Genomic DNA, 72,089 nt, shown 5'->3' on the forward strand with positions numbered 1-72,089 from the left:
TAGAAAATCACAATTAAATAAATGTATTAACAGCAGTTGTAGAAAATCCTAAAATAAGTTCTGAGATCGTTGTAGACCAGTTTAATATTCATAATTCTACGGTCTTAAAAATTTTGAAAATGAATACTTTCCGTTCATATAAATTTCAATGTCTTCAAGTACCAAGAGAAAGAGATGTTGAGTGACGGGCAGAATTTTATTATGAAATTTTAGAGAGTGGTAATGCAGACAGACAATTTAAAAAAATAACATTTTGTTTAGCGATGAATGTACATTTACATAAAATATGAACCAAATGTTCAAAATTATAGGATTTGGTCGACAGGAAAGCCTGAGAATATTATTGAAAGCCATACCCAATATCGTCGAAAAATAAATGTCTGGTTAGGTATATTTGAACACAATATTATTGGACCATTTTTCTATGAGAAAAATTTAAATGCAAAAAAGTTTTTAGCCTTTCTACAAGAAGAGATTTTACCCAGACTTGCAGAAATAGCTCCAAATGAAGAAGAAATTTGGTTTCAAATGGATGGATGCCCTGCGCAAAATAACTGGGTGGTTAAGGAATTCCTTAAAAACAGCTTTAATAATTGTTTGATTGGACCTGGCTGTAACATTAAGTGGCACCCGAGATCGGAAGCTACAGCTCCAAACGATTATTTTATCTGGGGACATCTAAAATCAAAAATTAATTCTGACAAAAAATTTATATATATAGAAGCATTAAAATTAAAAATGCAAATTATTGAAGGGTGTGCAAAAATAACGCCACGTTTTCTGGCTAATGTAGATGAGAATTTTCGTTGGGATACTGCTTAGTACAAAATGGCTTATTGTTTGAACATTTGTTATAGTTCTATGTTTAGAAATTATAAATTATTTTTAGGGCGGATCACAGTAAAACTATAGTGGAATTCTTTGAATTATTGTATAACCTGAAATTGAATTGGAGTGTATTATAATATCTTACATATAACATTATCGCGATTTTTCGTGAACTGAGTACATTTCATCAACTTTATTGCTTTGTAAACAATACAATTTATTGCTTACAAAATACTATTTATTGTTAAATAGTAGTAGTACTATTTGCGAAAATTTGTTGTTTATGATTTAATCATAAAATAAAAATATTGACAATTTAAAATTCAAATATTGTCAAATATCAGAAACATCAATATGATCAAACGCAACATGTTATACACAAACTTGTACCGCCTGTGGCCTGACTTTAGGGGTGGCCTGAAAAATATATTATATTTTGCAAAACTTTTGATGTAAAATAAATAGGAAAGCAGGAATTCAACAATTTAGAATTTTCCATTGAGTTTCCTATGGCCTGTTTGGCGATTCACTGTGGTCGCATAAATTTGGACTAGATTAATATCTACTAGTTTAATTGCACCATGATGACACTGTCCGAAATGTAACTTACAGATTTAATACGACTAGAGACAAGACTAGAGACTTTCTTTATGTACAATGATGTCATGAAATTCCAGTGGTAATTGCCTTCTTCTCCGGCGCAGAATACGTCGTGGTCGTCTATGCTACATTTTCCAGTCTCCGGTCAGCGCATCTCGCCTATCCCAAGAACTGGTGTATTGAGCCTTATCATTTCGCGTATGGTGTTTTGTGTCATACCGGACTCATAGAGACTTCTCACGTCATTATAAACAAACCAAGTATACAACCAGGAAATGTCTTATGCAGTAATGGAATTGTTTCACGGGCTGTATGGCATGTCGTCGGCTTGTTGATTGAAACCACATATCGTCCACAAAAATATCATTCAATTTAGGCAAAAAGGACTCTGTTATCATATTCTAAATTTAATGCCCGTTCTTTCAGAGCGGCAAGAAATTCTCATCTTCCTGCAAACATTTTTACTTACGATATTATTCTCTAATACGAGTAGTAGGCAATAATCTCACAATATGTGCACGTCTCACCGTAAAGAACGCAAATGAAAACAAAATACCAATAAGTCACTCAATGTTATTCAGCTGCGAATCGCAAACACGTGAATCATCGTGTTTAATGCAGGTTTAGGCAAGCTCCGAAAAATTGGCGCATGGTATTACAAAAATAGACTTAACTCCATTGGCACTGACCGACATTATAGTGTCAACAGAGCCTATTTGACATAAATTCCTTGAACACATTTCAAAATGAGTTATCTTCGGTACCACTTATAAGTTTTGCTCGTAAACGTAAACAACATAGATAAATCCTTTTGCACAATAAAATTTCGATCTAAAAAGTGTTCATTTATGAAGTTATCTTCATTTGTATAGTTTCAAACTTAACTCCGTTTGCACGCTCAAGAGCGAATTGAACTTTTTACATGGCCATGCAGACCTTCAGTGAGTATACGCTCTACAGAGCTTCTTGAAATTTGCAATTCTTGTTCGCGGCTTATATTTGGACGACTTGTGTTTAGCATCGCCATTTGATCCAGTTTCCTTAAATTTTTTAATTACTCTTTTCATAGTTGATGAAATTAAATCAATATTCCGACCATGTTTACGATTTAAAATATTGTTCAATAATGAAATCTCGTTCTCTCGTGAAACGCTAGATTTTTAATAACTCTAAACTGTCAAACAGTTTTTTTGTTAAACTTAGGTGAATTTTGGGACACCTATTAAATATATAATTTTTATTGTTTTTCCAAATACACACAACCAAACTTATATGGAATCACCCAGTATTTCTGATTTTGTAAAGTGTTACTAAATTTTTTTAATGGAAAATGAACTACATTTTATACTAAACCAGTTTAATTACTATCAAAAAAAACAATCAAAAAATGTTTCAAATGCTTGAAATTAACAAACACGCAAAAAATACGAACAAATGAAAACATTGCAATGGTTGACTAAAGAAAGATACAGTCTCGTTGTTCATTTTAATAGTCAGTGTTGCCACCTCTAGCTCTAATACAAGCTTCAATCTGACGGAGAATGCTTTTAATTAAATCTTCAACTGGTTCTTGAGGTAAGTTTGCCCATTCTTCTAGAGCGGCTTGAATGAGCTGATCTGCATTACCTGGATTATCCCTTCGAGCTTTAATCCTTCTTTTAATGAGGATCCACACATGCTCAATGGGATTAATATCAGGTGAGTAAGCAGGCCAGCTCAAAACAGTGACATCTTCAGTTTCCAGAAAGTCTGTGGAACTCTGCTGGTATGTGGAGGGGCATTATCGTGTATGAAAATGAAAATATATTTCACTGCACCTCGCCACAGCCTACCTATGGGTTCTAGTACCAAATCGACATAACGGCGATCCGTTAAACTTTGCCGTAAGGGACGCAAATGTGTTTTTTTCTCCCATCATAATACCTCCCCAAAATATTACAGTTCCTCCTTTATATTCTGGAATGGGTCTGGCAGTTTGCAGTCTAGCTTGTCTGCCTCGACCTCTTAAAACCCGAATTCGACGGTCATCTGATCTCAGGCCAATTCTGGTTTCATCTGAAAAAAGGACATTTTGCCAATCTTCATTTGTCCAGTTCTGGTGTTCCAGACACCAATTCAGCCGGAAAATTTTGTTCTGTCTGGATAACTCGGGAACCGTCAACTGCCTCCTGCTAAATAAATTTTGGGAACGAAGTCTCTTTCGTACTGTTTTAACTGAAATGTTAATTCCTGTAGTCTGCAAAAGTTGCCTTTGGAGCTCCGGATGAGAAGAGGTTGGATTTCTTCTAGCTATTTGACCTAAAAACCGGTCTTGTCGATTACTAGTTACTCTACGACGACTTAATCTCAGCCTGTTCTTGAGTCTACCCAATTCTAAAAATCTTGCATATGTTTTTGAAACAACGCTCTGCGAGACGTGTAGCGTAGCTGAAATTTGCCTTTGTGACATTCCCTGCTCAAAAAGAGCAACAATTCTTCCCCTCTGAACATCTCACAAACCTACGTAGGGCATTTTACCTTTTTTAAACACAAACTTAACTTCACTCTGACGTCTCGGTTTTACAACTTGACACAAATATTAAAATTTTTCAGTGTGTACTTGATCAAATTTTATCAATTATAAATCGTATTTTCAACAAAAACCTTTATTTCTTATCAGCAAAAAATTTGTCATATATTTCTTATTATTGGTAAGAAATACTGGGTGATTCCATATAAGTTTGGTTGTGTGTATTAGGAATTTATGTTTAAATAAAAATTCTATTTGGTAATTTTAGTGTGGAAAAAACTATTACTTTCATGTGAAATACCATTGGTTAATTATGACAAGGAATTTGCTTTTTACCAATTTTTTCGAAAATGTCGAGTTCTACGTTAATTCTGACATTATTATATTATATAAATTATTTGAAAATGGTCTAAATATTTATAAACTAGAAGATATGTATAATCCAGCATCTATGAAGGGAGGACAACTAAAGCGAAGAAATATAGGATTTTATAATAGCACAGTGGGCGGATTCAAAAAAGATCAAGAGTATAAATATTGGTTAAGACGAAATTTAACTGGGATTACACTAAAATCTATGTTAGTGGTAAGTTTTTGTTTAGCTCTATTTATTTTTTTTATGTTTGTTTTGCTTTCATTAATAGCAAGCAATAAAGCAAATTATATAATCAAAGAAGGAATTTATTTTAATTTGAGATTTTTGTGATATTATGATGTTTGCTATGTTTGAGTAAACATTACTGATTACCAAATAGTATACAGTATACGGTATAAATTGTTACAGGCGCCATTTAATTTTGAAGGACCGTTGGAAGAATATTTTCAAAACAAAAGTGTAAATGTCTTGGATCTTAAAATAAAAAATTTCAACAAGTTTCAGTATCAAATTTTAGGATATTGTGCTGATTATTACAATTATACGTAAGTATACTATTAGTGTAAGTAAAATACTTTCAAAAAGGTATGTCATACATTAAAACGCGCATTCCAGCGACAAGAATAAATTGATTAAATCCAACTAACTTTTGTATAAAACTGTACTCAAAAAAGGTTACCCTTTGAAGTAACAAAATAAAAATTGTTGTTTTGCATTATCTCCTCAACTACTTGACATTTTGTAATAAAAATGGACAGGTTACTTTCTTGTTCTGAAAGCATTTTTCATACAAAAGAAACAACAAAATCTAAGTGCACAGAAAAATTTTAAGGGGCGTGTGCAGCCCTACATCCCCACAAACTTTTGAGTACGTTCAAATCAAATGAATTTTGTAGCATCATTAGTTTAACACATTATTTTTAAATACAACAAACGAGCATATATGTGTCTGATAGATTTGAAGAAAGCGTTTGATAGAGTGAGAATTCGGGACTCGATACATTTATTATATGAAAAGGGAATATTAATGGATTTAGTAAAAACCATTGAGAATATATATAAAAATAAAATAGCTATGGTAAGATGTAAAGGAAAACTATCGCATCCTATCAAATATGAAACTGGTATTAGACAAGAAGATTCGCTGAGCCCATTAATATTTAATATGATAATGGACGAAATCATAAAGAAAGTTAAAAAAAGAAGAGGATATAGAATGGGAGAAAAGGAAATAAGGATAATATGCTACGCCGACGACGCCATAATAACAGCCGAAAATGAAGATGACCTACAAAGATTAATTAAAGAATTAATTAAAGATACGGCGCTCATATACAATATGGAGATCTCAACAGAGAAAACTAAAACGATAGTGATATCAGCGGAACCGAGACGATGTAAACTAGTCGTAAATAACAAAATAATAGAACAAGTGATGGAAGCTGAATACTTGGGAATAAAACTGTCAAGCTACGGAAAAGTGGAAGAAAAAGTACAAAAACAAATCTGTGGCTGGAAGGCAAAAGGGGATAAGTCGATTTTTTGCAAAATAGTGTTATGTATACCATTCGACAGCATTTTTGATTCTTCACAATCTTAGTAAAGAGAGTTAAGTGAAAGTTTACTAATTAAAATATTATTATTGATCAAAAAGGAGTAACTTGGCTACAATTTAATCGTTACGACTGTTTTAAGGATATAACTCAAGATATGTTCTGGAGAGCAAAATAGTAATTACTAGTAAAATGGTGTATGTGCACATATTTTCTAACATTATGAGATTAACTGAGAAGCAAAACGATTTAAGTCATGTTAACTTGAGAATTATTCGAAATGTGTGCTAGTAAAAGGCATTAAATCAAGATATCCCCTTTTGCCGGAATGTGATAGAAGAAATATATATGAAAGTATTGGTAGGATATACAAAGTTATCCCTTTTTGCAAGAATGCGGTGTTCACGCAAATCATATTCGTATCAGTTTCTTGTCAGTACTTGTCTAGATTGTGAAGAGAGCACACGCAAATTTTATCAAGGAACGTTCACTACGATGGCAACTCGAAATAACAATTATTATTCGTCCACGTGTGGTATAATTGTTGATTATTGATCCCTAGATTCCATATTTTTTTAGTAAAAGAAAATGTACAGCAAGATTTTGACTCAGACGACAGCGTAAAAGACCCGGCCTATGATCACATTCAAGAAGACCACCATAGTGATTCTGACACCGAACAGTAGAAAAATGGCTCAGATGAACCAAATTTTAAAAACAATGAAGAACATGGCCAACCAATGCACAAAATATTGAAAGAAAAAGTAGGAAAAAGAAAAAATAGACAGGTTTTACGAAATACTGGTAAAGGATATAAAACAAACAAAGGAAATGCAATAAAGCTAGGCAGTCACGGTCTCTGCGAGATTGTAGAAGAAAGTGTAAAAAAAATATTTGATGAACATAGATTATCTTTGTTTTAAAATTACTGGGGAATGGGCAACTACGATAGAGGGGCAAGTTGTATTGCCTCAATAATTCAAACTTCTGACAAGAAGATTACTACTAACAGAAGTGATACTGATAAACCTTCAAAAAATAGGGAAAAGTATTTTACATATTTTATAGAAATCCAATGCTGCAAAGTATGTTTTTGTGCTATTTTTGACGAAAGCAATAAATTTATAGAAACTGTTACAAAAAAGAAAATGTCATCCAACTGTGGTATTCCTATGGCTGATGGCAAAGGCAGGCATCAACCAAAAAAACTAACTTTCTGAATCTAGAATGGAACTCGTCTATAGCCACATATCAAAATTCCCTGTCTATGAGTCTCACTACTCACGAAAACATACTAGTAAAAAGTATCTATAGAGCGTTCCAAGTTAAGAAAATAACATTGCGGAGATAGGGCCATGTATTTATTATGGACGATAGAAGCGCAGCGATGCCACGATGAACACAAGCACGGTTCAGGGTTGTATAATTATTTGTATTTTCGTTTTCACAGACATGAATTAAATCAATGTTTTTTAACGTAATTGACCAAAAGTGCCCATTCGAAACAAGAGATGAAAAGTACGGAAAATGATTTTAATTAAATAAATAGTATTTACAAAAGATTATTTTATTTTATCTTATTTTAATTATAGTAACGACAGTTTATTTGTTTTTCGGTAAGAATATCATATACCATGAATCATAGAAATCAGTAGAAAATATTGCTTAGTTAAATCATACACAGATTTAAAAGCAAATAAACGGACCGCTTGGAATGCATATATCTAATTACTAATTTTTTTTTTTTTCCGTGGAATTTATGGCTTTGGCGAGAACCAATTAGCCAGACTATGTTAGATTGAATCATTAATTTGTGTAAAATGTTTCATAGTATCAGACCTGAGCATGATGTATTCATTTGTTTTGTTAGTAATAAATAAAATGTGTAAGGTGTTTATATATATATATATATATATATATATATATATATATATATATATATATATATATATATATATTTTTTTTTTTTTTTCCGCGCTAGGGCATCAACCCGGTTCATCCCCTCGGAGGTTTCAGCCCTCTTTGTGTGCTTTACGTTTAGTTTCTTTCGCAGAATTGTATACAAAATTGGTTAGTAATTTTACAGTTTTAGTTTACAGTTTATGATGTGTTGATGAAGTACATAAAGGATATCATTATTTCCTGAAAAAATAATACAATTTAGGTCTATTGGAAGGTTTATCTTGTAGTGAATTAAGTTTTTGTATAGTTAATTACTAATTGCAACTTAAAATAATACGGTGTACGTATGTCAGCGATTTTATGTCGTTCTCTGAGACTACATAATGATAATAAGGCTTTGTGGTTCTTCAGTTGTTATTCTGACTTTACAGTTAAATGTTAATTGAAAATGGAAATTCGAAAAATATATCGACAATCTAGTAAACCGCATTCCTGAGAGTTTTGGCAACACTGATCTCCATAAGCCTAATGTTATTTTCTTAACGTGGAACGCTGTATAGTAGCAGAATTAATAAAAACTAAAATGTATCAATTGTATACTCAGGACATAACATCTGAACCGGTTTCTTATAAAGTTTACTCTCAAACAATCGATAAATTAGGCTTAAAGTTTAAAAAACCAAGCAACGATACCTGTATAAATTGTGATATTTTTCACAATCATATTAATATCAGTAAGACAGCTGATGCAAGGAAAAAGTATAAGAGTTTATTAGCAGATCATCATATAGAAGCTGAAACTGCTTACGAGTCAAAGAGATTAGACAAATTAAAATGTATAAACAGCAAAAGTGAAAAAATATTTGTATTTGACTTACAACAGGTTTTTCCTACTCCTTACTTACAAACTAATACCGTGTTTTACAAACGACAATTAAATACGTATAACTTAACAATTAATGATTGTTTTGCAAAGGTCTCCACTCATTATGTGTCATGAAGGAATCACGGGATGAGGTGCCAACGAAATTGCTTCTTGTTTATTTAAGAGTTTTGCTAATTTACCTTCTGAAATAGAGCACGTCATTTTATACAGTGATACTTGTGACGGATAAAATAAAAACTCAATTGTGGCAGCAATGTTTACGCTTTTATTAAGTCAAAATAATAAAAGGTAATTGATCAAAAATTTTTAGTGCCTGGCCATACTCACATGGAGTGTGACGTAGATCACGGAACAATAGAATGATTTAATAAAAAATGCCCATTTCCTATCCATGTACCTAGAGATTGATATAACTTAGTAAGATCTGCAGGAACAAAATGTACAACTACCGCTAAACAAAAACAAAAAACAGAGGAAACAAACCAAACAGAAAAAAATAAGTTTACGGTAGTTGAACGTACCCCAATTCTTTTTTTTTATTTTAAAAATTTATTCAAAGGAATGTTAATAAAGAGAAAGAAGAGAGACAATAAGACTGAAATTTGCTGGAGAAATATGAAATGGCTAAGATACACTAAGGAATTTGGCATTATTAATTTTAAAACATCGCTTCAGAAATATGAGCCATTTCAAGAAATAAATTTTAGAAGACAAAAAAAAAAGATACACTTATCGATAACAAGAACATTACTTTAGATAATTTGTATGATAAGCTAAGAAAAATAAGTGAAAAAAAAGTAAGCGATCTTTCAGACCTTATTGAGTTAGTTGATGAAAGTGCAAGAGAATTTTATCGTGGACTTGCCCAAATCCCACGAAATTTACAAGATCTGGATAATACTGCTGATACAGATCCAGACATAGATAATTATTTTAATGATGACGATTTTTAATAAAATATTCTAAAATAAATATTTGTGGAATTTATTATTTTAAAGAAACAGCTTCCGAAAAATATTTGTGTTCATCTAATTTTTTTTCTTTCTGCGAAAGCTATTCTTTTCGTATTATATAAAATATGTGTTTTTATTTTGTGTTTACTTTTTGAAAAAATTTACGTTTTATTTCTTATTCTGTCAATGCTATATCCAGAACAAAATATTTTCTTTGCTTTATTGTCGTTGCCCGTTGTAAGTAGAAATAACTGCAGTTAACACTACAGTGCACATATAATGTTAGCCAAGTTACTACCAAGCATAAGGGTATAAATCTACATATCCCCCTTTACCAAGATGATTTTATGTGCATTTCAACTATAACTTGACTTATCTCCTTATGCTTTCTTGAAATAATTAAAAATAATAAATATCCTAAAATATTTTTTTTAATTTATCAAAATATTTGACACATAGATATTAATTTAAGAAAAAACACTTAAATATATCTAACAGAATGTAAGTCGGTTCTAAAAATATACAAACGTTACTAATATTACGTCTATAAGGTAACAAAAAGACCATATGAACTAAAAATGTCTGTAGTGAAAAACTTCCAAATGAGAGTTATCCCATTTTGCCTTCTAGCCACAGAAATGAACATGGCAAACAGAGCAGCAGGATGTCTCAACAACACAATATGGAGAAAAAAATACCTCACAACGGAAACGAAAACCAGGATAAAATCAACAATAAGACCGATAATGACGTACATAGCCGAAACAAGAGCAGATACGGCGAAAACACAAAGACTACTGGAAACAACAGAAATAAAAGTCTTACGAAAAATAACAAACCAAACTCATGAGACAGAGTAAGAAGTGAGGAAATACGAGCGAGATGTGGTATAGAGGAAATAAACGCGTAGACCAAAAGAAGAAAAGTGGAATGGAATCAACATATCGAAAGAATGACAGAAAATAGAATAGTACGAATAGCAAGAGACAAATCGCCAAATGGAAGAAGATCATTGGGACGACCGAGGAAAATATGGTCAGACAACGTCAATTGAGGCTAAAAACCGAAGTAAAACAGGCATTAAGCCTATTTATAAAGTAGGAAGAAGAAGAAGAAGATTATTTTTAAAAATTTTTTGCTTCTTATTACTTTTTTCAAAAAACAGCTTTTATTGAGTTACGGCTCTTTTCATTAACCTTTAAAAAATTACGTGCAACTAAATAAATGGCTTAAATGAATTAACAAGTACAAAAAATGTCTATAACCTCTATAGATATGACATTACAATAAATGTTCAAAATGACCCCCATTTTCTTCAATCCACGTTCGGTATCGTTTTAATAAGGAAAACCGAATGCGCTGAAAAATCATATTTTTCTAACGAAATTGATTTGCAGCTTCAATTATTCTAACCATCAATTGTTGTTCGTCCTCTATTGTTACAGAATACACTCTCTCTTTCATAAACCCCCAAAAGCAAAAGTCCATGTGGTTAAGACCTAGACTTCTGGGTGGCCAAGAAATAGGTGCGTCACGGTCACGACCCTTTTCAATCCACCGACCAGGATACTACCTGCAAAGGTATTCCCGGGCTTCATTACTGTAATGCGGTGGAACACCATCTTGTAGAAACCACATATTTTGCCTTATTGCAATATTCAATTCTTTAAAATACTCTTGTAAATCGTTTGACAAGAACTGCAAATAATTATCACCATTTAAATTGTTGGGAAGAAATACTGGGCCTATTAGATTGTTATCCAGAGTTTCTGTCCAAACATTAACTTTGAAAGTCCTGTGGTGATGGGTCGTTTATTTGGCGTGAGGATTTTCGTCGGCCCATATGTGCTCGTTATGATGGTTTGCTATTCCATTTCTACTGAAGGTAGCCTCGTCGGCAAACAAATTATTTCTAATAAAATTCACATTTCGAGTGTTTTCCATTAACAACCAATTGCAAAATCCAATCCTTTTAGGATAATCTTCAACCAATAACTCTTGAGCCGTTCTTAAGTGATAGGGTTTAAGCAGCTGATCCTTCACACGCCTTCAAATCCTTACGTGAGGAACATTTAGTTGAGCAGCTATTACCCTTGTACTTGTTCTAGGGACTTCTGCAATGATTTCTTAAATGTCTTCATCAGTTGCATCCATTATTGGACGATCACTATTGCCAGCAACTTGCGGTTGGAATGTACCCGTTTCCCGTAAATGACGATCAATGGTTAAAAATAATCGTCTATAGGGTGTATTTCGATTGGGGTATTTTACTGCATAACGCATTGCAGCTGCTGCCCTATTTCCTTGACATTCACCTACGATATTTCGGATAGTTTATTGAAATCATAATTTAATCTGTTCCAACTTACCCAAAGTTAAATGCATATTTGCCATTTTCTGAAATGTGTAAGCGATTGTAATATTAAAATTTGTAATATTAATCTTATTCACACAATAAATGATAGCTTAAAATTATTGACTATTTATTGATGGAACTATTTGTAATTATTGTATCCGTAGAAACTAATTGTAATTTTATGGCCAACTAGTAAAATACTAGTTTTTCGAAAAAGTAATAGAAGGCAAAAAAGTTTTAAAAATAATGTGTTAAACTAATGATGCCACAAAATTCATTTGATTTGAACGTACTTAAAAGTTTAGGGTGGGATTTAGGGCTGCACACCCCCCTTAAAATTTTTCTGTGCGTTTTAATTTTGTTGTTTTTCTTTGGTATTAAAAATGCTTTCAGAACAAGAAAGTAACGTGTCCATTTTTATTACAAAATGTCAGGTAGTTTGGGAGATAATGCAAAAAAACAATTTTTATTTTGTAACTTAACTTTTTTGTGTACACTTTTGTACTAAGGTAAGTTGGACTCAATCAATTTATTTTTGTCCCCGGAATGCGTCATTTAATCTATGACATACCTTTTTGAAACACCCTGTATATATCGTTACACTTCTTGAAAATAAAGTTATTTAAACACAAACTTGTCTACAATACTTTATGTACTCATAATACTCATTACTTGTGACAACTATAAACTTAAAAACTCAATTACAAGTGTTATTACTACTGTCAACCACATATATATATATATATATATATATATATATATATATATATAATATATATATATATATATATATATATATAACAAGGATGCGTCTTCTTGTCTACGACGCTTTTCAACGTGTACTCACAGGTCATATTCAGAAAAGCCTTATGGGAAAGGAAAACAGGGGTTAAGAATTGGTGGAGAAATTGTAAACATCATGAGATTTACAGATGACACGGTAATTATGGCTGAGAGTATAGAAGAACTACAAACTTTACTAGATGCAATAAATAGGGAATGCATTCAAATGACATCAACACAGATAAGACCAAATTTATGATAGTATCAAGGAGTCCAATAAATAATAAACAACTAACCCTTGGTTATGGTGGAGAATAACCGATTGTTTCATGTTCAGAACTTCTATAGGCTAACAGGAATTGAGGATTTAAACTATCCCAATCTTTTTGATTATCAGCCATAAACGTTGAAAGATATTGACAAAAAGTTCAATTATGTCTTTCGGCCATTCTGTTTGGTTAATGATAGGGAGGCGTAGTGCGAGTTCTCTTAATACAAATTTCGTTCTTTACCAGAATGTAACTCTAAAGGAACTCGATATAATAATACGACGTGTGTTATGAATGCTGCTGCTACTGGAGTTGCTTGTTGATTAGAAAGGAGTGCAATTTTAGGCCATTTTGAAAAATAATCCATTCCGACTATTAAGTACTTGTTTCCTCCTTCTGTCATCGGAAGTGAACCGAGAATATTCACTGCAAGTCGTTCAAAAAGCGCTTCGAAAAGATATTGTGGAATTTTACCATTACTTCTTGTTCTAGGGCATTTTCTACCGTTACATAAATTACATTTCTTACACCAATCTTCTACATGTCGCGACAATTAATCTAGTAAAATCTGTACCAAACTCACCAATACATATTAGCTAAAGTATTCTTTCAACACTATTTTAACGCCTGATTTTGGTAGCACTACTTGTTAAACTGTACCTACGACTCCATCGGGACTTTCCCATTTTCGATATAATAGACCATTAGAAAGATACAGGGATTCCTACAGGTCTACAGGTCCTACAGGAATACAGGTCTTACTTTATTTTTGAGTCATCCTTATATAACTTTAAAATTATTACCTTTTTTTGACTCTTTTTAAGATTTTTCAGGGAAGTCTGATCATTATCTTTCTCCTGTATACGTTTGGTCTTCGGGAGATTTACATTTTCGGTTACATTCTCGTTTTCTTTAAGCTGACACTGACTTGGAACCTGCTTTCTTAATATTTTTTATTTCATTTTTGCTAATTGCTAGTTGCTCCCTCAGATGTGCAACTTTATATCCCAGAGTATCTTTTTCACTTCTGTGGTCTTCTTCTTCTTCTTCTTCCTACTTTATACATAGGCTTAATGCCTGTTTTACTTCGATTTTTAGCCTCAATTGACGTTGTCTGACCATCTTTTCCTCGGTCGTCCCAATGATCTTCTTCCATGTGGCGATTTGTCTCTTGCTATTCGTACTCTTCTATTTTCTGTCATTCTTTCGATGTGTTGATTCCATTTCACTTTTCTTCTTTTTGTCCACGCGTTTATTTCCTCTATTCCACATCTCGCTCGTATTTCCTTACTTCTTACTCTGTCTCTTAGATTTTGGTTTGTTATTTTTTGTAAGACTTTTATTTCTGTTGTTTCCAGTAGTCTTTGTGTTTTCGCCGTATCTGCTCTTGTTTTCGCTGTGTACGTCATTATCGGTCTTATTGTTGATTCATATATCCTGGTTTTCGTTTCCGTTGTAAGGTATTTGTTTCTCCAGATTGTGGTCAATTGTGGGAAATAGATTTTTTGAATACATATATCTGCTAGTATTTCTAAAACGACTATATGACGGGTTACTAAATGTCGATTTGAATGACCTTCTCACCTCATTATTTGGTTCTTCTCTTCTTGTCTGGAATAAGCTTCTAAAATTATTTTAGGTACACGAAATGCAATAATATTTTTATATCGGCCTCATATTCCTGCAGCCTTTCGTTATGCTTTTAATATTGAACTTTCAGCTGACTTTGGAAAACCTGCTTTAGATGGCTATATTTTGTCCTTAAAGCTTGAACATGATTACTGTCTGTCCTCAGTCGCAGTACGCCGCAGTACCCGGGCAGTTGCTATTTCTTTTTTAATTGCAGCTTCGAATTGAAAACGATTTTCCCATACTGTGTGACCATCAAATGTGGGTGATTTTAAAATTTTGCTAGTTCTAATTGTGCCTGATTTAAGTATGGAAGATGATGAACTTGTTTGTTGTGATTCGATATTATTTACTGAATTAATATTAGATAATAAAGCTTGTGTAATAATTTTTCTTTCTATTAAATATTAATTTACTAAATAGTTTTGTTGTTGTTTTTGTATTCAGATCTTTTATGATATTTGCATATCCTTTGATTGTAGTAGTGTGTTATAATTTTCTTCTTGACAGGTTTTTTTGAAATTATGTCGTTAAAATCTATCTATCTACGATAACTCTTGTTGCTAGAACTACTTCTAGAACACTGAAGATTGGTACGTGAATTTCTGTTAAATTAAATAAAATTAAATAAAAATAAATAAAATTAAATAAAAGTAAATATAATTAAATTAAATTAAATTCAATACATGTCCCTAATTATTTACGCTTTTTGTGCCAACTATACAGAATTTCTAATGTCGCCAATTAAAACTTGATACATTTTTGTCCTATAAAACTTTCTCTTTCACTGGTTTATCCTAATATTTGTTTGTTATCCATTTTTAAGGAAAAAAGATATTTTGGTAAAAACTTGGGGATACCTAAGACCAGATGGTACTTTTGATGGAATGGTAGGTGCGTTATCAAGTAGAGAAATCGATTATGGAAATTCTCCACTAATACTACGTGCTGATCGTGCTAAATTTGTACAGTATGGAGGACTAACTTGGATGTTAAGGTACCATCATGTCAGCTATACCTACTATTTTTACATATTATAATCTTTTTTAATAATATTGTGCATCTGTAGTTTTTAGTCATCATAACAGATCTGGCTTAGTTTTTATGTTCTTTCACAAATGGTTGGGGAAGATACATAATCTTAGTTGAAATAAATTAAAGTTTTGCAGTAACTGCTGATGTCAATAATAGTAGTTAAGGATTAGTAAAAGAAAAAGTGGTAGTCAATGTCCAGAAATGTATGAAACAAGACATGGCAAATAGAATGAAGATCGTTTACGGAAACGAATGGAAGATTTTAACAAAATATGAATAAATATGTAAAATTAAAAAATCATAAATATGTTTTAACATTAAATTTATACGCTTTTTCTATTACTGGTTGCATTTAGAATTTGCTCACTTGTGACTTTTATGCAATTTACGCCCTGGTTCCATTTCCATTTAATATTACTCCAAAATATTTATGTGAAGTTTTGGACCGCACATTTTCGTTTAAAAAATCTTTAAAAATTGAGCAGTAAAGTTGAACATTCGGAATAATCTTCTGCAAAATATAATCATATCAACCCGGTGAGCAGAACTAATGCTCCGAACCTTTGCCGTGTGTATTCTCTTCATTGTGGATCAACAGTCTTCATGTCTATAAAGTAGATACGGTCTTTAGTCAGATAATATGCATAATCAATGGATGCGTAAAATGTTACCACTTTTATTTTTTATCAGTTTTAAGTCACACAGAACCCCAAATATCAACAATAATAATCAAACTTATGCGGAAAATATGGTATATAAATCCTCCAAATTTCTCTCAGACATAAAGTAGCGATTCTGAAACGTGTTTAACTGCTTGGCGGAATTTGGCGAAATCCAAATAGTAGGCTCTTATGGAAATCCAACACCTACCCTGACTTAGATTTATTTTGCAAAACATGGATCCTTTTAAAATAAAGTTCCAATCAGTCGCGGAAGGAGCGAAACCAGTCCTCACTTATGAGGAATGTGGCAGAGTCCTAATTGCGAGTGTGGAGCATAACAACAGACTATACATCAGTAAAAACGAGTGCCCGATTCGAGCTTTCCAAGGTAGATAGACAATGTTTTTACCTTGATTAGGCTTTTGCCTCTTCAAGGGAGCGTGCTCCATTTTTTTTTTCGTGAAGCCAGGGGTGTGTGGTAAACGTCAGGGTGATGTGCATATGGTGTTTTTGGTGTTGAAGTGCTAGAAAGTTGGGGTTCAGAAGGTAGCGTATTGTATTAAGGAGCTCAAGAGGAATTGTTGGTAAGCCAGACAAGCTGTTACCAGCCATACTAGAAACGCCTCTTAATTAGCGTTTTTGGCTTGCAGTTGTTAGCTGCGGTATTTCATGGGGATTTATTCTTAACTATCAAAATATTCCTCAGGAAGTTCATTTTCAGTATTATGAAGAAGTTTTTCTGGAGATAATGGGACTGGGACTGAGGATAACCTTTTTTTTAGGAACCCTGGTAATTATTTGAATTACATATTTCAGAAACCCCATAATTCCATTTTTATAAAAGGTTGAGAAATTAGAAAAAACCTTATTTCATGAAATATTAAAAAAAAACCTGTTGTGCTTTTGTAATAAAATCATGAGATTAATGTGTTTTAATCAGTTTGCATAAAAAGTGGTGAATTTTAGCATTACATATGTTTTTTTTTCTTTTTTACTTTTGTGGATTTTTGGGGGTTTTGAAAAATACACATTTTTCAAGGATGTAAAAATAAGAAAACATGTTTTATATAAACATTTATATAATAATATGGGCATACAGAATAATATATCAGTAGTAATCACTCATCTGGTTGTATTATTTCATTTGAAGCCCCTCGCATGTTGGCAAATTAAAAATTTCTCCACTTATTCCAAATACCTTCTACTTGACTACTTCCTATCTTCTACTAGAAGGACGTCCTTGTTTATCGAATTTTTGCTTTTTCCTTTAATATTTTATATATTTTATATATTTCCCCCTTTTTTTTAACACGGATAGACTTAATTCGTTACTTAATCTTTTGTAGTTTTTTTTTTTTATTTTCTGTTGTGTTTTCACCTAAATTTTTCTGTTTAGCCTTATGCCTTTGTAAGATACAATATTCATTTTTCTTATTAAACCAGTCTTTTCATTTTTAGTTTTGCTTTGTTTTTAATATCGTTTGCTGATTTTATTACATAAATTCTAAATTTGAGCCATCTCCTCTAAGAAGTTGGGCAATGATCATGGCAATTCCCACTTTCGATACCCTCTTCTTAGTTTGTTATGTCTTAAATACTATTATTTCCGGTCTGATTTAGCAGTATTTGCGATGTTGACTGCCAGCTATTTATTCTCGTCTTCGTTGGCGTCTCCATCTGACGATATTATGTACTTTACACATGTCACTTATTTGTATATAAAAAAAAATAGTAAATAGATCCTTAATATACGTCTAGTGTCTATCGCATGATCGACAAGTTCTCTAGTTTTTTCTGCACATAAATTCAAGACAACTAAATTCCGTAAATCAGCTGTCATAGGCAAGTTATCGGCATACAAAATACGTAGTTGTAAGTGTTGAAATAGACTTGTTAAAAATGTTATTTGCGAAACTTTCATTTGTCCCAGGTTTCTGGGCGACCCTTTATAAAAGTATAGAAAAGTGAACCCATTTCCCTAAGGATAAAACTTGTTTCCCAAGGGAAAAACCAGCCACCTATGACAAGTGCGCGAAACAAATGCATCAGGACGAGGTGTAAGGACAAACACACCTTCATCTTCGCACATGGTATTTAGTTTGATGCACCACCTTCTTTAATTGAATTTTTAATCTTCCTACGAGTGGGTTGTAACCTAATCTTAAATCAAATCCACGGTACATTTTACCTGATTTTATAAAATTTGGGGATCTTTTTCAGATGAGTATGTGTGAGTGAATAGTGAATTCTATTTTTATAGCATATATTTAATCTTATTTTATTGCTCATTTCAAGCCTAACCATATATGATTGATAAATAAATACTTTCATATTTTATAAAAACATAGAAAAAATCTAGCCTTTTAACAGTTAATATTATATTTATAAGATAATATATTATGTTATTTTGTATTCTTTAAAATATTATTAGTGATATTTGATTTCATTATTTCAGATCTGCATTTATCTTTAGGGATCCAAAAAGATTAAATTCTATAGATATGTTCACTAAACCGTTTACAACAACTGTATGGATTTGTTTGGTTTCACTTTCAGCTTTTGCTATATTAATTTTAATGGTTGCTTTATACCACGAAGAAAGTAGTATTTATAATCGGAATGCCATAAACTGGAGCGACGCTATAATAAATACTATATCCGTTTTCGCTCAACAAGGTAAATAGGTATTTGAAAATAATTTGGATTCTAAAGATTTATTTTATTTTAATAATGAGAAAATAAAAAAAGTAATACTCTTCATACCCTAAAATTTTGCTTGTACTACTCGTGCCTGTAACTAGTTACAGGCATTCAGCATGCCTGTAACTGCAACAGACATCACAGCATTTACCTCTAGCATGGTGTTTTCTGTAGTATAAAAGTAGGAAAAGAGTTTCAACTGCTACGCACATCCGTAGCTCGATGTGCGTAGCAGTTGAATATGTGCAAAACATTTGGCAACAAATTCAAAACGTATGTTTTAACTGCTACTATAAACTCGTTTAAAATCAATAGAAAATAAATATATCCACAAATAAAAACTAAGTGGTTCAAAATTCCCCTAGTAATCCTCTCCCAAATGAACAAACGTCTCCAACTGAACCTATATCTGCTACCCCAACAGCAAACAATACCGCACCACCAAACTAAATAGAAAATACGGTTACACTCTCAACGCACAACAATTTAGTCAACATGTTCAATCACAAAAATATACCCCTCACTAGAAGATAAAACAATCAAGAATAGATTTACAAGAGTTTTACCTAATTACAACTTAATAGAGACTAAGAAAACATTTGGTAGAGGAAAAACCGTAAAGACCGTATTAAGTTGCAATAATGCTTGTCTAATGAATAGTGGAGCTAGTACATATTTTAACATTGCATCACGAACTTACTCTTCTCTCCATCCAAGCATACCTGATCTTAAGTTTGCCGATTACCTTTCATGGCATATTTTATATAGCTTGTATGATAGTAACCACCTCCCGATAGTCAAAACAAATATCAATAAAATATTTCCACTATTATTACAAGGAATATTGCTACAGCGGACTGGATTAACTTTTAAACTAGCTCTGAAAATCATCTTTTATTACTCCAACAATTTAAATATATAGGCGATAACTTCCCTTAATAACTGCATTATTATGGCTGCAGAAAATCATTTAAAATATTACCATATGCCCCTCTAAAAAAAGTAATTTCATAGTGGAAATCAAAATGTAAACTAACTGAACTTCAACGCAAAATTGCCCCCAATAAAGAGCAGAAGTCAAGAAAATCTGATCTGGTTTAAAAAGCGTAGAGCCAAAGCGAAATATCTCCTTAAAAAACAAAAAAGATTCCTGGCAAAATTTTGTTTCTACACTTACTAGTGATAATCCACCATCTCAAGTTTGGGCAAAAATGAGACAAATGAAAGGTTATATTACTCCATCAAAAATTCTAGCAATATTAGTAACTGGAAAAGTTATAACAGATAACCAAACAATTACTCAAATCATGACTAAAAATTTTGCATGAAAATTTAGGTCTGAACTCGAACAGATTAAAAGTCCAAATGATTAACATGTACAAATTCCTCTTGCTCCTCAAATTAGTAGACACGACATTGACGCTAGCAAACTACGTTTTACACAAGAAGAATTAACACCTGTACTAGCTTCTTGTACAAACTTCGCCGCTAAACTAGACAATATCGCAATTATATTCATCAAACATTTATCTCACTCCAGTCTCTCAACACTGCTTAATCTTTATAACATGATTGGCATACTCAGCAATTATCCAGACTGTATCCAGACAATGAAGGGACTCAATATCATCAAGGCACTGTCACAGTACACATGGTGTGTGGATGAAAGCATCTTACTATAGAGTTTTAATTCGCTAAAAACTGTAATATGGCAGCTTCATATACATGTCTGCATCAAAATCTGACTTAATGGTACTGAACTTTGTGCATAACACGTTAATTCGTCTTTGCTTAGGCGCTTTCAAATCTAGTCCCACGACAGCCTTTATTGCGAGGCTAATAAACCGCCTCTCTGGATCCGACGAGATGTGTCTTCCAAATCCATCCAATCCAGTCTATTGCTTAATTACCTTAACGTCGCCTCCGGAAATCCCGCAAAGGATCCAATGAATAATAGACATCTAGAAATTAACCAAGAAAAACCATCGACCTTACTAAAACACATCTTTTTTCAATCCCGGATACTCCCTGAAATAGACCAATCCCACAGTCAATCACTTCCCTTTTAGCATAAAGTAAACACGAAACCTCAAGCATTTTTATAAGGCAACGCTTTGAAGAAATCATACACAGGAACCAATTCCAAAAAAATTTATATACAGCTACCTCCAAAAGGTAAGCAGTTGGATGTGCCGTTACCACATGTGATGAGATAACAGAATCATTTTTTTGACTGAATTTATGCGGCGTATACACTGGAGAACTCTATGCGAAGCTTTTAAAAATCCAAAATCAGATGATAAGAACCAAGCAATATGTACATACTCCCTCTCGTCACTACATTTGATAAAAGGTCTATACACTCAGCATGCCTTAGTTTAAGAAATTTAGAGGACTTACGGTATACTCCCTTCTTCAGTTGTAAATGTTACTATCATCTGGCTACCATCCCATATCGGCATCCCTGGTAATGAAAAAGCAAACCAAGTGGCCAAACAAGCTTCTTGCGTAAACAGAAAATACTCAAAAGCTCAACATATTCAAATCCGTAATGACATAAAGCAAATGTTCATGCAACAACAGTATCAAGAGTACATTACATGAGATTCGACAGTTGTCATTTGGCTTAAATGATAGTTCCATGCTACTCTTCTATTTTTAACTTAGTTCTTGATATTCTTCACCTTGCATCTATGTCGTATATCGGTACTTTTAGCTCTGTCCCATATTATCTTCCCATAAATTTTTCCCAAGTCTTTTCATCTCTGCTGTTTCTAACATCCTTTTTGTCCTGTCTGTGCCAGGTCGTGTTTTTGTGGCGTATGTTATTATTGGTCTGATGACTGTTTTTTTAATCCTTCCTTTCATTCTTTTCCCGATATTTACATTTCTCCATATTGTTTAATTCAGTCAACCTGCGGCTCTGTTTGGTCTATTCACTTGATCTTCTACTTCAGTTTCGAGCTTTCCGTAGCTAGATAAGGTGATGCCCAGATATTTAAACTCCATCACTTGTTCTATTATCTGACCTTTCACCTTCTATTTATATCTTAGTAAATTTTCTGTTATAACCACGCATTTTGTCTTTGTTGGAGAAATTAACATGTTGTATTTTTTAGCGGTTATATTAAGTTGGTGCAGCATATGTTGCAAATCATCTTCACTTTGAGAGAGTAGTATTGCGTCGTCTACATAGCAGATTATTTCAAGTTTATTTTTCGGGAAGAGACCTGATTAAGTTTGTAACATAATTACTTTCTTAAAGGACATTCAGTTGTTTCACAGAATATAACCCCTTGTTTTTCATTTACTTTACTTTTAATTTATAACTTAGTGACAAAACCTGTAGTTAGTCATAGGTTCTTATTTAAAGCTTATGCAGTAACTGTAGCAATTAATAATATGTCCTTATTGTAATTATTCTACACAATATTGTTTGTGTCAATGGCCATTGCAGCCGAGACACATTCATTGGAACAAAAAATAATAATTTATTCCTTTATTTTGTATACTTTTCCTTAAAGGGATCAATTATTATTTTTTAGAAAGAAAGGAATTTCCTTTCTTTAAATTTTCGTAGAAATATTAAATTTATATTATATTTTTTTAGGTATATTAAATATGCCGTTTCTTAATTCAAGCAGAATAACTTTTCTCTTTATTTTGATATGTTCTTTAATGACATATCAATTTTATTCTGCAAGTATCGTCTCCAGCTTACTCATGAAACCAAGAACATTGATAAAGTCCATGGAAGATCTACTAAATTCTAGAATGGAGGTTGGATGTGAAAGTACTTTGTTTGACATGGATTATTTAAAAGTAAACACATTAACTATTTTTCAGTAGATATACTTGCATAATGTATTTATTTATTATTTATTATATTTTACTTATCTTAAACTTGTTGGTTAGTCTTGTCAAAATTTTTTCGACATTATTGTCGAAGTCGTTGCAAGTCAAAAAATGCACGAAAAATCTTAAGTTTTTTACTTTTCTTGTATATCATGAATTATTAGCTATTCGATGTGTGGACTTCTCTTTCTTTGTGAGCCGTGCTTGTTTTCAAGCGTTGACTATCGTCGTATTAACAAGCTGATGAAATGTTTCTTAATCGGCAACTAGATGAAACAATTCCTCGACCGTTCGACCTATCCATTGTCTAGTGTTACGCAGCCAGGACAGTCTAATAATATAGGAAAATTTATGGATTGAAGCTGTAATTAAATCTTATATACCCCTCTAATGAATTGTCTCCACTCTGATAAATGCTGTCACCATTGTAGAAGACGTCTGTTTCAATCTCCTTATCAATGCCTCTACAATTCTTAGGGGATACTTATCCCTGCGAGCGGGGCAAGGCTTACTGGCTCCACTAGTCTGAACTGACGGGTTTCGCCCTCGCGGATTTACAAGAGGGTAGAGAAATTTTTGGAAAGGAAGGAATTAAGGACTTCTTGGTCTCAGGTCCTGCAAAGAGTGAGAGGCTATGGGCTTACGTTAGAAGCCGGGACACTGCATAGCGAAATGTGTATCTCTTCTAGTCTCGACCTGTAACGGTTAGAAATAACAAAACAAATTTCGAATTTACAATGTATTAACTAGACTGTACATTACAAATATCAGTTATGACCAAAATGTTCGATCAGGGGCGAAGGGAGACGAGAAGAGACAAGCAAGGAATTAAAGGTCAGACAATTTCCGTGCTATTAGATATACGTGGGGTTAGTATATAGAGATCTTAGTTACCTCTGCGTATCTAGGCTCTAGCTAGGGAATACGCCTCCAGTCTACCGGGATTTGAGATTTCGTACCTTCGAATCTCCAGTTGCCGACACTTTATACGTCACACTACCCCGTCGAGTTAAATAACGCGTCCACTGTCTGCGTACCTTCCGATCTCCACACTATGGTGTGGAGCTGCTGCGTGACCACTTCCCACTGACGCCGCTCTCGCGTGGGGCTTTCAGGCGCCGCGCTACTACTGCCTCTCTGACCCACTTCATTCCGTTTTTATGTATCGCCAACTTCTACCTTAGATTCTTTATGTCACGTATTCCATGTGTTAAACTGGATCACGCTATGTAAAAGTTCTTAGTCAGCTCAATTCTTCTCACTTGTTTAACAATTCTTACCTTGTATTAATTTCCAACAAGGTCTAAGTGTCGTAATTTTTTAAACATTCAGGCTTCTGTTAAACTGGGTCAATTGTTTTGTTTTTAATTTGAAATGTATACGTTAAACTGTGTCGAATTTATTCTTTATTAATTTGGAATATATAATAATTACTTAAATAATTATTACTCTTTACTCGGCTAATTGTCCCTTAATTTTTCCTTCTTTATTTCCTTGCTGTTTACATTACAACAGCTGTTTTCTTTCGACCTAGCGTTTTCCTTCTATTTTGCCTGAATAATCAACCGGAATAAGCAATATTTGGGTCATTTCATTATATGGTCGAAATATTGTACCTTTCTTGTTTTGATTATGTTGATCAATTCTCGCTCTCTGTGCATGGTCTCTAGCATGCGTTCGTGAGATGTGTGTGTTTAATTTTTGTTGTCCAGGTTTCACATCCATAGAACGAAGCAGATCAGACGTAGCACTTCAATATTCTTCAAAGTGTGGTCAATGACAGACTTCTACTGCACAATACAGAAAGCCAGTTAATAAAGTTTTTTCGTGCAATTTCTACTCTGGTTAAAACTTCCTTATCACTTTCAATCCTGCAGTGGACTTAAAGCTAAAAATTCTATAGTTTCCTACTGGTTCTCTATCACTAATTGTTGAAAGCTTGGGAAATATGACGATACATTACAAGTCATTTTGAATATATTTAAGTTGTTGCGGAACCCATTTACAATTCACTCCATGTCTGATACCATCTTTATTTTTTTCTTGAGGACCTATGTTTATAGTGTTAAGGTTGCTTGTAACATCTGTTAAAAAAACCAGCTTACATAATTGCACAGAAGCAAAGTCCGCATTCGGTCTCTATTTCCAAAAAAAAAAATCACTGTAAAGGCCTACGCAGAAGTTATCGATTTCTACCTCTTAGCATGTTATTAATTTTAACCACAATTTTAAAGGCTTCGGTTTTCTTTAAAGATTCTCCACTTCACGCTTCCTATACAGGGCGAGTCATAACTATTGGGACATAGACTAAGGACAGGTTATTTGGACCAAAATATGGCTATTGGGCCAAATATGCCTTAATAAAATTTTGCTGAGAAAAAAGATACAGGGTGTTAAAGTTAATTTTTGTTTTTCGTTTTTTGCTAATAGTTTCCTTGTATATTTATAAATTGCTATCAAAATTGGCACAGAGGCATAATCTTAGACAAGAAATAGTATTTTATTTACAATTCCACTATCAAATACCAAACTAATAAACAAAGTTGCAACTATCGTAAGGTTTCCGTTTTGACGATAAATAAAAACTAAACACACTTTAACTTAAAAGAACTCACAAAAACTCAAACCAAATGTTCTACATGGTCTCCTCCGATTTCTATGCCTTTTCTAATTCTTTTTATAAAGGATTTTCGGACGTTAAAAAAAATGTTATTCTGTCCCCTTTTAAGATCAGCTGCATTTTGAATGTATCTCCAAAGTTTGTCTCGTGTATTAATTTCATTGGCATAAACTAAGGACTTCATATGTCCTCAAAAATAAAAATCTAGCGGGTTGTACTCAGGACTTCTTGGTGGCCATTGAAAATCACTGCCTCTGCCAATCCATCGTTGAGGAAATACGTCATTAAGATGATTTCTAACAGCTAATGAAAAATGAGGTGGCGCTCCATCCTGCATAAACCATATTTTTCTTCTTACATTCAGTGACAGATCATCTAAAATATCACTAAGAGTATTTTCCCAAAAGAATAAATAAGAATCTCCATTTAAATTCGGAAGAAGAACATAAGGCCCTAGTAGTTGGTCGCCTGTAATGCTACACCAAATATTCAATTTAAACACATGCTTAAAATGGCTAGCTTTAATAGCATGCGGGTTTTCTTCTTCCCAATAATGACTTTTTCTCCAATTAAAAACCCCTCGTCTGGTAAAAGTTGCTTTGTCGGTGAACATAATATTCTTAATAAAGTGTCTGTCATTGCGATGTTTATTCAGAATACGTTGGCAAAACTGTAATCGTCGTGGAAGATCTGTTGGAAGTAAATTTTGAACAGGAGTGAAGTGATAGGATGGAGGTTCTCTTTTTTTAGAATTCTAACAATAGACGACTGACTTACTCCTGTTGCTGCTGATAGATGTCGTGAACTTATTTCAGGATATTCATCTACTCGAACCAAAAGTTCATCTTCTTGATTAGGTGTGATTTGTTTCGGTCGACCACCCCGATTTTTAGTGTGAAATGACCCAGTTTTACCTAAACTACGATATAATCTTGCAAAAGTTTTGTGATTTGGTTGCCTTCTGTTTGCGTATAACATTCCATACCTTCTGGCTGCGTATACGCAAATCATATCTCGCATTTCTTCATTAGTAAAATTATTGTGATGAGGCATTTCAATCAAAAAAAGTAATGATTACTTTAAAAAAATGCAACATTACACTACACTGTCACATCAAAAATAATTTACTCTGAACAAATGACATTTACCAACAACAATTATCTGACAGTCCAAAGCATACTTTTCATAAATGAAATAATATTTGAAATCCTTTTTTAAGACTCGAGCAGTTCGACTGCGTTTTTATCGAAAACGGTTGAAATTATCATGTTTAAACAAGAGTACCAATTTTACGTAAAAATGATGTTTACGTCATATTTTCTAATAAAAATTACTAAAAAGTTTCATCAGAAAAAGTTTAGACTCAATTAGATCATTAGTAATGATCCACGTGGCGCCCTCTATGACAAAACGTAAATTTGTAAATAAAATACTATTTATTGTCTAAGATTATGCCTCTGTGCCAATTATGATAGCAATTTATAAATATACAGGGAAACTATTAGCAAAAAATGAAAAACAAAAATTAACTTTAACACCCCGTATCTTTTTTCTCAGCAACATTTTATTAAGGCATATTTGGTCCAATAGCCATATTTTGCTCCAAATAACCTGTCCTTAGTCTATGCCCCAATAGTTATGACTCACCCGGTATAAACATTTTTTTTTCGTAATCACTTTAAAATTTTTATCACAATAACTGAATATTTACCGAAGTTCCACAAGGAAAATTAATTTACTGCAGTCGGTTGTATACCATAAATCACAAAAATTTTATTTAAAGGATTCTTTATAAAAAATATAATAATATAAAAGAACCCTTTCGAACTATTGCTTCGAAACATCTGGCTGACTAACATCATCAGTGCTTTTACTAGGTATACATGAGTGAAGCCACTAAATAAGCAGGTAAATTAACCCTTTAGATATAGTTAAATTAATTTGACATTACATTGTTGCTGACAATATTCTAGGATGTTTGTTTTAGATGAAATTTAATTCATGGTATAGTCGGTTCGCTATATTTACGCGGGTTTCGGATTAACAAAATTATGCTAATGACTCATTGATAACCAGTTGCAGTAAACGACTTCCCAGAAAATTAGGTAAAAACTGCATTATTGGTCATATTTTAAAATACATTAAAATACCATTAGGGTAGGTATAAATTTGTTACAATATTGCAGTTGAATTGATTCCTTGCCAGTGTTGACATTGTATGTTTGGTGAAAATATTTAAAAATGCCTAGACGTGTGTTAAAATCGGTAATGTCTGTTCAACAACGGGTATGTGATGCTCTAGGAATTAGTGAAACCAAACTAAGAGGAGTATTACAAAATCACAATAATAAACGGCCGAAAGAAGATCACCGAAAAACTCGCCTATCGTTGAAAACGAAAGATATTCCAGATGGAGAAAAATTTGAAATTCGTGATACCATTTATCGAATGCGAGCCAACAAGGAACATGTGACCTTAAATAGAATTCTCTCGGAATTAAAAGATAGAAAATGACGAAATTGGCAGAACAAGTCTATGGCAAGTGATACATAATTTGGGTTTCAAATTTCAAAAGGAGGATAACAGAAAAGCCCTTTGTGAAAGAAGTTCTGTTGTTCTTCTTCTCTTCTTCTCGTGCCACTCCTAGCGGAGATTGTAAATCATCATGGCCACTGCGACTTTGTTAGCAGCGCACCTAAAAAGTTCAATCGAACTACACCCGAACCATTCACGTAGATTACGAAGCCACGATATTTTTCTTCTTCCCACACTTCTTTTGCCCTTAATTTTGCCCTGCATGATATTTCTTAAAAGTTCGTACTTTTCACCTCTTACAGTTCTGTTGTGCATAAAAGAATTAACTTTCTAAGAAAATATTCTAAATTAAAAGAAGAAAGGGCAAATTTTATATATTTAGACGAAACATGGATACTTTCCAGGGGTGCAACCAAGAGAATATGGCAAGATGATAACGTAAAGTCTATCAAACATACTGATGGAGAAGGGAAGCGACACATAATTTTACATGCAATAGGGAAATCGGGTTTTATAGAAGGTGCTGATTTAATATTTTTATCTGAATCAAAATCAAGTGACTATCACGATAATATGAACACAGAAATGTTTGTAAAATGGTTACATGAAAAACTTCTCCCAGGTTTAAGTGAGCCCAGCGTAATTATTTTAGACAATGCACCTTACCATTCTGAAGTATTAAACAAAAGTCCAACGAATTCTTGGACTGTTAATAAAATTAAAGAATGGTTGACAAAGGAATATATACCATTTACACAACATATTTTAAAATCAGAATTATTACGCTTGGCAAATATCCACGCAAAACCAAAAACCTTTGTTGTGGATCAGATTATTGAAAGTTACGGTCATCAAGTTTTACGTCTGTCACCGTATCATTGCCAGTTTAATCCCATCGAATATATATGGGGAATAGCAAAACAATATTATGACAACCATATTGGGCCTAACGGTTATAGCAACGACGCAGTTCGGAAACTTGGCGAAAGGCACTTTCAATTGTAACTACAGAAGTGTGGTGCAACTGTATATTCAAGTGCGAGAAACTAATAGAAGATTGGTGGACTCGTGAAAATAAAATAAACGAAATAAGTCCAATCATAATAACAATTAATGGTGATGACAGTGATGATCATGACGATTATGATATTTTTGATGATAATGACTGATTTTCATTTTTGTTGGCAAGTTAAATTTTTTTATTTTTCATTAGAAATTCTCTCCATGGAAAAAATATACATAGACCATATTTTCTGTCTGAAGTGTAATATAAAATTATTATTAGGTTTATATTAGCCACATTAGACTCCATTAATGAAGTAATTCTCCTTATTATACTGTCAATTATATAAAAGATTTTCCATTATTATTTAATTAAAAAAAGTTATGGATTAATTTTCATTTCATTTGACCAGTTGATATTTCCCCAAAAAGCAGGTAATTAAAATTGGGTACTTACAATAAAATTTTTAATGCGAAACCCGCGTAAATATAGCGAACTGACTATAAGGTAAACTCCTATAGGCCCTAAGGCGAAGTGTCTACAGGGACCTGTAGGTAGATTTTTTTAGAAATCACAGCCGCCTCCACCATGGTTATTAGCGGTGGTTACAATATTACAAAATTAGAGTTTATAAAAATTCCTATAGATTTTAAAAAATTTTCAATTCTGTTCGCTAAAAAATTAGTGCCCAATAAATTACTTATACTGTTGGGTATGTTAAATGCGATACGGAAATTGGCAAAACTAGGGCATACAATTAATACATGGTAAACGGTAACTTATACATTATATGTTTCAGACATAGGTGGATCACTTTTAGACAATAAATATGAATGAGTGTCTCGTGTGTCGAATTCGTAATCTCGTTATCACCAACTGTTCTCTTCTGTTCCTGGTTGAGGGTTTCCAAGCTATAACGTCATTTTTAATTTGTTTCAGTGATGTTTGAGAAGATTGCCATTCGTTTTGCGACTTGCACACTACTCGATTCTTTATAAAAGCTTTTATATCACTCGCGGTATTTCGATACTCAGCGTTTTCTATATCGGTACATATAGCAATTTCACTTGCGTCTGGTCCGCTCTTTCATTGCCTGCAATGCCAATGTGGGATGGAATTCATATAAATCTGATAATCCTAGAATTTTCTGGAGCTTGCATGAGTTCTAGTTTTATCAGTTTGTGGATGGGATATGTGATACCGAACATCAAGATGGGACTGCGCATGGAGCGACTACATTAATAATTAAACGAAATATCAAACATCACACCATGAAAGGATATAAACGAGATTATCTACCAGCAACAACAGTTTGCGTTCATGACATCTAGGGATCAATAGTAATCTGTCATATACTGTCCGCCAAAATATAATAACAATACCAAGATTTTCTCAGATCGTTAGGTAATAGATATATAGTTGGTGGAGACTGGAACGCTAAACAGAAACAATGGAGTTCTAGGGTCATAACAACTGGGGACAAGAAATTATTTGCAGCTATATCAGATAACAAGTCAACATAGTTAGTACTGGCCAACCGACCTATTTTCTCAGCTATCAAGAAAACTGCCCAATGTACTAGACTTTTGGATCATAAAAGGAATCACTAAAAACTATTTTCAGGTTAAGTATTCTCTAGATTTATCCTCGGATCATTCGCCAATCATAACCTTACTGTCCAATAAAATTATTAAACCAAAGCAGCTACTCTATATAACCATAAAACAAACTGTAGAATTAAGGGAACACTTAGATGCACAAATCAATTTGCAAATTTCATTAAAAATGCCACAAGAAATAGAAGATGCAACAAAAGAATTCGCAATAGCTATACTGAAAGCAGAGTGGGCAGCAACCCTGACTATTTACTACATTAAACCCGGAAAAAAATCTTGACCCTACAGTTTAACAAAAAATACTAGAGAAAGGGCAGCTACAAAAATAAAGGGAAATATATCGAGATGCCCAAGCGATAAAGCAAAACTAAACAGAGGTATAATTAATATCAAAAACAAAGGTATCGAGGATGACCTAAATTCTCTTGCAGCCTCTGAAGATACAGACTACTCATTTTGGAAGGCAACAAAAAAACTAAAAGAGCCACAACAATATTGTCGTCCAATAAAAGACATTCAAGGCAAATGGGCCAGAGATTACAAAGAAAACGCCGCAGCCTTTACTGAACACCTAGTAAAAGTTTTTGAACCAAACGAACCAGATACCAACGAGATCTATAGCGAGATTCATAACTTCTTACAAGCCTGGCTTCAACTGTACTAACCCAGGGGTCGGCAACCTTTTGAGTCGGAAAAGCCAAAAAATTACAATTAACAAAATTTTAAAGTTTTTAAAAAGCCACAAAGTTTTTTTGTAAACAATAAATAGTACTTACATAAATAAAGTTCTTTGATAAAAAAATTAATCTATTTATTCATATGTAGGTACATATGTAGTGTTTTCACATATATATTTTCATTCACTTCATTATTTGAAGTAAAAAATTAAACCAACTAAATATTCACTTATAACACTAACTTGTACTTCAATAATAAACAGTTGAGCAAATACATAATCTCAATGGGAGCATTTTCTTTACATGTTTTTAAAAAGTTTGGATAAATCTGGCTCATAACTTGTTTCTTTAAGTTTCAAACACGACTCTAAATTTTCATTTGGTTGGCTTCTTAGTTTACTTTTAATTATATTCATGCCAGAGAACGCTTGCTCGCAAGAATATGTCGATCCGAAGATAGTTAGTACTCCAAATGCCAACTTCTTCACCTCACTGTAGCAATCTGGAAGACTATTCCATGTGTCGAATATAAGTCCCTCAATTCGCGGCATTTCTTTCAAAACTGTTTACTTTTTTTGCGTTACGTACATACATTTTTGGACTTCCAACTTGCTTTTCAGTTCTGTAAATTTTCCACTCCACAAAGCTTTACTTTTAGCTTTACTTTTTAAATCGATCGATTGGATTTCTAAAGATCCAGTATGAATTCCAAATGGTTCAACGTGAATTTCGTTACTGTTTGTGTTGAGAGGATTTACTATGAATGCTTAAGTAGTTTTGTTGGTTTTGAATTGTTCAGATCTGCCAGCCAATTCACCTTTAATTTTTTTTGTAACTGTGATGAAGTAATTCGTATCAACAGTTGCACTAGTCTTATCGCGATCTTGCTTTAGAAATTGAAAATAAAGTAATTTATTATAGAGCGGTACTCTGAATATTAATTCTTTGAAAGAAATTAATTTTTCTTCAAAACAAACCAATTCTTTCACCAAAACATAGGCTGGGCTTCCCTTTCCCAGTTTTAGATTCAGCTCATTATTCAGATGCACTTATGAAGCTGGCTTTGATATACTTATCATCTATGAATGGTTTGCCTTTTTTGCAATTTCTAGTGATGCCGCGAAGCTTGCCACATTAACATTACTTGTAGATTAGGTACAGTTACATAATATGGAACTTGATGGCTGTTTTTGTTTTTGGAGCTCATCGACAGCTTTTTTTTGTTCTTCGCCGGCTGGATATTTACTAGCAAACTGAGTATGCTTTTTCGTAAAATGTCTCTCTACATTTGATCACTTATTGTTCGCGAGTTTTTCTTGGCAAATGAGGCAAGTCGGAAGGCCATCTGAGTTGCATATGAAAGCGAACAGCTCTGTCCAATTTCGATTAAATTCTCGATGCTGATCCACAGTTTTTCTCTTTTTATTTGAGATGCCATACTTGCGGTAAAGCTGAAATAAAGATAAGATAAAATAAAAACAAAAACAAAATTTGTTTTGTGGTTAATATTCTTAATAATACCAGTAATGAAATATAAAAAAAATTACTCCTATTAAAGATCAAAAATATATATTTGAAAAATAAAAATTTTTATTCATATAAAATATAATATAAAACAATTTAATTCTTAAGGAGTACGAAAGTCAATTTGCATATAAATAAGGAACACTCGAAGTGTAAGGGTCTCTCGGTCAGCGGGTGGAGATAATGAGACAAGGACTACGTCTACTTTATCTATTTATTGAAGACGTTTCGTTTACTGCTCAGTAAACATTATCAGTTTATCTACAAATGAGTATTATAAGAACAAACATTCATGGAGAGGTAAAAAAACAAATAGTATTACCTTAAAAAAGACATGTGATAGTGTCAAATATGGTAAATGAATAAAAGTGCATCCCAATGTGCTCGAAAAGCGGTTATTCTATGACAATAATGAAGTGGGTAGACTGAAACGTTTTAAACCAAGTGATCTATCAAACAGATTGAATGTTTAAGCAAAACCAACTGTATTTTAAATTATGTGATAGGTAGTTATGATTATATTTTAGTGTTTCTTACTTTTGACTTGCATACTTTTTAATTAAACGATTCATATCAATTCAATAAATTATTTGCTAAATAAACAAAAGTAACTCCCCACTGAAAGAGGCTCCTACACGGTATATAAACAAACAAATTACTTAATATTCTTTATTTTTGGATAGATTGTAATTTTAATTTGAGCTCATAAAAAAAACATATTTAAAGGGTTTTTACCCGTATATTTAGTGGCTTCACTCACGTATACCAAGTAAAAGCACTATGTATGGAATAGTCATTCCTGAAACTGTTCTGTGATATAGCCCGAAAGGATTACAAAAGTCTTTTAGTGTTTCCAAAAGTCTTTGTCATTTTAATAGCATACCTTTTAATCAGCCACCACTGAATGGTTTTGCAAAAAATAAACTGATACATTGAAGTGATACTACATATAACTTCAACCTACGAGTATATTGAACATACTAGATATAACTGTTTGCCCTACTTCTCGTGTATTGTTAAGTAATTTTATTTGAAAATATACTTCTTTGGTACATACTCAATTTGCATGCATAATAAATGCTAAAGCTCCCACTGTTATTAATAATTAAATAGCCATTCTTGTAGGTTTCCTTGTAACTTTTGTTTCCTTTTGCAATTTCACGTCGTTTTGACTTTGTTGCATAAACTACAAAAAATTAAAATTCTAACAAGCATTTTTATACTTGAAATTAGAAGAAGCTAAAAGAAAAAAAAATCAAAAAAAGAAAATTTGAAAATAAAGGAATAGAAGAAAACGATAGAAAAAGTGTCATTCAAAGATATTTTGATGACCATGCATCCAGTAAAAGCGCAATAATAGGCACAAAACGAAACTGAGAAAAGAAGTTACACCAGAGTCTTCTGGTGAGTCTTTGGATGTTGATTTGTCAGATATATCAGGATGACGAAGTGGTCCATATAACCTTTAGTATAGAACTATAACTTGCACATAAGCGTCGATCAAAGTTTGTTCACTATGTGGATAAATGGGCAAGAATAATGAACTTTGGTACTGTTGGGTACTATGCTAATAGCGATAATAACTACAAATGTGACATTTGCATGGAAGCATAATAAAAAGAAATATTTAAGCACATTGATCTTGTTTTTTATTTATATTTACAATTTTGTACATACTCGCATAGTTACCCGTCCTCTACGAACAATGATTCTGAGTAATCGTGTGCAAAATGGACACGATTACTCAGGATTACATTTTTGTCGTCTCAACGTTTTACTGTATTTATTTTTTAAACTAATGCGTTGCAAACATACAGTAGCATGGGTGATGCATTCGACCTTTAATTGATGGAAATTCATTTTATATAACAATAAAACACTGAAATCTTTGTTTTAAAAACTTCCACAAAATTTGTTATAATATTTTATCACTACAGCTGTTTCGAAACAGCTGTATGTAGTGATAAGATCTTATAATAAATTTTGTGAAAGTTTTGAAAACAAAGTTTTTTATTGTTATGCACTAGCATGTTTATTCTATTTTACCAAATTCTTTTGTTTGGTTTAAGTTTTCAATTTTTGCCAAAATTACAATTTTGGATTAGGTGTTCACCATTCCTCTATTCGCCCCTACCATCATTGGTACACTGTATTATATAATTGTACATATACTAAAGAGAAATTTCCATTGTTGTTACGAATAACATTATAACAAAAAATTCATTTACTTCATAAAGATCAACTAAAAAACATATCATCTATAAATTTACAATTTTAATATAAAATATTACTCAGAAGACTTTAAAATCCTTTTTAGTTTACCAATGATAAAGTGACAAGAAAGTTGTATCTAACAAAAATTCTTGCAAAAGGAAACTCATCTAATTTTCTACCTGCAAATGATGGTCTTCTGCTAGTTAAAAAAGGAGGTTATGCTTTTCATACTGAGACTTCTGTTGCATATGATATAACTGTCAAAACCTTTTCTGAGGACATAATATGTGAGTTGAAGGAAGTAAAGATGTACAAAAACAGACCTGCACATTTAGGCTTACAAAAGAATTCTCCGTTCAAGGATATGTTTGATAGCTGGTATGTAGACATCTTTAGATAAGATAAATACAGTATAGCCCAAAATAAACAGTACTGAATTTGTAATTATTTTATTGTTTTAAAAAATACCTATTATTGACACTTTATAACATGTTCTAAATGAGCTCCTCCTCTCTCAAGACAGACTTCATACCGATATTCCAGATTTCTCGTTATGTTATGGAGTAAAGGTTGTCTCAAATCCGTGACGAAGGCTCTAACGGCATCCTTTAACTTATTGATGGTTTGTGGTGCCCGTTTTAAAACGGCAGTTTTAGCCATGCCCCAAATTATGCGTCTGGAGAATGTGCAGGATGGGGAAAGTCAGTCAATCGTGAAATTAATTTGTTTTTTGGAAAATGTCCCTGAAGAAATTGACCAACTGCGACAGCAGTATGGCAAGTTGCCCCATTTTGCTGGAAAAATTGACCCCAAAATGCCAAGTTACCTGCACAAAAAAATTGACGTAGATCAGGTATATAGCGTGTTAAAATTCGTTTGTACCTCTGTTGATTAAGTGTGACTTGCCTAGCATTTTCTTCGATAAAGTATGGACGAATAATTGCGTGTCCCGAAACTACACACCAGAAACTCATTTTTGCGCTATGTAAAAGAACTTCTTGAACTTCATCTGGTCTGGCAAAGCCCAGAAATCGATTTGTGCTACGATTTACATGGCCTGACAAATGAAAATGTGCTTCGTCTGAAAACCATACATTTTTCAAAAATTCAGGATTTTTATACTGTAATGCAAGAATTCTTACACAATATTCCACTCTACTGTGATAATCCCTGGGATGTAATTGTTGATGTACCTGAATCACATACGAAAATGCACCCAGCTCCTTCAGGATTTTTTGCAAGGAATTTGTTTTAAGCCAAGATGCAACGCTGCTCTTGTCTGGCTGGCTTTCGGATTTTCCAAGATTCGCTCAAAAATACGTTTAAGGTTATCGTTGTTGTTAACTGTCCTGGGACGCCCTGAGTATCCTTTTCGTTGGCACAATACATTACCCGTATTTCTAAACTTTTCAAAAACCTTCAAAATTACAGCATTACTTGGAGAACGTTTATTAAACCGTTGTGTGAATTGATAACACACGTATTGCATACTTGCAGTATTACATCGGCCGATTCCGTATGAGCAAAAATAATGCTCTACAAGAAACACTTTCTCCTCTGTACTTAACACCATTTTTAACAATTAGGCCTTAATAGTTAATTGTATAAGGATTACTTGACAGGTCTATACTAGTTAATTTGAATATGACAGCGCGCACAAAGAGACATCTATATTTCAGTTTCAGTACTGTTTATTTTGGGCAATACTGTAATATGATTACCACATTCACTATTAGAAGGTACGATTAATAGAGTGGAACTTTCGCTCGCATTTTAATGTTAAATTTAAATTAATCTTATACGGTAAAAGAGTTATTTAAAATACCTTACCAAAAAATATTAATAATGTATAAACTATATCCAGTTTGTCACGGATAGCTCTGTTAGAGACCGGACTCAAGAAAACATAAGTTTAATTTAAATAAAAAATATATTCTAAACTACACGAAGCTGATCCGGCGAATTTCGTACCGCCATAGAATTAATGAATGTGTTCAAAAAATTAACAAAAAATAAAACAAAAAAAAACTCAAACGTATTATGCATGAAAAAAGTTGAATCGACTTAATATTTTCTGATTAAAAATACTTTTTTTGCGGTTAATAGATAAATAAATAAAAACGATGAAGGTTTCCGACACGTAAATAATTGCGCATGAGCGAAACATGAAAGCTCTATGTTAATTCCGCAAACTTCCAATGGTTGCCTTTGTGATTTGTTTTCTGTCATTGCAAAAGCCAACAGCTCAGATAATTGTAAACGTTTAAAATCAAATGGTACGTTCGTTACGCGGGATCAAGACATCCTCTCCTTTGGATTTTGTCTTGATGATCGTGTAAGTCTCGTTGCATTGTACTGTCGAGGTTAATTAACGCTACGCAACATTACGACAACCGATCCTATTTTTAATTGTAAATTGTTAGGTGGAAGTCAGGTAATTATAATGAATTCAAAAACTCTGTGGGATAGTTGACTACGTTATTTTTAACGACTAATGTATAACTATGTCAACTAATTTAAATAAACACAACTTTCCTGGAAGAAATTTAAGAGAGTATATGTACTTATCCTGGCGTATTTCTGTCCGCTAAATTTGTGGTGATTCCTCGACACCAGTAACTTTTGCATAGAAAATAACATTAATGCAGTAGATACTACAAGAAAAAAGAGTCAGACTAAATTATTTTTAAAAGAAACAAGTGGCAGAAAACACCAAAAATATTTATATAGGGAAAAATAGAAAGGTTAAAACAAAATTCATAGGCTATGACTTACCTTGAAAGAACGGTTATATAAAAAATAATTTATAAGAGAATTTGTTTAATGAAACCTTACAATTAAATCAGAATACAGAAGATTTGTTAGACCTTACTTTAATATTCTTGCTGATTTCTACCATGACAAACTTGGCTACCGAATCTAAATACTTTAGTTCTTGAGTTTAATAAACAAAAGCCATATTCATATAAAAATAAGAAAAAAACTTGTTAACTTAGAAGAATACCTATTAATGCCATATTTAACAGAGTTCTTTCTTACTCAAGAGAAACATAATATGCACTAACCTGTATTCATATCACTCAAGATGTAATCTTCACAATTAAAACATTGTTACATCACATCTTGCCTTCTTGCTTAGAAATTGAACCGTGCGAGATATTGCTTTAATCATTATAAAAATGAAAATGTCGCGAAAATAGTACTCATTCTCTGACACCAGTAAGTTTTGCATAAAAAAGGACAATAAGGCAGTAGATTCTACAAGAAAAAAGAGTCAGACTAAATTTACTCTCAAATAAACAAGTGACAGAATACATCAAAAATATTCATATGAGAAAGATTAGAAACAAAAAAACAAAATTGAAAGGCTAAATGCCTTTCAATTGTTGGCTTTTGCAATGACAGAAAACAAATCACAAAGGCAACCATTGGAAGTTTTTTATTAACCGCAAAAAAAGTATTTTTTATCAGAAAATATTAAGTCGATTCAACTTTTTTCATGCATAATATGTTTGAGTTTTTTTTTTGTTTTATTTTTTGTTAATTTTTTGAACACATTAATTAATTCTATGGCGGTACAAAATTCGCCGGATCAGCTTCGAATAGTTTAAAATATATTTTTTATTTAAATTAAACTTATGTTTTCCTGAGTCCGGTCTCTAACAGAGCTATCCGTGACAAACTGGATATAGTTTATACATTATTAATATTTTTTGGTAAGGTATTTTGAATAATTTTTTTACCGTATAAGATTAATTTAAATTTAACATTAAAATGTGAGCGAAAGTTCCACTCTATTAATCGTACCTTCTAATAGTGAATGTGGTAATCATATTACAGTATTGCCCAAAATAAACAGTACTGAAACTGAAACATAGATGTCTCTTTGTGCGCGCTGTCATATTCAAATTAACTAGTATAGACCTGTCAAGTGATCCTTAAACAATTAATTATTAAGGCCTAATTGTTAAAAATGGTGTTAAGTACAGAGGAGAAAGTGTTTCTTCTAGAGCAATATTTTTGCTCATACGGAATCGGCCGATGTAATACTGCAAGTATGCAATACGTGTGTGATCAATTCACACAACGGTTTAATAAACGTTCTCCAAGTAATGTTGTAATTTTGAAGGTTTTTGAAAAGTTTAGAATGTCCCGTAGGGGACGTTACCCGTCCGGGCGTCAGGGCGTCCCAGGAGTAGGAGCTTATCCTGACTGACAACAGCCAGTGATGCTTCCTTCCACGGTTTGAGGTCAGATGTAGCCTTTTACAGCCATGCAAGCGCCTTATCATCATCACAGACTACTCTGATGATCTCACCCGAGATAATGCATCATATCATAATGTACAAATTAATAAATTAATAAAGCACTCACCAGTAATTCTAAAAAAATGGATATGATATCTTGGTTGACAGAAAAAAATTACCATTTGTAACGTCAATGTTAAAACCGCAATTGTACGATATCATCAAATCCGAAAATCCGAATGCCACCTCTTGCATCAAAATCTAGTCGATTTTTTTTAAAGATCCGCTCTGTTCTAATATTTTTCACAAAATATCAATTAAGTGTACACCACCAGTTTGGCAACATAAAATACTGATGTGAAATGAGCGTTGCAAACATCTAAACCTTTCAGAGAATCTGAAATAAAATTTTATGATTCCCTAAAATTTTCTTGTTTTGGCATATCTTAGTGGAAATGTTAAATAATGTTTACTAATATTGAGTATCGTTAGTTATTACTAATTGTAATAACTAACGATACTCAATAATTTAGAGTTAGTTTTATTCATAAGAGCCCTATAGGTCACTTTATGTCTGTTATTTTATACCACAGAGACAATTCACAAAAATTTTAGAAATTTTATTTACTCACTTTACATTTATATTTTACATTACATTATACAATTATTATAATTTGGTCTTATTTTTAGCTTACTTAGATTAACCGAATATGGAGTATTTTCTAAGCAAGAACGTGTTTGGCAAGTTCAGAAACCAGAGTGCACTCAATCATCATTAACATTAGCTACGCTTGGCATGGAAAACTTCTATCCGTTATTCATTATGCTCTTAATAGCAATGGTTATAAGTTTAATTATTTTATTAATTGAAATCTACATAGATTTCAAAGAAAGAAACAAAAGATCAAAGAACCTGGTCCCACTTTTTCTACACAATAATTAACACCATAGTATTTACTAAATCAATTGAAAAATTTTAGAGCAGATTTGCACATTAATATAGTATTTTTAATAGGATATTAAGGTGCTAATACTAGTCCTAAAAATATAACTTTAAATAGGTAGATCTAATTTCAGTTTTGCAAAAAAAGGAGTATTTTTTGAATAAAATCTACTAATGATCTATTCCATATCAGTTTTAAAACCTTCTACACCTTACTTAGACATCGTCATTATACTCGGTCCATCCACTATTCTTAATCTATATAAGTATATCTGTTTCTTCCTCATTTCCGACTTACTCTAATCTAGCTTTATCTTGGTTGTTCCGTTTTTCTATTTCCTCTAAGTTTTCAGTTTGTGATTTTTTTATTTTAGTTGTTGAGTTTGAATGTCGTCTATATTGGCCACGAACTTATGTATCATTTCACTTCCTACCACAATTTAGTTTCGATATCCTGCAGATATTCTACAAAAATCCATTTCTAATACTACTTTTAAGCCCTGATCTTATACGCATTATTACAACTTATTATATAAGACAACTTATTATTATCCGAGGAAAGCGAAATATGGGAAGACGAAGAATATCCTGGCTTAAAAACTTAAGGGAATGGTTTGAATGCAGTAGTGCAGAACTGTTTAGAGCGGCAGTCAACAGAGTCCGCATAGCCATGATGATTTCCAACCTTCGATAGAAGATGGAAATTAAAGAAGAAGAAGTTAATAAAAACAGAATAAGCCTCAAAAAAGTTATTTATGTATTTAAAGTCAACAGTGATAGATTGTGTTGAAGCACAATAACATTGCCTGCTGATAATACATCATTTTTTCCTTTACGTTTGATTTCTGTAAATAGAGATTAGTTCTTGTTAAATATTAAATGTTAAGCACTGTCCAACTTCTGAGAATCCGCAATCAAAATAATCTATTACAGTCAACACCATGATGACAACAATATGTATGTAGTTTTATGAAGTCATCCTACTGAATTCATCCATTTTTTTTACATGGTAATAAGTCAGTAGATTCTTCACTCTCTTTGAAATAAAACTGGGAAATGACAAACTTACAAATCTTTCTAATTAGCTTTCTGTCTATCTATATGGTTCTCGAGGATTATTCGCTGCCTCAATTATTCAAGCCTCAAGTTAAAGTATAATAATTGTTGTTTATTTTTGTAACGAAGCTTCTATACTGGCGTTGTATTACTACGTTCTTCTCTATAGTAAAATGCTAAAGCGAGCGCCACGAAAGTATCGCTACTAGGTGGCTTCGTCACTACTATCGATTAAATTCGTTTCTAGTCATCATATATTTACTAAAAGCAGGTTTAAATTAAAGACTGCATAAAAAATAACTATATTTGAAATACCTCTTCAAAATCGTCGAGAAATTATGGCAATTAAACATATCCTGAAGCTAAGATTAAATAATAATAATCTACTTAGTCAACTGTATGAGTTATCTATTGAAAACCTCTCAAATAAATACTGGCGCATAAAAAATTCCTCCACTTGCTGATGCTTTCTTAGAAACTAATGAGTATCCTAATATCTATGGCAAAGAAAAAAGATTACCAATATATAAAGCTAATTTTCAGGTAACATTAAATAAACCAAAAGTCATTATACCAAAGTACACAGAATTCCCACAAATAAACTTTGTCTTACTTAGATCCATATTGAGTGACTATAATGATCACGTAATAATGTATACCGATGGTTCCAAAAAAGAGGATGGTGCCACAGGTTGCGCAGTTTACATTCCACATAAAAGCGAATCTTTGAAAATTAAACTTCCATCACATTGTTCAATATATACTGCTGAAGCGGTAGCTATCGAAAAAGCATTAGATTGGCTAGATTCACACAAATTAAATAAAGCAGTAATATTATCAGATTCATTATCGGTCATTAAAGGATTAAACTCAGATATGACTCAACATAAAAGAAATAATATTCTTTGTGGTATTAAAAATAAAATATATAGTAAAGATATTACAGTTATTTGGGTTAAAAGTCATATAGGTATCGAGGGAAATGAACTGGTTGATCAGCTTGCTAAAGATGCGACCCATGTTGGACACTATATTCCCATATTTACATTGGAGGACTTACAACAACATTATTATAACAAAATTTTTATAAATTGGAAAGAAAAATGGAAAAACATAGCAACGAATTCAAATAATCAATATTATACTATCCACCCTACCCTACCACAAGATGTTGACTATATTTTCAAATATGCAATGCCAAAGAAGTTGACAGCCACAATTACTCGACTGAAAACTAATCACGGTGCATTCCCAGCTCACTTGGCTAAGTTAAATATTATCCCTTCTGGGGTATGCTCATGCGATAATATATCACAATGTGACATCAACCATATTCTTTTTAAGTGCGATAAACATAGGTATGAAACAGATCAGCTGTATTCAAAACTATCAGAACTTAAAATTCAGACTCCCATAAACATCACCCATTTACTCTCCTTAGATAGTAGAGAAGTATACGAACTAATATGTAACTTTTTATTTAAAGTTGGTTACATTATTTAAAAATTAATATCTTACATTACAATTCTGTGGCTAAAGGACTAGTTTCCAAGCCAACTCACCAAACACACACACACAAAAAATAACTAATAAAATATAGACATTAAATGAGAAGTAAAAATTAAGAGAACGTCTATCACTAAAAGATTCGATTCGTAACGGCAGTCAAAATTTAAAAGTCATATCATCGTTAAAATTTTTACGATATATATCTCGTTTTAAAATAATTTTATATAAATACAATTATTATTTTTAAACACAATATTTATTTATATTGTATAATTAATTTAATAATGGCTCTAAATTTAATAGGTATGCCAGAAGTAAATAACAAAAGCTTTGTTAATACGTTAACAGGTGACGTTAGGAGCAAATATAATAATTTATTGAATTTGTTTAAAATACAAAAAATAAATAAATAATAAAATTACTTTATTCAATTTTAAAAATAATATTTAAATTTTAAAAATACAGAAAACATCATGTGAAGCTCCGCTTTAGTCGACAGTACCGCATACTTTTCCACTTTATTTTTGTATCATTCTTAGTAACTTGTTGTCTATTTCTTTTTATTTTAGTATTTTTTATAATTTCTGTCTTGGTAATTTATTGAAAGCTTTTTTTATGTCAAGAAGTGCTACGTATATTTTCTTTTTCTTTTGCAGCGCTTTTTGTGTTATCTGTTTGAAAGTAAATATATGATAATGTATGCTCCTACCACTTTTAAATCCCTTTTCTACGTCTAATATGTGATCTGTTATTGTTTTTAATCATTTGTTTATTATTTTTTCTAAAAGTGTCATACATGTACATAGCAACGTCAATTCTCTGTAGTTATTCATTCTTTTCAAATCCATTTTTGTATATGGTTACTATTAGTAAAACTTTCCAATCTTCTGGTATATCTTCATCTTTTCATATGTTACTCATTATTTTTAATAATATTTGCGCTCCATTTTTCCTTACGCTTTTTATAATTTTTGTTGTTATTTCATCCAACTCCAGGAGCTTTTTCATACTTCAACGTTTTTATTTCTTCTTCGAGTTTCTCCTTCTTTATTGAGTTTTATGTGTTATCTTTTAATATACAGTATACTCCCTCTATAACGAACACGGTTATTACGAGGTTTCGCTTATAACGAGGTACATTAGATGTCCCGTGAAATTTCTATTGAACTATAACCCTCTATAGCGGGGTGAATTTGGTTATAACGAGAGAAAATAAGATTGAAAAATGTGTTTTTTTTTACGTTTTTGGCCCGGCCGTGGCTAGAAATAAATAGGTACCCTTTTTAACTGCCGCCCGCAATAAACTTCTTATAATGTATGATTCTTACTAGGAATGTCACAAGAGTCATTGTAGGGGGTTGACCATTCGCACCTAATCATATAGGTCCTAATAGACAAAATGTGGAAAGTGTTTTAAACGTTGTCAGAAACTTTATCCAAAGACAAAACGCAAATGAAGAAGCATAAAACTGTTTCACATCTTTAGAAAATATAATAGATAGAATACTGGACAATTTAAAGCAGTCAAAAATGATAGACTTCTTCCAATTGCAGAAGCAATAGTTTATGTTATCCTTGAAAATATGCTTTATACAGAATACAGATTTTTTGTTTTAACGTACATCATTGACAATAAAAGTAAACAACTCTTTTTTGTTTTAATGTATTTCATTGACAATAAAAGTAAACAACTTTTTTTCAAAAACGCCATTCAAACAATATTTAGCATCATATATTGCTTCGAATGGCTTCACTATAGGAAGTTAATGTGATATAAGGAGATCGGCTTATAACGAGGTAATTAGTCTGCCATGTCAGTTCTCGTTCTCGTATAGAGGGAGTCTACTGTATTATTTTATTTTTCATTAATGTTATCTTGGTTTATATTCGTATCAGTTCTTTTAACTATTTCTTTCGATTCTGTTGTTTATTCTCCATTTCTATTTTTAATGCTGTATATTTCATGTTTTTTTGTGTCCTTATCGTCTTAAGGGTTACCTAGAATAGCTTTTGGTCTCTCTTTATTGTATAAATTCTCACTTGTTTTGTCTTTCAGATATTGTTTTTATGAATTTTTCTTCGCTTTTACATGCTTTTTTGTTTCTCGGACCACCACGCGGTGTGTTATTTTATTGAGTCTTTTTTACTTACTCCGCATACTTACTTAGCCGCGTCCTGTAGCAGATCCTTGTAGTTGTTCCATAGGTTGTGTATATCATTATTGTCGTCTGTTTGTTTTATTGTTCCAAGTTTTTTGTTTACTTTTTTCACAAATATTTTTGTCATTTCTATACTTCTTAGCTTATACGTTTTTATCGTTTTTTTATATTTGGTTTTTCCTGTTCTGTACTTGTCTTGTGTTACTTTTTTTATTTTTTCTTTGTTCTACCATGTAATTGCGGGTCCTCTGTGTACTTTTGTATCCAGTACTTTTCTTCTATCATTGTTTTCAACTAGTATATAATTAATTATGGTGTTTTATTTTGACTTTTTACATCTCTAGTATACATGTGGATTTCCTTGTATTTAAAAAATGTATTAGGTATTGTCATATTACTTAAAATGCAAAATTTAGAACATCCAAAACATTAGTATTTATTTCAAATACATTTTAAACAGACCACCCTGCTTCAATTCTGTTTCAGTGGAAAAAATCATGCAATATCTTACGTCCTATTTTCATCTGATTATAGCCGTATTTATGTACATTCTGCAGTTCTTTATTAGATTAACGCATACTTCTGCTTTCTCTAGATATTCTTAAAATTGTATCTGGGGAACAGTGTCTTACATATTCCTTAAGCCTTTAGCTTCAGATCCCTTGTATAAAGCACCTTCATCAGTTTGTTAAAATTTGTTAATTTTTTTCCACGCACCTGTAATTTCTTTGGAGTAATTAAGGTATATGATCTTAAGGAACATTTTTAGTGTATGGGATACTACACTAATGGTACGGTGATCATTGCATTCTCTAAAGTTTTTCTTATTAGGGAGGAAGATAATGGTGAAAGTCAACAAGGTATATCTCTTGATTGATATATTATATCACATTGAAAAACTGTATCAAAAGATCCATGTGTTTCATTTTATATTATTTTAAGAATATAATATATAATTCGTCTGGATAGACCTTTTTGCATTTTGAGAGGTCTTTAGCACATGTAGTAGTTCCTACTTTGTAGTATTTGCACCATTCTCTCTTTCTTCGAACAATATGTGGTCTATTTTTTGAAGTATCGCTATTTAATAAATATCTACGCTTATGTTAATCTGTCAGAGCTCGTTGATTATAACCACATTAAATTATAGGTAATAAGTAATCTGGTTGTAACAAATATTTTGCAGGTAAATATAAAATAAAAATACGTTTCAAAAATCTAAATCTTTTTATAATCTTTTTAACATGGAGCTATTTTTAATGTTGAGCAAAAAGGTAAAACTACTAGGCAAACAAACATGTTTGGGTAAAATATGCAGTTCATATGGATTATATCAAAAGGATTCACTCTAAATAACTTTTTATTAATACTGTAAAAAAAATGATGATATTATATTTTTAATTCAATATAACAATTACTTGTTGTATATTTCCATTACTAGAACAATTTACTTTCATAATTCTTATACTCTACAGTAAAGAGTACCATTGGCTGTCGAGTTTCTATAGTTTATTTTTATGAACGAGAGAGTAATTAGCATAATTTTAACTGGTAGCTCCGACCACTCCATGGGCGTGCTCAAGATTAATTGAAAAATTACTTTGAATAATTGTAAAAAATAAATGAATTATTTCAGTGTTATAAAGTGTTATGTGTATGTAAACAAAAGTGACCTCTTTTATCACACACTATATTAGAACTGACTGGCCTACATTAAAAAGGGTTTTAAAAAATTCACATTTTTTTTAATTTTTAAAAATTACAAAAGAGAAAAAGAGTTTTTAAAACCGTCTAAGGTATGTTAAATAGATGAATAAAAATATTAATATAAAACTTACAGCTACTTGTTACAAATCCAAATCAGATTCAGAAGATGAACTTTCAGAACCAAGATTTATAATAACTGGCTCGATCATTTTATCAGTAATATTGTCCAGCTTCCACATTTTTTCCTCTTCTTTAATAGTGTGATTTACTGCCTTTTCCCAGTTTTCAGGTTTTACATTATTTACGGCCTCCAAAAACAACTGTTTAACATCATGAATTTTAAAAGTGGTATTTTTTCTTGAAACTTCACTCTTTATCTGTGCCCATACCAGTTCAATCGGGTTTAATTCACAATGATATGGTGGGGATCTAAGTACTGTCATTCCACGATTTTTGGCAATTTCATCAATTTCGTATTTTTAAAATTTTTCTTTATGAAGGACACACATCGAATAAAGTTCCTTTCTTATAGATCCGGGATGGTACGTAATATTTTTTGAACTCAGCCAATTCTGCAAGTCTTTTTTTAACCACTTGGTTGTGGGCAGTCCTTCTATAAGTCTGGAGTGATAACTTGCATTATCCATTACTATTACACAGTTCTTAGGAAGAAGATCTATCATTTGTTCGAACCATTCTTGAAAGACATCAGCGTTCATGTCTTTATGGTAGTCACCGGTACGAGTTGATTCAAAAGTTAATAAACCACCTTCAACAAAACCGTCTGAACTGCCAATGTGTACTATTATCAGCCTGCGTCCCTTTCCTGATGGTGGGTTTAAACCAGTAGATAAGTTATTTACAAAAGCGTGCCTTTGACTTTTAACAGTTTCATCCTGCCAAAATTTATTTGGTGTATGACCCTCGTTGATCCATGTTTCATCAAGATCAAATATTTTTCTTTTTTGGTTTCTCATTTCCTTTATGGTTCTTAGAAAATGTCTTCTCCATATGACAATATCGCTTCTTTCTAATAAAATAGACTTTCTGGGATTCTTTTTCCAGTGGAAGCCTATTTCTTTTAAAAGTTTCCATAACGTACTTCGACTCATTTCTGGGTAATCCTTATCATCTCGAACTGAGAGAAGAACTTTATCCAATGTTGGAAATTCTTGTCTAAAGAAGAATTCATGCACTTTCCGTCGAAGTCCTTCTTTAAAATGATATTCTATTTGAAATTTTGGTTTCCCTGGAGTATTACGTGGCATTTGAAAACTACCACATTTCTCTTCTTTAATAACTCTGTAAATCGTAGATTTCCCAACACCAAGTGTACTGCTAACTAACTCAACGGTCTCATCAACACTTTCACATAAACGTTTGTCGGTAAATGATTTAAAACAATTAAATATTAATGTTTTTTCATTAACTGTTAAAGGACCAATTTTTCGGCGTTTACACGGCACTTCCAAATTTTCCATAACACTAGTATACACAATAAACTGCACCTTGCAACTGAAGTACCTACTTTTAGTGAACTGTTAAGAATTTTGAATACGCCACTTGGACCTTCCTACAAAATGGAAAAACCCACTATCACATTTTCTGTGGAATAAGTTTAGAAGGTAATTATCTAGTCAATTACTGTCGTAGATTCCTGGAATTAAAGAATTAAATGTTTGATTGTTGAAACCCTTACTTCGTGGAATGCACTCATTTCAGATAAAATAAAACGTTTTATTTTATCTAAAGAATTAAACTTTATTTTGCAAATAGACAAAGAATTAAACTTTATTTTGCAAATAGATAAAATAAAACGTTTTATTTTATCTAAAGAATTAAACTTTATTTTGCAAATAGGTAGGTACTTATTAAACTTTTATTGGTTATATATAACCAATAAAATAAACATCTTACATTTCTTGCAAATTCATTAGTACCTGTTAACCTCCATCACTCCGACACTGGCAACCTTATTTAGGGATTAGTAACCCTCACAACTATTGTATTCTATTCTACTCCAACCTTTATACCTGGTGGTCATACTCAATTTAAAATTGTTTTCCTATATACTTCTGTAAACTTGTTGACAAATATCTGTTTTTCATCGAGTCACCCGTATCAACAGTTTAGGGATTTGCATACATAATTTATTGTTTTATTACTCTCTCATACATAAAAATACACTATAGCGGTAATCCGAAATAGTCACAACTTCGTGAAGTATACTTTAGATTATCTTTATTAGGTAAACACTACTAGGTTTATAAATTTTATGTGTTTATATTTTTGTGTAGTATGTATTAATATCCAACTCTAGGTTATACATAAAAGCATATCTAAATAAATGTTGCCTACATCTAGTTCTGATTTTTGAATTTGTTTTTTTTTGAAGTTATACTTCTATACGCGCGTTCGACGTTGGAAATTTGTGCGGGAGTGAATCGTCAAAATTATTACATATGTAAGATATAGGTAAGAGAGAGACAAAAGATATATTTTTTCTCTCTTTCTCTCTCTAGAATAAAAATGTTCCTTTTGTAAATATATTTAATATTTATTAATATTATTATTATTTTTCCATTCTGTTCAGATTTGTCTTGAGCCTCGTTAGGCATGTTAAATTATAAATTAAAACTTATAAGTATCTAAAGAAAGTTCAAATGTGTACTTATATACACAAAAAACAACAATTAAATTTTGTATCTGTCAATGTCAGACAAATTGACAGTTGTATCACGAAACAATATTTTTATTTTAATAATATTATTATCATGGTAAATTAAACATATGCGTTAGTAAGTTATGTATATTGTCATTTTTAAATACTTATGAATATTGCATTTTAATTTGTATTGTATTTTGTTAAAATTTTTAAATATTGTTAAAAATTTTTTTGCATTCAACTCCTTTCATACATACATGAAAATAAAAATATACATTTTCATCAAAATATTGATTCAATCCTTCATTTACTATACTCCTATTATAGGTCAAATGTGGTTTATATACAGTAAACGGTGCACCATATACCTATATACCTAATTCTGTTTCTCTTTCTGCTCTCTCTTACCTATAGCATTACATTTGTAATGATTGTACGGATTGACTCCTTTACAAATTTGTAACGGCGAACGCCTGTATAGAAGTTCCCACTTAACTGCCACACCCATTTTTTTTTAAATGTTTTACTGCACGAAGCATAAAGGAACAGGATTATACCAAAACAGATTTACCTACGAAAATAAATAGAGAGGCTTCGATTGTAAGAGCAAAACTTGATAAAATAAGATAAATGACAAACTACAGCAAGAAATAAAAAAAAATATTAAAAAAAAACTTTTACACTATAATAAATAGATTAAATTAATAGAAATTAGTCAAAAAGTAAATATTCGAAGATTTCTACTTACCAAAATTAAAATTTTTCCTTACATCTGTACCTGCTATGATTTACAAAGTACCAGACGATGAATGGACTGACATGGAGAATCTAAAATGGCATTCCACATCATATCGATTCATCTAAGCAAGAACTTTTCATGAACGTGGTTCCAATACTAGAAAAAATAAGTAAATAAAGACGTAAAAAAGTCAGTTAACCCTTCATTTGGCAAAGTATCTATTTGGATGTATACACTTTGTACTACGTTTATTTAAAACAGCGTAATTAGGAATGAAAAATCGGTTTATATTATGTGTGAATGCCTTAAAAATTCCATGCAGCCATCTCGCACTATTTCATCAAGACATAGAAGTTCTCATGGAGATTAGTAGTGATCCTTACGAAAAGGACGTTACGAAAGAAAAGTACTAAGGCGAATCTATGGAGCAGTGAATAACAATAGAGTGTTGAGAAGACGGTACAACTTCGAACTTACCAGGAACCACATATCGTAAAACATATTAAGATGGGACGTCTGAGGTGGATAGGGCATGTAATACGGATAGAACAAAATGACCCAGCTAGAAAAACGCTCGTTGATTGACGCATTGGTCAGAGAAGAAGAGGAAGACCCAGAACAAGGTTCCTTGAAAACATCGATGAAGACATGAAAAATATGGGAATACGTGCTTGGCGGAGAAAGGCGATGGATATAGACGACTGGAGAGAAATTCTTTAGGAGGCTAGGAACCACGCAGGATAAAGCCAGAATGATGATGAAAATATCAAAAAAGAAATTCCAGTACAATATAATTCTGATTATTTTTAAGCACTTTCTGTACTCAGTTGAAAATATATTAACTGATTTACATTTTGATAACGACTTACTTACACCTATTGTCTCGTCACAAGAGGATGTTACTTCAACACGTATAGTCTGCCAGCCATCTACTTCTGCAATTTTAATTTAGAAATATTGCAGTAGCGGTAATAATATCCAACTAGATGTACTAGATGATGACTAGATGTCTTCTAGTAGCTTTGCATTATTTCAGCAAATACGAGGAAGAGAAAACTGTCCAGTGTAAAAATCACGTCTCATCTACCTCTTTGGTAAGAAGTTTCAAAACTACAAAAAGACTTAAATATAACCGTTTAACTCTATTTCAGTTTGAAAACAAAAATTTAAGTAACGAAGTTATGGTACCAGATAATATTTCTAGTATGCCACAAATGATGCTGTCTTATAGTAAGTACTTCCAAAATATGTTTTCTAGTGATTTAATGGATATGACTGTTATGTTAACAAACCAATATATCGTACAAACATCAGATAAATCTATAAACTTTACAAATGATGAATTAAAAGATTTTTTATGCATTGAATTGTTGATGTTAATAATGCTACTAAAACGATAACAGACAATTAGAAGATTTATTAATTTTGCAGATAATAGTCATACTAATGATTATTGCTTTTACAAAGTTCGTCCTCTTCTTTATATAATCAAAAAATATTGTAACATCATTGAAAATATACGAAAATAATCTATTGATGAGATGATGGTGCCTTATAAAGGTAGACGTGCTGGAAATCGTAAACAGTACATCAAGCCAAGAAAATGGGGCTTTAACATTTTTATTCGGGCTAAAATTTCTGGTATTATATAGGACTTTGTAGTCTATGGTGGGAGTAGAACATTTAGGCATCAACAGTTGTCAGATTTCTAGGAGAATTTGGGATTTGGGCAAAAAATTGTATTGGAGTTGTGTCAGTCCATTACTGGTAAACTGCTGACTGAGATTTACTGTGGTATTATTATTTTACCACCTTTGAGCTTTTATGAATAGATTTATGATAAGAAAAAGAAAACGCGTAAATCTGGTGTTGACAAACAGCGATAAAAAAATTTCAATAGTTCATTCGATGGACGATAAAGATGGACGATAAAAAAAAGATTATAGGTAAAAATGCTATAAGTACTGTTCATATATACTGTAAAACATAAAAGAGAAAAGTTGCAATAGCATGTCCTTGAATTGTCAAAGAATATAACCAACACATGGGAGGGGTCGATTTGAGTGACATCGTGATTGCTCTGTATTGAACTGATCTAATAAGTGGTACCTAAAACTTCTTTCTCAAATGATAGATATTTTCGTTACCGTAGCCTGGTTATTGAAACGACGAGATATTGAACTTTTAGGGCAGACGTTGATTTTTAAATAAAATGTAGGAACCACTGTGGTAAAATATGGGTTTGATTTATAAATTTTCAGAACGTTTTCGATCCTATCAGATCATCCTCACTGAAAAACGTCTTATAGTATTTGGAACTAGCCACGTGATGAGGTCAGACGACCCTTTAATTATACAATTTGAGTAATTAACATTATAATTAATAAGATACTAGGTCGATGATAATGGATTACATTTTTTAAGGGAACGTAATTCGCCAAACTTTAAAATTTCGTATTAGTTCGCAGTTTCTCAGGTAGGCACTACTTAGGTACCTACTACGACGTGACGTGAAGACTAGACTACGTGTTGTGAAGTGCTATATATGGCCGATTTTGTTACCCTATGACGTGGTGTCTTTAAGGTTAGAATACTAAACCGCGTTGGTTTTAAATTTAAACGAGTACCAGAAATTTTAAGAACTACAGGTGACGAAAGAAAACTACTGAACATCTTTAAGAAAAGAAAAAAATTCTATATTGACCATATCGTAGGAGAAAAAAAAATAATATTGCAAGACAAGGTACAAAGATGCCAAGGCCGAGGGAGAAAACAACATTATTGGCTAAGAAGTATAAGGTACAGGCGAAATGTCAAAGAATTAGTTACCATATAAAACGTAACTTATAAACATCACAAACAAGAACACAGATAAACAAAAAATGATTTATGATAAAGTCACGGTAAACAGTTCAGTGGATGTTCTGCAATGAGTCATAAATTCTTCTGAGCAGTAAAAGCAATGTTTCAGCAGATGTTTTTTTACAACTTTTTCAAAACTATTGCAGATTAGCTGTTTAATATTTTTTTGTAAAATATTGAAATAGTTATAGTTAAGGCTGTTACAATTATTGTAACATGCTTTATTTGTCATCAAATTCAATTCAATTCTTAAAAATATTTCGTAAAAATTTTAAAATACACTTCATTTTTATGGGAGAGCAGTAGCTACGTCCAATTTTCCTTGATATAAATAATTGACAAACATTCTGATGTGTTTTAGCTCTGTGTGCGTTTTGAACTTAGGGTACGACGGACATATCGAAGTAACATTGATGTGTGCTATGGAGGTCGCGCTCACGGTCGATACATCGACGCCAAAACAAACCTTCATTTTCTTATGAGATCGCATACCAAGGATGTTTTGTCATCGAATGCCATAGTCTGTGGACTAGTACGGATTTCGATGCGCATCGCCCCGCCTCGAATTTTCCCATTGGCTCTTGACCTGGAAATCCCTATTTATCGCTCGAACAGCGCATATAAATATTGGCGATTTTCAGGTCAGCCAAGTCAGTCCCTCACGGGCTCTCCTAGAGCTTAGTGCTCTCGGAGCTCTGCTTCCTGCATTTATTTTCCATACTCTGTGGCTGAGAATTGTTTCAACTTAACTTGGTGTTCTATTTCGACCAAGAAATTGTCATGTAAGAAATATCTTGCCTTTTTCAAGGCAAGACACCAAAGATAAATATTTTCCAAGTCCATAACCCGAAAATGGACTTAAGTAGAGGAGCTCTCGACAGTATATTCGAACCCCTCTACAGAGCACCCGGAGACAACAGAAGGTGGTTAGACCCTTAATTGTTCCCCCGAGGTGACAGTTTCTCCTGTTCACCCTCGCGACCTATCTTTGCGGCTTACAGCGATGTCGATGCCAGAAGAAAATAGTTTGTTTTACATCGCGATAGAGCTGTTGATCGCGTGGTAAATTACAAGTTTATTTTATTTACGAACACATGGTACTTTTTTGTTAAATTTATGGCTAACAAGAGTGATTATACAGGAAGTTATCTGATAATTTTTTGTCTGATTTTAATTCTTTGGCCAAGGGTTTCCTATCAGTTATATGATCAACCTTGTAATTAATTTCTTTAAAATATGAGAAGATTTTGTTAATTTTCCTATTAAATTGCTAGACGAAATTTATGTTAAAATTTTATTTTCACTTTATATATTCTGTAATATAAAAATAGGTTTTTCGTAATAAACTGTTCAGTTTTTTGAAAGGTATTATTTTATTTTATTGACATAATATTTAGTGCACCGCAGGATATATTGTGTTCAAGGGTGATCCATTAACCATAAATATTATGTTCTTTTTTGTTTCTTAATATTGAGTAAGTATTTAAATACGTGGAGGTATTCACAGGCTAATAAATGAATACCTGGTGCCCATAAAGAATATTTATTGATTGGTGGATTCCTTTTTGAACCTCTAAAAGAAGAAGCAATTTCTCTAAGAGAATTTTTATCTGAAAGACACAATCTACAGCGATTTATTTGTGAGTACTAACATTTTTGCATATTGTGAACGTGAACATTAAACTGCTTTATTAAATAGGCCTATTTTCTGTAAATTTAAGTCAGAACTTGAAATATCACATGAATAGATAGCGACAATGGTAGTGACTATTTCACTCATCTTAAAATTTTCACATAATCTGACCAATCACAAACCAAAGACAGCTTGTATTATCGCGAAAACACCAAATGTCTTTTAATTCTGATTGGTCTATCAGCTTCGTGTTTTCAACAACGTAACCATGGATACCGATCGCAAAGCAAAGTTTGACGTTTGCCAAAAAAATTATTGTAGCTGTATACGTCAAAATGAGTCGTTTCGGTGGTACTTCAAACGAAGTTATAAACCAAAACATTGAAGAAAATGTACCGAGTAACACAAGAAAATCTAAATCTTATATATGGAGACAATTTATGATGTTCTGTGTGGATCGCAACTACAAATTAGATGCAGAAAATAACAACTAAAGACTAACTAAATTCCTTCCTCTCATTCTACTGAATTTTTGACCTATCACTTTGTTCATGAAATAGTCTAATAAAATACCACTCGTGATTTAATTTAGCTTATAAGTATGTCTTTTATTTCTAATCTCAACTGAGTTTCTTAAAGAAAACACCACTCGTCCTACGGACTCGTGGTGTTTTCAAGCAACTCAGTTTCGTTTAGAAGTAAATCGACAGACATCGCGAAAATTGAATCACTAGTGGTATTACTATTGATAATATCCAACCAGTTCAGTAGAAGATATAAATTAAGGAAAATCGTTGACATAAATAATAAATAAAGGAGGTTCTAAGACGGAATCGGGTGGGATTCAATGTTTTACGAATAGAAAGTCGGAGAGATGACCTGTAGACACCACCGCCTGGTGTCTACATAAGTAAGAAGTTATTTGCCGCGAAAGGCATCTAACTTTTCATCTATCGTAGTATATGCTGAAAGATTGTAATGCTTCGATAGATTAGAATTAAAGGCCTCAAAAATCTCACATATCGGGGCCACCTTGTCAAATTCTTACCTTTGTATTCTAATATTTTTATCATCGAACCTAATGTGTCTTATAATGAACTGAAATTTATTTAGCGACATCTTGAGGCAATAAATATTCGTTATCATATCATATCATATGTGTTGTTGGCCGCAACAACACAGTGACAGATGGAAAGACCTGAGGGAGACCTATGTCCAGCAGTGGACGCATACAAGTTGATGATGATGACTTTTAGACCAAGAGATATTAATAGATTTTGAATATCAAAAGAAGAATCAAATTTAATTTTAAAATTTATATTAAAATCACCAGGTATGATCAGTTTGTTTACAACAAAGGACGATATAACATTCTCAAAATTCACCAAAAACAGGTCAAAGTCCCCTTATCTGATCTGTATACAGTTAAAACATTGATTTTTGTTGAAGGTACATAAATTGTACAAAACTCTGTTGGTTTGAAGAGTCCAAACAACCGCCAACAACAGCCAGTTAACAAAAAAGATAATCTAGAATATTTTTCCTAGCTAAACAAAGGGCTTCAAAATATTTTTTAAAAATCTGTATTTAGATAAGGATTTCTGAGGTAGAAATCGAAAGTTAAGTAAAATATTTTTATTTAAATTTGTGGCTAATTTCTAAAAAAAATGTAGTAATTAAACAGTAAAAGCAATACTAAAATAGCTATAATAGAATCGAATCACATTTAATTTTCAGTTATCAGAGATATCGTACTTTTATGAAGGAAAGTAGGAAGTAGACCTACATAGAAAACTAATCTCTATTGTGAAACTAACCGGCTCTTTTTAAAATCGGATTATCTCCATTTCAAAGATAACAAACAGTAAGTACATATCCACAATATAACATAATATCTATCTGAGCACGAGTAAATAAAATTATATAGGTGATATTATTAGCAATTACCAAGAAATATAAGCAATCTGGCAAGAGATATTGTTTAATTTATAAGTGTATAAACATAATGTATTTATTTACATTTCTGTGTTTCACAATGTTAAACTTTTGTCGTTAAAAGTTACTTCAGTGTTGTGATCGTCGTGTTAAGAACTGGTTGTGAATAATTATATGGCTTATTTTTAAAATGCAGAATGATTTAAAATTTGGTGATCAAAAACAGAAACCTGACTTTACTATTAAACTGTCGTATTCAAGTAAAAATAAAGGTAAGTATATTTTAAGTATATTTTGTTACAAACTAAAGGCTCAACTGTTTTTAAAGAGCAGAGTATATATACCAATCAAGTTAGTAAAAAATAAACCTTTTTTCCTTACAACGGTATAGACGAGTTTAACAGTTGAAATGTGAGAGTAGGGGAAAGGGGAGGAATAGTGGCCGCCTAAGCATTTTGATTTATTTATACTGCCACATAGCTTTAAAAATTAGTACTTTAAACTATTATTATAACAGTACAAAAAACGGTTTTTCAGACTTCTGCTGGTGGCCATATTTACCCGCTGCCGAGTGGTAAAAGTGGGCACTGCCACTATTACCCCCATTTAAAAAATTATTAAATGCAGAAATCGCAAATGTAAATTTTGCCTTCGAAACTGGAACAGTCTTTGTGTGCCCATTGGCCGCAAATGCTGCATTGGATCCAGAGTTCTCTGTTTTTACCGAATTCTCCACAAATGGTGCAAATGTCTTCCTTAACGTCTCTATCACGGTCATCGTCATCATCCTCATCCTCAGATGATACATCTTCTGTGATTTTTTGTGTTCTAATACAATTCCTTTTTGGAACTATTGGCGGAGGACGGGGCTCTTCGATGCTTATTTTTCATTTGGTTACTTTGCTAGCTCTATTTCTCATTTGCTTTTCCCTCTTCCGTTGTTTTTCTTCTAGAAGTAACTTCATTGGTGTTGATGTCATTATTTCGGAATGTTGATTCCTGTTGCTTTTGTGGTTGGATCTTTTATTTCCAACAGAGTGATCTTTTGAACATCCTGGTAGTGGAATAATGTTAAATAAAAGATACTTCAAACTTTTTGTCATGTATCGAACTTTCTTTATTCTTCGTAACTTACTTATTATTCTTCTCCTTATCTAATCCACTTTTTTTCTCTTGGTCTAGTGTCTTTTTATCTTTTTATTGTATAAACGATTTATCTGGAGCAAAGTCTTCATCGGTAAAATTTTCAGGATTATATGGAAATTTTCCTGTATTCTCAAAACCTTTAATGGCTTTGACTGATACGCTCATAAGGATGACTTTGAAGATAATTGCCACATTCAATGTTATACGCTGATTTTAACGATTAGTAAAAAGCTACATCCAGCGGTTGGAGTCGATGCGATGTGTGCGGGGATATGGTTAACATAATAATTCCTCGTTCTTTACAGAAATTATAAGTCTCTAACACTGTAAAAATGCTGGAGTCATTTGCTCCAGCATTTGGCTGGGAAGTGAAATGACAAATATTTGCTCATTTATCCACTCATTATCCGAGCAGCAGTAGACGGCACCAGGTGGCCCATTTTTCTTTAACTCTGGTTTCATCCTTTTGCGGGCATAAATAAACAAAGTTGGAAGATATGTTCTTGAGGCACTTATGCAGCACATAATGGTTGTTGTTTGACCTCTTTCTGCGCTTGTGATAAAGCTGACTCTCGTTTATCCCATTTTAGCAAGTATTTTTTCCGGGGTTTTGGACGGCTGTTATACCTGTCTCGTCTGCATTATATATTTTGGATGCCGAAAATTTATTAGAGAAAAATAGGTTTACTTCAGTTTTGTTAAAAGCATATATGCGGTTAAAACTTGTCGCCTCCGGTTTTCTCGAATAGTTGGATTTCATTTAAGGAAGCCGTCAATCCAGTCTCATCCAGCAATTTCTTTTTCTTTGGAAAATGAATGATGTAAATTTTTTCTTCAGCGTACTTATAGGCACATTTTTTTTATTTCTGTGGGAGTTATCCCATAAAAATGTTTTAATAACTTTATGACCTGCTTTGTCAAAACTTCTTCTTCTTTGGTAAATACAGAATTACGACCTAAAGAAGCAGCTGACGTATCATTTCGGTTTGATCGTAGTTGAATTGTAGATCTGGAAGTTTCAAAACTTCTTGCAACTTTACGGACGCTTCTGCCATTATTTACTGCATTTATTGCTGCACTAAGTTTCTCAGTATTCCATCGTGCTTTGTTACTTTTTCTCTTGTAAACTCGAGGCATCTGAAATATAAGAATTTATAAAGAAATACTTTGTATTATATAAATACAATTTGGGGATAATAGTGGCCGGCCAGCATTACCTCAAGGCGCGTGGCTCTTATAACCTTAAAATACATATTTATACTGATCGACTTATAATCATGAATCACTTAAATTAGAGCAAGTACTTTTTATATAGTCTTAAACTACGTTAAAAATCTAACAAATGGGTACCAATTATGCAGCTAAATAAATTTAATTACATACTTCTACATACATTTAAAAATCTTGCACTAATACATCAACTCCAACAAAATATGACATTTTCAAAAATTCCTTCTTTGTCGGCAAAGATCGTCATTGTTTTAGGTACAGTTTGAACGAAACACTGTTAGATGGCGCAACAGGTATTAAACGCGAAATAATATTAGGCCGCAAATGTAAATATTTTATGGCTACCATTACCCCAGCGGCCACCATTCCCCCTTACCCCAATAAGATACTACAAAAAGACTCTCATCTAGGGATTCATCAATTTTTTAGTGGAACTATTTTTAAATAAACAATCAAAATAAACAATCAAACTTACTTATTATTCTGCTCATAGCTTGTCTATTTAGAAATTTATCATCAACAGACAACTTTTTTAGAAAAAAAGATACATAAAATGAGATATGCTAAATTAAAATCGAATGATAAACAGTAAGTTATATTGTTAATTACTTATTTATTATTCATTTAAATTTGTTCAAATGAACCTTAACTTGAAGGTCTTATTGTGTTTGAATTGTGTGCAAAAGATTGGCTAAATCAGCTGAATAGTTTTTTCGCCATTTTATCTGCTTATAAGATTTTTTGAAAAATGTTCTTATTTCTAAGACTAGTCCAGATAATTTTACTAAATGGACCTCAATAATTCGATGCTTATTTTTTTCTTTAAGACGTATAATAATGAGCTACGGAAAAAAATTTAAAAAATTACATTTATGTACACAAAATGATTAGCCAAGAAATACACTTGAGTGCAAAAAATCGACTTAAAATTATTTTGCGAAAGTACATCTCCAGTTTCAATCTAAAAGGTGTAAATTTAATAATATTTATTGTACAATTATTATCCTCATTATTGAGTTTGAAAAAAGTTTTGGTTTTTGGTAAATCGGGTGACGTATTACTAATAAATAATGCAACACGTAGAGAGGGGGTCAGAATTTGACTCATTGAAATCGAGACGTACCGACTTAACGCGTTCGGTTAACATCGTAGGCATCAATTTCCATAGCGATGCATTAAACATGAGTCAATTAAGCTCTCAACTGCATAACGAAGGGATACCACATCTGTCAAAGCAGCTCAAGCAGTAGCATTATTGAGAGAAGACCTGAGCCAGAGGGCCGTGGAAAATCGGCTAAATTTAAGCCAATCTGCTGTGTCCCGAGTATATCGTCGGTACCAAGATACTGGTGATTATGTCCGCCGACAAGGAGGAGGCCGTAAACGAACAACAACGGGAAGAGATGATCGATTTCTTGTATCTAAATCTCTGAGAAATCGATATTTGACTGGTGCTAATCTCAAAGAAAAGCTTAGAGAGGTCCGAGATGTGGTTACTAGCGTTTGGACAGTCAGAAGGACACTTAAAGCAGCCAACCTGACACCAAAAAGGGCAGCTACGAGTCTCAAGCTAACTGCAGCCCAGAAGTAAAGGCGACTAGAATTTGCTCGCGAACATCTGGATTGGGACGACTATCAATGAAGTCAGGTATTATTCACCGACCAAAGTAGGATCTGCCTACATGGCAACGAAAAGAGGCGTCGAGTCTATAGAAGGCCAGGAGAACGATTTGCTCAATGTTGTATACGAGAAATTGTGTCATATGGAGGGGGTTCTTGTATATTTTGGGCAGGCATTTCCATGGATAAGAAAACCGAGTTGGTTTTAGTGCCTGGTGGAGGATGTGGTGGAGGTTTAACGGCGATCGTTACATCAGAGATATTTTGGAGGAAATGTGGTTTCATACGTGGGATTTATTGGTGATGCCTTTATTTTATTGCATGATAATGCACGATGTCATACCGCACGAGTCACGACCACCTATCTGACTGAGATCGGTATACCTACAACAAATTGGCCCGCGTTGAGCCCGGACATAAATCCAATAGAGTATGTTTGGGATGAGCTTAAACGAAGGGTACGAAACAGAAATCGTGCACCAAGGAGCATAATGGAATTGAGAGCTGCAATGAATGAGAAGCAATGCCTCAAGAATTTATTAGAAAAGTCATCCGATCCATGCGAAATCGACTGGAAAGTGTAATTAGGAATAGGAGTGGTAATATCAGAAATTGAAAAATAAAAAAATTCATTTCGTAATTGATGATTTTTCTGTTCATTACATCTTTCTTGGGATAGTTCGAATGATGAATATTTGAGAAACTCTGTTCGTATAGTTATTTTCATACTTCTTACATTAAAACAGAAGGTGTAATCTCAAATATCGCTTTTAAGTCGATTGTTTTGCACTCAAGTGTATTACTTTTTAAACTTATAAACATATACAATAGCGTAAAATTTAGTTCAAATTACCTGAAAATAAAACGTCAAATAATTGTCAAAGTTTAAACATACTTTTTAGAATTCCTCACGGATTTTAAAGATTTGTTAAACAGTTAAATTGATTCATCATCGAGTTAAAAATACGAAGCGAAGTGCTTCAATCACAATCTAATAAGGAAAAGAGTATCAAATTTGGTTTATTATTTCAATAGTCTAATTTAATTGTGGCAATATTGGTGTAATTAAAGAAAACCAGTGAAAATCCCGAGAAATCAGGTGAGATCCTGATTTTATTTCTTTCCGATTTGGGGGAGGATCCATTAGGCACTCTTACATATTGTGTTGCGGTCTTGGTAACCAGGACTACAGTCATCATGAACAGCACTCAAACATCTACATTGTAGCGTTTTAAATTTTTCTTTTAACTACGAAATATTGATATGTTAAAAATTTCTAAAGACGCCCCTGTTTTGTCTGTTTGCAACGACGTTAAAATAATCGATAAAAGGCCTATTTTGTTTATCTCGTATTAAAGAGGTGTTAGCACTTTTTTTTATTTACATTTAAAATTCCCCATTTCGTACATGTTATTTCTAACTATAATATTTCAACATCATTTTGTCGTCGAACAACGATTTGTTTACATTAAGGCCCCAAATATCCCGGTTGAGAAGAGGTTCTTAGAAAAAATATTGCAAGTATTGTGCTTTTCCTCTCTGAGACGCATTAACTCCGGAAGAGATTCAAGGTTAATTTTAACAATTTGAAGTCGTAAGTAATTTATGTGAGAAGCGTGGAGGGAGGTATTTTGTGTCCAGTTTGAAAAAACCGGCCAGCGAGGGGACAGTTGAGTTAAGGGAGTTGGTAAAGCGAGAGATGTCAGAGTAGAAAGATGTTTCGGTAATTAGGAATCGCGAGTCGATTCAATTTTTTTGTGTTATGTCCTAAGACCGGTTAAGGTGATAGTACTCTTTGCAATATGGCAGTTTAAAACAGAGTAATCACCATAAGATTTGTGCAATACACCGGCACTGATGAAATTTGGAAAATTATTATATAGGATGTCCCCGTCGTCAGCTTGCTTCCTCCACCGAACCTAATTCTACATATTTTGATTGTTCGTTCCTGAGCAAAGAAATGGTTGTTTTGTCCCTGTTGGAGAATATGTTTAGATAGATGTTCCATAGATGTTAACAAGTTGTTTTAAAAGTTAAGTGCTAAACAGTGAAATCAAGGTAACATTTAACATATTAATTTTAAAGTAAAGACAAGACATTTTTTTGCTAAAGGTAATAATTGCTTTCATTTAAATTTAAGAATTGGCAATAATTAGAATTATTTTGTAAACTAAGTGTGGTTGCTGTCAATCTTTTGTTTATTTTGTCATCAAAATTAAATGTGACATCTGACAGCTAACTGTAATTTGTTTTTGTTGTGACAATTTTTAATTTGCTTGAATAGAAAGATGTTTTTATAGAAAAAGTTAAATCTTATATATTTTCATGAACAAGAATATCCTTCAATTTTAATTTAGCCATATTAATAAGATAACCTAGGAACCATTTCGAAGAATTTTGTAGCAATCTCCTTTGTTAACAGGCAACACATGTAAGTTTTTTTTGTAATTTTGTATTTTGCAACTTTTAATAATTTTCGTGCAATCTGTATTTTTGTAACTGTTTGTTAGAGACACAAATAAATGTTTAATTTATTGCCCCAACCATTTTCTTTATTTTAATTTAGAAAAATCTCCTAACCTTTTTTGTGTGTTTACTTTTTAGGAAGGAAGAGCTCTTTTCTTCTTTCCTCCAGCAAGTTTAGGATCCTTCAAAGCGGCGCCCTTGTTTCTAAATTGCTAGAAGCCCTTCCTTGTTGTTTTATTTGCCCAGTTGTCCAGGAGATTTATGTAAGTAACCCCTTTATTTCATTCATTGTGTAGATACCCCAATCCGACCCATTTATTTCAACTTATCCACGACCCCAGCTCTCCAACAACCAACTGAGTATCGTACGCACTAGTAGCGTTTATTTTGCTTGCCTATCTTCGCCCCCATAGTTTCTGTCCCCAATTTTATAAGTACCCCTATTTTCTTACCCTATGGTAAGCAAAATAAAATCGTTACAACATCTACATAAAAAATTCCAACCCAAAATAATATGTCACTGCCACACTCTCTAGGCCTCCTCCCCCTTCGTTTTTCAAAAAGAAACAAGCTATATTGTAATGCACTTTATTTCAAATACTATTTTATGTGAATTTTATATTAAAGCAATTGGTGAAATATTTCATCCAAAAAATATTAGTTGTGCATCACGCATTTCGAATAATTGAATCTGAATTTGTCCCACATCTACCGATATCGTTGATCAACTAATAAAAAATACACCGCACGTCATAATTATTTCCCCTGTCCTCTTTATCCGCAGACTTATTTCTCCGGACAAGAGAAGAAAAGTCCCTAAAAGATATTGGCTCACAGCTAACAGCACGTGTTACTTTTGTAAAATGCGGAACATCGGATGATCAATATGCACATATTATGAGTTTTCGTAGGGTAACATTTGCAATCCCTGACAAGGAGGACTTCGAAGTGCAATCTTCTTTGCTAATTTACCATGAAAATACACCCTTTAGAATATTTTTATCCACTGAAAGACTAGGGTGTTTTCTTTATAAGCTCACGGGTTATACTGCTGAGTCTTGTCCCAAAGTCACCAGTGGACCAGACTACATTTATTGCAGCTAATGCTACACTAATGCTGTTTTTTATTTTCAGCTAACTCCTTAACTTCATTAAAAGGACTTCCACCTTCAGAAATAGTGTCCATCTTTGTTAACGATATACCGATCCCGGCTACCATTACGGATTTATCCATCCTTCGTCATATTAATTCAAAGCATATATTGACAGTAGGAAAACAAAGAGGATACTCAACTGATAGTCCTTATGATACTTCTACCATTCTCTCTCCTTCCATTATTTTTGCTCCATCAACTTTTTTCCTCCTTCGACATTCTCGATGTCACCCAGCCAAAAAAAGTCCAAATGTAATCTTTGATCAAATTTCTCGATAAAATTTAATTGTATTTTCTTTATAGAAACGATTTACAAAGATAATTCGACCAATTTTACACTCAATTCCACGCAAATTAGGTATTGCTTTTCTTGAGAACTCTTTTGGATGTCCCATCCCACTATATAAAAGGTCAAAATTTTTCCACCAACATAGATGGTATTCAAAAGGACTTATCGCAGCTTTTCATCGGTACAAAGGAATGATCAATAAAAAACCGTATCACTAGAATCTAAAAAAAATTATAACAACAGCCTACCTCCGAATTACAAGATTATATAATTGCTTCCTCTGATAACCCCTCTGATGTCAAATTTAATCACAGCATACATAATGAACAGAAGTCCCTCTCTTTCTCTCGCGTTTATTCTGTTTCTTCGCTCTGTATATTTTTACTTCATCTTTTGTCTTACTTGCGTATTCAAGCTTATTCAATAGAATTGCGATAGATTCTTCCCCCGGTTGGAAAAAATGTAACACCTCATTCAAATCACAATTGAAACCAAACATTATATGCCTGCAAGAAACCAATGCATGGAATTCCAGACTTCCTCATTTAAAACACGTCGAAGGCTACTACTATATTAGGACCCATTTGCATAAGAGCCAGTGGCGACAATTCTATCTTTATTTATTTTTACATTTTCTCATCATACCTTTCACTTTCTCTTTAATTAGAAGCCATAGCTATAACTTGCTGGTATCCCAATAAACTCACAATCTGCAATTTATACGTTCCTCCCAACTACGCTCTCAGGGAGGAAAAAATGCTAAATCTAATATTTGACTTACCAAGCCCCTACATACTTATCGGGGTTTCAATGCTCATAATGTGTTGTGGGATTCCAATCACACACAATCTGCAATTTATACGTTCCTCCCAACTACGCTCTCAAGGAGGAAAAAATGTTAAATCTAATATTTGAGCTAAGAAGCCCCTACATACTTTTCGGGGTTTCAATGCTCATAATGTGTTCTGGCATTCCAATCACACATATGGTAGAGTTAAAATTGTCAAAAATGTTAATAACTGCGTTGGTAGTTGTCTGTTAAACCGTGGTTCACATACTTATTTTAATATTTCTACTGGTTCCTTCTCCAATATTGATTTAAGCTTTAGCAACCGAAAATTAGCTCCAACATTAACATGGGTTACATCTGATGATCTCCACGACAGCAATTATTTCTCAACCTTTATAACTAACTCAGATACATTAAATTCTCAAATATTGACAAACATTTTTGACGCTTAAAAAAACTGGAATTGGTCTACTTATATTAGTGAACCTGATTATTTCCTACCTAAACTTAGTCTAACTGATAACATTGATATAAACATCACCAAATTCACAAACTTCATTCGCCTTGCTGCTGAGGCATACATCGGGAAATCGGTAATTTTAGCTGAATGAGTGTCTCATGGTGGAACTCTTCTTGCGAAGACTCTGTGCGGCAACAAACATCTGATCCAAAAATTTACAGCAGAAATAAATGTGAGATATTACACTAAAAAGAGCAAAAGACAAATCTAGACATACTATTAAATTAAGTAATAAAATTTCATGGAGACAATATATCTCCTCCCTAAATGAAAATACTAGCCTAAGCCTAGTTTAGGTTAAAAAGTAACCTTAAAATCTCCAATCACTTTTTTAATCAGAAGGTTATCATTGACAATCAAGAGATAGCCAAGATTTTGGCAGAAAAGTTTCGCAACAAATCTGGGCCTAACTCGATATACTCTCCTCTTCCTTTACACTTTTCTTATTTCTCCACAGTTTCATAAATTACCAATTATCTGAACTCTCCTATAACCTATTCCTAACTAAAATCTGTACTAAAATCCTGTAAAAATACAGCTGCTGGCCATGATAACGTTCCCTACATATTTTTAAAGAAATTGTCACCTCCATTTTTATATGGAGATATATATAACTTCTCGAGATATATAGGGTGGTCCTTAAGTAATTGTACAAAAAGAAACAGTAGATTCTACACTTTAAAATATTACGATTTAAGCCAAATTGCTTTAATAAAATTTTGATATTAAGAAAGATACAGGGTGTTAAAGTGCAAATTTAAAATTTTATTTTTCGCTATAACTTTCATATTTCTAAACATTTATGGATAAAAATTTACAACTGGGTACTTTTAAATATAGGTAATTATAATTTGATGCACACTTTGATGTAGCTGATAGAGGGCATAGAGCATATGCGCCGCATATGCCACATATGTGGCATAAATTTGCACCTAACTTCTTTGCTCTTTAAATTACCTGTATTTCTGATAAAAAATATTAAAGATACGGTACTTAAACAAACAAAAGGTATACTTGTTAATAACTTCAAAACTTAATCCCTTTCGAGATAATCACATTTTATAAAAAAGCTGCATAATTCTGATTTAAAGCAATTACTCCAGGCAACGAAGGAAAAATAGACAAAAACAATAATAAATCTAAATTTTGGTATAAAATACCTTTAGCTTAAGTTAATGGTTAACGAAATATTAAACAAAATAAATATATCAGCAGAATAATTAATAATAGGATTTGACAAAAACAGAATAATAGGATTTTACATCAAATATTATACGTTTTATGTTAAATTAAAGTCATAATCAAAACATTTTGTTTACAAACCAAATTAAGAAATAGTTAAATTAAATAACATAACTTTTTGTCAAAGTAAGTGTTCAATATGTCCACCATTTTCTTTAATTCATTTGTCAATATATTCCATAAAAGATCATCTCATATTAAATAGAATCATTGGTTCTAAAGAAAGTGCAGAATTTACCGTTTCTGTTTGTACAATTACTTAAGGACCACCCTGTATAATAAAATATGGCTTTTCCACAAATTCGTAAATGAAATGAATGGCGAACGCCAATAGTATTACCAATTAAAAAAATAAACTACCTGCTTTGCCCCTAATTCTTATAGGCCTATATCTCTTATCTATACCGTGTGTATAATACTTGAAAAAATTATCAATAATCATCCATTATGTTATCTTGACAAATACAAAATTTTACCGAAAGAACCAATTTGGCTTTCGGCGACACAGATCCACTCGCGACAACCTTGTCCTTCTCCAGAATAACATCGCCATATCAATAAATAAAATTATGAAGTAACGGCTGCCGTAATTGATAAAAAAAGGAGCATTCGACAGGATTAGTCGACAAGCTATAGGCCTACAAGCCAGAAAATAAACGATATTGTGGTATACTATTGCAGAACGAAGAAATTAGGAAAAAATTCCAGGAACAAGTAGAGGGAAAACTATCAGGATAGAACATAGCACAAGACATAGACAGTAGATGGGAACGAGTCAAATAAACGAAGAAACAAGCAGCCGAGTTAGCACTACCAAAACCCGTCCAAAGAAAACAAAAAGAGTGGTATGATACAGATAGTAAGAGAACGACTAAGAAGAAGTGAATAGGGTCAGAATAAGTAAGTGAATAGAGTCAGAATCAATACCATAAAGAAGAATTATTTAAACAATAGAGAATTATATGCTGAAAAAAAAGGAGGCAAAGAAAATATGCAGAACAAAGATAAGGTTGTACCTGAAAGAAAAATTAAATAATATTGAAGAAGATTTCGTAAATAACAAAGTCAGGACTTCTATCAAGAAATAAAAAGAGAATAAAGTAAATATAAAACCCCACTGAAATATTATAAAGATGAGGACGGACATTTATAAAACGGAACAGACGAAAAACTGGGCAGATGACCAGATATTATAAATATAGGAACTACTAGAAGAAACAAAAAACTGGAATAACAATGATGAAATACGAACCAAACGAGAAATAATAGACATAATAAAGAGTTTAAAACTCGTAGTCTGGTCTTTATGCTGATTTTTAGTTACAGTCTAGAGATGTTCTAGCGATAACTCCATGCCCAAAAAATTTTTAGTTATTGGACCAGAGATCTGATTTTATCGTCAGCTGTAGAGTCCCAGTTTATCACATTAAAAAATTATCGTCTGAGAGGGTCTCACTCCGAAAGCAAAATATTAATTGTATATATTTAGTTAGTAACATCAAACTCCATACAAAAATATTGATACTTACCAAAAGTAAATATTTCGTAGCTTCTCCTGCGCTTCTACTATATTATATTGGCAGCGGCGGCTCGTGGCCTAAAAAAGTGGTGAAGATGAGGAAAGCTTGCCGGAGCCAAAAGGAGTTTTGGTACCTAAGTCGCGTCCAAATCTCATTAAAAATTCGTTAAAAAAATAGAGTTTAGGGCCCTAATAACATGAAAACAGTTTTTTAGGGCACTTATACTAGATACGATATGTTCTACTTGCTTGGGGTATTTTAGTTCTGAACCTTAACATTTCATTGGGGGTTTTTTGGCGATTAAAACACCTCGCCTGCTAAACGGAGTCTCTAATATATTACACACCAAGTCATTAATGGGATTCATGTATGTCTAAAATTATTTTTGTCCAAACGAAATCCACGAGAACACTTTATATCCGAAATCCGAAACAAACCACAGAGAAATGTATTAATAAAGTGCACTAAACAAATAAACTTAATACTGTGACTAAACTAAACTTATAAATACTATACTATACACTATACTATATAAAAAATATCTATATAATAGACTAAATTTCAAAATATTGTCGCTGCAAATACTAAATAGGTATCCATGCAACTAGTGGCCAGTGCGTGAAGACGAATAAGATATTTTTCAACGGCACTGCACTTGCTATTTTTCTCAACTATCACTAGGGACAAGCTGACGTCACGTTGCTATGGCAACCGTGAACGCTAATGCAGATGAATTTCGCGTTTCAAAAATAATCTTCACCGTCCTATTCCTGAATCATACGCACTACACAGCAAGTGACACAGGTCAGGACTTGACCGTCAAGTACCTACCGCACCGATTATAAAGTTAGCTGCCTTTTTTAATTTTTAGATTAATTAAAAGAGAATAAATAATTGATTTCAGAATTTAGATATATTAATGTTGCTTTTATTTTTTATTTATTTGTCTCAATTTAATTATATTTTTTTGGTGAACCTCACCTTCACCTACTTCACCTGGCGAGCCGCCGCTGTATATTGGTACTTAACAAAAGTAAATCTTTCGTAGCTGCTCCTGCGCTTGTCAAAGCTAGGTTTAGGATATTATGTATTTGTTTTCTACTATCCATAATAGGATTGCATTAGGTACCCCAATAATGAGTTCAAATTAAAGTAATAGCTCGAGATCTAAAGTAAATACATAGATCAATATTTACTATGTACTAATCTTAAGCAACATACATGTGTTTTGACTATCCTACAATTATTCTGAGCACACTGACCAATATTTTGTTACTAACCACCACTCAAACTATAGTTTTCAACCCGTCTAAACGACGAAACAGGTTACGTACAAAAAGGATATAATATGCTTCTTGTTCATATTTTATTTTATAGAAATGTATATCTAAGCAATAAAAACATTAAAAAAACGGCAGGTAAATTCGCAAAAAAGTCGCACTCATCAATTGATGAGTCTCATTTCTTATTCTCTTACATTCTTGGTATATTTCATTAATTTTTTTATTTTTTAGGAAAGCTTCCTTTTTTGGCTACATTTCTATGTATGTCTAATGCATACGAAGGTGTTTTTGTTGATCATGTTTTATTTTTGTGTAAGTAACGTAAGTAAATATGTTTAATTTCAATTTTTGTTTTAGATATCCATTGTACCAACACACTTGATTTCAAATGTTTAAAAGTGCTATTAGTATCAAGTTTATTAACAACATTTGTTTCACTTACAACATGGGGTATTCTTAAAATATCAGATGAATATTACAAAGGGTATTCTTATAATGATAACAATGAACCTAAGAATGACTCTTCAGTAGGTTTGTATTTATTTTATTAAAACTTTATAATTATTTTAAGTATGGAAGTAGGAAAATGTCTAGATAAAGTAATGTCAGTATTTGATTGATATTTGTTTTCGTATTAACAATTATTGTTACACATCAATAATGATATTTATAAAAAAAATTAACAAATAATAACTTATAGCAAAATAAGCAAGCAACTACTAATTAAGAGTGAGATTGGCATTGTAAATATTATATTGGGACGTTAGTGCCATTAGGGTAATTAAGGTAATCCTGAAAACCACCTTCCTCTTTAAGGAATCTATTCACTCAAACCTCAAAATGTATACCTTTTATATTTTACGTATATTATTCTGCTAATATGTAGCGAGATGGGTTTTTCTATATCAATCAATTAATAAATATACAACTAAATAGTGTCTACAAGATCAAGAGAAGCATGAAAAACTTTAACAAATCCGAGAACCAACAGAAAAAAAGTAAGTAGAATACATTTAGAATAAAATAAAGATCTTGGATCGAACATTACTTATCACGTCTGACTGAAACAAGACCGCAATTCACGAACACCATTACAACAACATATAAAGCAAAATACGATAAAGTTAATGAAATAGCAGTACAGGAAGTTGTTGATGCAATAGGAAATCTAAAAAATCGAAGAGCATGCGAACTACAAGGTATACCAAACAAATTACTTATACACAGCCCACAAGTATTACTGGAATTATTGGCGGATGTTTTTATATTATTCTATAAAGGACATGACCGGAGAAATATCACCGAAGTGGATAAAAGCACTTATTAACAAATGGAGCTAAGTATTACAAATTCACTCTCGATTCACGATTCTATGAAAAATAATAAATAGAAAAATAAAATTGAAAAGTAGATGTAGAACAAGATTGTTTTCATACAGGCAGATTTCAATACACGTATTAACACCATATTTTCTCTAAAGCAGATTATTGAGAAAAGATTACCCTACAACCTTACAACTCATGTAGTCTCTATAGAGCTGGCAACGGAATACGATAGTTAACCACTTTCAATGCTCTGGGTAGCAATGGAAAAACAAGGAATAAACCAAAAATATATGAAATAAACTTAATATGTATGTGGAGCTTATTATGAACAGAGCGCTTGAAGGATGGAAAAAGGGCATCTCAATAAATGGCCGAAAATAAACAACCTGCTTTTTGTAGACGACACATTCTTGCAAATAGTCCAAAATTAATCTCATATGACTGGTTAAAAATGAAATTAAAATATTTGGTCTGCAGTTAAACATATCAAAAATAAATATTATGATTGTGGATAGACTACATAACAATCATCCACATATAACCGATTGACCGGTTTGAGGTTTTAAGCTCATATTTATATCTGGGATCATTGATCATAAACACAGTGTCACTACAATAAGAAATAATACGTAAATGTAGTCTAGCAAAAGTCGCCGTAGGAAAGATGACCAAAATATGGAAGGACTCTCAAATTTCAGGAACTCTAAAAATGAGGTTGATCAACTGATTACTATTCCAAATATTGACATACAGATGTGAATCTTAAAAGAAGAACTATAGATGCCATTGAAATGTTTTGTTGGAGAAGAATGTTACGAATTTCGTGGACTGACCACAGGACAAATATTTCAATTTTAAAGGAGCTAAAAGTCAGCAAACGGCTATCCAGCAAAGTCCATCGTCAACAATTAAAATACTTTGGACATGTTATGAGAGCAGACACAAAAAACATGGAAAGATTTAT

At 32.4% G+C, this 72,089-nt stretch overlaps 2 protein-coding genes across 2 annotated transcripts in view; both read left to right on the forward strand.

The window, feature by feature from the left end:
• The first annotated feature begins 4,224 nt into the window (after positions 1 to 4,224).
• Positions 4,225 to 40,325, forward strand: LOC140448410 (ionotropic receptor 75a-like). Its single transcript, XM_072541493.1, has 7 exons — positions 4,225 to 4,523; positions 4,722 to 4,858; positions 15,471 to 15,641; positions 18,797 to 19,017; positions 22,652 to 22,863; positions 35,189 to 35,463; positions 40,023 to 40,325. Exons 1-7 carry the CDS (start codon positions 4,251 to 4,253, stop codon positions 40,273 to 40,275), a joined length of 1,542 nt encoding a protein of 513 aa, XP_072397594.1. The 5' UTR covers positions 4,225 to 4,250; the 3' UTR covers positions 40,276 to 40,325.
• A 16,257-nt stretch (positions 40,326 to 56,582) lies between these two features.
• LOC140448411 (peptidoglycan recognition protein-like) overlaps positions 56,583 to 72,089 on the forward strand; it is an 18,892-nt gene continuing 3,385 nt past the window's right edge. The window contains exons 1-2 of the mRNA XM_072541494.1: positions 56,583 to 56,812; positions 70,158 to 70,331. Coding sequence (XP_072397595.1) covers positions 56,731 to 56,812; positions 70,158 to 70,331 — 256 coding nt within the window. The 5' untranslated portion in view covers positions 56,583 to 56,730. The remainder of the gene's footprint in view (positions 56,813 to 70,157; positions 70,332 to 72,089) is intronic.

This window comes from Diabrotica undecimpunctata, chromosome 8 (assembly GCF_040954645.1).
Source record: "Diabrotica undecimpunctata isolate CICGRU chromosome 8, icDiaUnde3, whole genome shotgun sequence".
NCBI lineage: Eukaryota > Metazoa > Arthropoda > Insecta > Coleoptera > Chrysomelidae > Diabrotica > Diabrotica undecimpunctata.

Coding starts and splice junctions, on each gene's coding strand:
- LOC140448410 (XM_072541493.1), top strand. CDS start 4,251: ATGACAAGGAATTTGCTTTTTACCAATTTTTTCGAAAATGTCGAGTTC. Junction 4,859..15,470: donor GCTGATTATTACAATTATAC/GTAAGTATACTA, acceptor TCCATTTTTAAG/GAAAAAAGATATTTTGGTAA. Junction 15,642..18,796: donor GGACTAACTTGGATGTTAAG/GTACCATCATGT, acceptor TCATTATTTCAG/ATCTGCATTTATCTTTAGGG.